The sequence below is a fragment of the Oryctolagus cuniculus genome, chromosome 13 (genome assembly GCF_051225735.1).
Source record: "Oryctolagus cuniculus isolate XC-2025 breed Fujian yellow rabbit chromosome 13, ASM5122573v1, whole genome shotgun sequence".
Classification (NCBI taxonomy): Eukaryota; Metazoa; Chordata; class Mammalia; order Lagomorpha; family Leporidae; genus Oryctolagus; species Oryctolagus cuniculus.
Genome location: NC_142879.1, coordinates 13,191,195 through 13,263,283, shown reverse-complemented (window position 1 = coordinate 13,263,283; position 72,089 = coordinate 13,191,195). Strand labels below are relative to the sequence as shown.

Sequence of the window (72,089 nt, the reverse complement as noted above, 5' to 3'; positions counted from 1 at the left end):
AGCAGAGAGCTGGCCTGGAAGAGGGCAACCGGGACAGAATCTGGCACCCCAACCAGGACTAGAACCCGGTGTCCCGGCACCGCAGGAGGAAGATTAGCCTATTGAGCTCGGCTCTGGCACTCAAGTCAGAGTTTTTGAAGGTTAATATTTGTCTAGAAATAATATGCTCTATTTCCTTCATTTTAAAAAATATATATGGCAAATAAATTATTTAATTTAAAAATAGTAATTTATGGTATAAAAACAAGAGATTAACAAAATTTTCAGACAGCTCTTACCTGTGCAGGCTGGCTCAGGATTCCATCTCCCATTTATGCACACTGTTTGCATGTAGCTGTGGGTCCCAATGCATCTGTAATTTACTGTGGTGTTATGAATAAACTCAGTTAAATATGGTCTAAAGAATATTCTTGTGCCAAGACTTGATCTTGTACAGTTCTTGAGTTGATGTGTGGCTATAAAAATGAATAGATTCATATATAATAAGAATATTTAAGAGAAATGAAGGAATTATTAAAAATATGTGGATTATTAATAGGATAACTAAATGATACTTTTAAGCAACATCACAAAGAACGATTCTTGAACTCATGGCATAAAATAGGCTCTGGTGTTGAAAAAAATGAAAAGAAATATACCGTATCCAATCTTTGAATGACAGAAACTTGAGAAATATATGTCAGAAAGCTTTGCGGGAAACAAGTACAGACAGTTCCCCCTGATCAAGGAGAACCTATTTGTTTATTTATTTTAAAACATATCCCCAGTTTTTAAAAACATTTTATTTATTTATTTGAGAAATAGAGTTACAGACAGTGAGAGGGAGAGACAGAGAGAAAGGTCTTCTTTCTGTTGATTCACTTCCCGGATGGCCGCAACAGCCAGAGCTGTGCCCACCTGAAGCCAGGAGCCAAGTGCTTCTTCCTGGTCTCCTATGTGGGTGCAGGGGCCCAAGCACTTGACCCATCTTCTACTGTTTTCCCAGGCCATAGCAGAGAGCTGGATTGGAAGAGAGGCCGCCGGAACTAGAACCGATGCCTATATGCAATGCCAGCACTGCAGGCGGAGGATTAACCTACTTTGCTACGGAGCCGCATCCCAAGGGGAATTTTAGTTACGCCAAATTTCCAGTGACTCTGAAACTGCTTATGTATACAAGTATGTACCTGTACACAGGTATGATTGTTTTCCATGAAGTCATATAAAAAAAAAAGCCTCAACTAATTTACATAACAAAAAGAGGCCACACAGGAGTATGTCTGTAGGAGGGATGGTGTCAGTAAGGGGAGATAAATCCAGATATCCTTTTACTTTGACATTTCAGAAATTAGCAGAAACTCCGACTCAGAAAGACAGGAAATTCAAGGAAGAACTCACTAACAGTGATGTACCGCTGAGCTTCAGAACGTGCTTGTTCAACACTCTCTGGCTTGCTTGCAGCTGTCATTGCTACATTTCTCCTTTCCCCTAAATGACTTTGTGGAGGCTTTTCTGTATCCCACGAAGGGATAATGAGACATGGGATTGCTCTGCTACTTCTATGTTTGTAAGTATTTTTCTGCAACAACCGCTGCTTGAGACATGGCCTGTATGGTGCTTATGCATAAAAATTAGTGGCCATTAAAATATGTGGTCTACAACTTCCCATACCAGGGTTTAGTGTCCTGGTAGCAGAAGACCTTGCCTCACAGTAGGTGGTCACAGAGCAGTGACCAGGTATCTACCCGGCCCATGGGGCTGTAACTGCTATGGTCTCCTTTTCCAGAAGAGAGTGGGCCAGTTGACAACACAAAATCTAGGCCATGGGGTAAGAGGGTGGTCCTGGATATCTATCTTAGATTCTGGGAGAACAGCAGCAGAGAGTCTGCTGGTCTTTACAGCTGAAAGTGAGAGGTTTTACTATATCGGAGTTCTGAGAAACAGGACAAAAGAAGCCAGGATCTGAGGATGTCAGAAGAAACTGCTTCTGCATTATGGCTGGAAGTCTTAACACTATTAGAATACAATGTAAGAGCAGAGCACACAAGCTGATGGACTGATGGAAAAATCTAGAATAGATGTCTGCTTCTGTGGGGAAAACACAGAAAAGCTTCTGGAGTGCGGTTAAGGGACCGTGAGGACTAGAGGAGCAGGAATGCCCAGTTCCTGGGTCTGGGTCCTTGCTCTTCCCCTAACAGAAGTCTCCAAACTCCCCAGGACTTCAGAGTACTCAGGCTACATGGCTACTGTTTTGGTTGTATTTTCTAGAACATGGAGGTAAAAACTGAGCTACAGTATGACATAAGACATTAAATTGTAATTGTTGAAATATACTATCCAGGGTCCAGCACTGTGGCATAGTGGGTAGAGCTGCAGCCTGCAGTGCTAGCATCCCATATGGGTGCTGGTTTGAGTCCCGGCTGCTGCACTTCCGATCCTGCTCTCTGCTATGGGCTGGGAAAGCAGTGGAAGATGGGCCAAGTCCTTGGGCACTGCATCCACGTGGGAGACCGGGAAGAAGCTACATGCTCCTGGCTTCGGATCGGCACAGCTCCAGCTGTTGTGGCCAATTGAGGAGTGAACCAGCAGATGTAAGACCTCTCTCTCTCTCTGCCTCTCCTCTCTCTGTGTAACTCTGATTTTCAAATAAATAAATAAATCTTAAAAAAAAAAAGAAATATAACATCCAAATTCAACACTAGAGCTAACATAAGAATTCAACAAGGTTAGTCAAAATAAAATCAATACTGACAATTAAATTATATTCTTTTATATAAAAGTATAACTATTGAGACATATGAATTAATGAAGAATTCTATTCACCATACCAGTAAAAACAAGAGAAGAAACTGGGTAAGAACCCTATGGAGAATAAAAACAAATTCATAAAATCATATGGAAGTTTAATGTGAGACCAGAATAAATGGAATAATGTATAATATTCCTGGGAGCAAGAGTGGATATCAATAAAATCAAAATTCTAACCAGATTTATTATTTTCACACAATCCTAATAAAAATGTAAACAGATAGAAAGTTAGATGTGCATTCTCACCAACACATTCAGGAAATTCTGTCCACATTCCACTGATGCAGGAAACTATGTGGTTTCCAATCATCGTGTGTGTATTTCTACAACTCAGCTCTACTGAAGCACCATGTTCATAGGGAAGTACAGAGGGCTGGGCATAGCCATGCTCAAGTTTGGGTAAATGGCCACATGTTTTCACTGAGTCTAGGGAAATACAATAGAAGTTATATTTACCCTGAAAGTATTAAAGTCCATTTACATATGTATTTACATATGGATGTAAAATGAAAGTAACTGTGCTATTTAGACATCAATATCTATTTACCAACACAAATGGGCAAGGTTGTCCATTCTCCATCCACACATTGTATTTTCTCAGGCCCCTTCATTGTAAAATGGGAACTGCAGTCATATTGTACCACTTCACCATGTCTGTAGTCTTCTTTCCTTGTGTCCTTTACTTTACCGTTGGGGAGCTGGGGAGGTGGACCGCATGGTTGTACTTGCCCTATAATAAACAACCTGTAAATGCTTAAATAATCTTATAATTGTAAACCCAGAAAAATGTAGTTACTAATTGAGTTGACTTTGAGCTTAATTACATTTATACTACCTTTGCTTTTTAAGTCTGTCTTTCAGTGTACATAGTATATTGATCATATTCATTTTCTCAAACACAGAGTTTTTGTTATGAATAATTTTTAATAAATTAAAGAATACATAATTATTGATATATCAAACTTTATATTAAAATATTACACTTTGTCCTATTTGCTTTATTTATTTTTTGTAAAATAATGTAAATAGCAGAGAAATTTTATTCCCAAATTCATCAGAATACCTATCTAGCAAATAAACATTTTACTTGCAAATACAAAATATCTAATTGCATTTGGCAAAATTAAGAGTAACTTCTTAGTAGAATCTTACATTCTTTCAATACTTTAATAGCTTATTGCTCCCTCCCCCATATTTTGCAGGATGTTTACCTTAATCAGGGTATTAAATTGTACCACTGAAGATTTTAAAGGTCAATAATCTCGATATAATGCAAAAGTAAAAAACTATAATGTAAAAATATAATGTGAAAATATAATAATACATAATAATATAGTAAAACTATAGTGTAAAATATAGTATAAAAGTAAACAATATTATACCACATATTTTATACATATAAAATATAATAATAATTTTTATTAATGTCTATAAATACCTAAATTGGATGAGACATTTTTGATGAAAATAATGTAATTTGAAGTCAGTAGCAAATCATCATTGCTTTCTATTGAATAATCCATATATGTGATGACTTGCTTATTATCTTACTTAATTTCATAAGATATAATGAGGACCATACAATTTTTTAAAGTATTTTTAAAAAAACTTAGATAACAGGAAATACATAACACTTTTCATCTCAATGACATATTTCTTTTTGTTTTGTTTTATTTTATTGTGAGAGGTGGTGAGATAAAAAGATGGAGAAAGACATAGAGAGAAAGAAGCAGACTTTCAACAGTTCATTTCCCAAATGCTGGCAACAGCTGGAGATGGGTTTTGATGAAGCCAGGAGCTAGGAACTTCATGTGGGTCTCCCATGTGTGTGGCAGGGACCTAAGCAGTTGAGTCAGCACCTGCTACATGAGCAAGAAGCCACAACTGAAAGTGAAACTGGAACTTGATCCCTGGCACTCTGATCTGTGATGTGGGTATTTAAGGGCACAGTCAAAAACCCAATTGGTCAGCTACTATATTTTAATTTATAAAATCGCATAAAATATTTTAAAACATGGAGATAGAATTACTAGTTGATTAGAGGAACTTAAGTTACCTAGGCAACTCAATTACTATAATCAACATCCCTCCTTCCCAAATAAAATACTACTTTTGCCATTTTTTCTACTTTGTCAGATTCTAGATGTAATGAGAGTTATAATAAAATAGGTAAACATTAATATAAAAATTCAAATTCTTATTTCCAAAATAAGTATTGACCTTTGCATGTTGGGAAATTAGGTGACCATCCAAATTGGTAACACTGAACTGAATCTGGTCCAACTCTTGTAAATCTTTGTCTGCAGGAAAATTTCAACACATCCCCAACTTTGTATTTTTCTTGTTTTGGGTGAACATCTAAATTTGCTTCTAAAAATGGAAGAGGACATTCTACTTCTAAAAATAAAGAAAAGGAGCATATATGAAATTTTTTTGCAAAATTAATTTAATATATGCTAGATAAAAAGATGCAATCAGATTTACATGAAGAACAGCATAATATATATTATACTTAAAAAATATAAGCTAATTATTCATACCCAGCAAATACACTCAAAACCCTTTAGGCAAAATAAGTGAGGTAAAACTTTGTATGAGAATCTCTTCAGTGTCATACTAGAAAATTCCTTAGAAATTACTTATAAGAAAAGTATTTGTTTAGTTAACATGTTTTAATTTAATATAATAAGTAATTATAATGTAATAACTTATTTTACAAAATAGAATATGAATAGTTTCCATGTTCAAATCCCAAGAAATTTGTTCTTTCAAGTAACACAAAGCTAAAATGCAATACATTTATGACATTTTTCACAAAACAAGATACTTACATTGAAAAAGTAGACTACTTGCAACACCCAAAGAAGATATATCTGATAAATTTTAAGTTAGAGGAAATATTAAAAATGAAATAATTCTTAATTTTACAAATGCATAACTAAATATCAAAGGCTTTCAAAATACATTGCTAAACTTTCTAAATTTTTGGAATTGTTCCATTGCACTCAACTAAATCATTAATATTTTTATAAAGACTCATATTTCCTGGTTTAATTTAAATGGATATGTATAAGAATATATGTGTATTTTTCTCATTTAATCATCTTCCATGTTTAGTTCATAAACTTACATGTCAAAGTTGAATATATAATTGACACTAGACAAAGTAAATATGCTAAATCAAACATGTATCACAAAAATAAAATGAAATTAATTTATAATTAATGATAGCAAATGTTATTTAAGTGAGCCAATGTTATATATTGTTATTGCTTATTTAATGGTTCAGTAGTAGTTTATTTAAGAGCATCCTACTGGAATGTGATTCAGCTTCTATAAAATTTACACTCCTGGTTCCTGATTCTGGATTCCAATACTTTGCATGACATTTCTTTTTTGTTGTTAGTCTTTTCTTATTTAATGGCAAAAAAAGTCTTAGAAAATAATTCATCTTGACTGATGTAAGGTTTAATTTCCAGCTGCCTTATTCATAGTTACTACACTGTGTTATAACAAAATTATACCCTCCCTGTGTTTCTGTCCTAGTCCCTGAAATTTGCATGCTACCTCACATAAATAAACAAAATTTGCAGGAAAAATTAGAGACCTTGAGATGGAGAGCTTATTCTGAATTATGTGCGTAATAGGGCCAGTGTAACCAATAAGAGGGAGGCAGCATGTAAGAGTGACAGTAGGAAATGTGACAAGAGAAGCAGAGGCTGGAATGATTTGAGGAAAGAGCCATGAGCCAAGAAATACAGATGGATTTTGGAAATTGTAAAAGGCAGGGAGGCTGATTCTCCCTAGAACCTCCAGAAGGAACATAACCCTCTGGGTGAGGTTTACTGAGCTGGTAGAAATTTTAAGGGAGACAATTAGGTCACGGGCACTGCCTTTGGAAGTTATTGATGTGAGTGGGGTAGGAATCACAGGACTGGATTACTGGATTAGTAACAGCAAGAGTGGGTTGTTACAAAGCAAGTTCTTGCATGCTTGCTCAGCATGCTCTCTTGCTTCCTATCTTGCTATATGCCTTCTCTTTCTCACAGGATCTCCTGCCACGTGGTCAACACTGCCATGAGGCCCTCACCAGTAACCAATGCTGGCACCATGCTCTTGAGCCTTAAAACTGTGTGACAAAATAAAATGTCTCCTTTGTCAACAGTCTCAATTATTTTGAAATAGCAACACAAAATGGACTGACATGTTTTTAGTAAAAATCAAATTTGTGGGAATTTACAATTGCAGCACTTGAAAATGAATGCATAAGGACAAAAATATGCAGTAATATTTAAGAGGAAGGATGATTTGGTAGAACTTGAGGGCATTCTGTGCAGATTTCAAGTCTAAGACTCTGACAATAAATGATAGGACTAATAGGTAAAGGGGACAGGAACATGGTCAAGGAGCAAAACTTCTAAAGTTGTTGAATGAAGTATAAGCAACTATGTTTTTGGGAATGTTCACCAAGTTTTGAATGCATTGTCAGTATGAATTTAATATACTTCAAAAAAGCCTGTCATTTAAGCCGTAGATATGATGTGGATAACATATAAGCCACCCAACTGAATGGACTATGTGCTCTCCATACACATGTTATTATATTAAGTTATAACACTAGCATCTTAAAGTTATCTGAAGACATCTTGAATTTGAAATTGTTCCTCAGCAAACACCTCTTGAAAGAACCCAGAAAAGCAGTGTGTCCAGAATTGTTTTTATTTTCCAAAGGAAAACCTCCTCACCGTAGCACATGGGCAAATGGGACCAGCCATCCTCACCACATACTGTGGAACCCGTGGGACCTCCATCTCTGCTTTTATAGCCATCGTTGCACTCATACTCCAGCTGCTCATTGAGCATAAACCATGTTCTGTCATTTCTGATTCTGGCATTCATCAATACTGGCATATCACAAGACTCTACAGAACATTGGAAAACAGGATTTTATATCTAACATTGCCTCAAGCATACAAGAAACACACGAAAGTCTTTAATAATCATTATGTGCTACTAAATATAAATCAAATGCCTTTGTAGAAAATATTATTTATAGCAACTTAATAAAAAATTGATTTAACTTCATTTTTCTTACACATAAGCTCCTGCACAAATTAAGAAAATGCTAAATGTAAAGTACTCTGCATAACTATGTATATGTATATAGTTATTTCTATCATCTATGGTATGTTAGATACATACACTAAGTAATGAAGTAAATATCAAATGTATGAACTGGTTGATGGATTGATTGATTGGTAGCACAATTCTCTAGACAAGAGGCCAAACAGTTTGTAACTCCTGGATAGCCATAGCCCAGCTCCCTGAATCTCAACACCTAGTCTGTCGGGTCCCAGTGCATCAGAGGCGATGAGTGGTTGATGCTCCACTGCTCATGTAGGGACTGTAGCACAGAGAAGAAACCTCCAAGCTAGGAGACTTGGCCTTTTCTAGGGCAGCAGGCACCTTGGTCCATTCTCCTCTCAGGAGAGAGAGGTGATGTTTACACTGGAATGCAGACTTGTGTCCTCTGGGGAAGAGATAAGTAGGTCCCTGGGTTTTTGTTTGTTTGTTTGTTTGTTTCCTACTGCGGGATCCAGGCAAATGACTCCAAAGAGACACTTAATGAATGTTGCTGGAGCAATATACTCTCTGTAACTTTTAAGTCCTGGTTGCCAAATTTGCCATGAAAGCCTGGGCCATGCAGAATGTCTTACACTGATTGAAGCATAAAGTGTACGTAGAGTGTAAAAATTAGAAGTATATTGTTTAATAAATTAATACAAAATAAGCACAACTCTGTAACTACAATCCTGGTTAAAAAAGAATAATTATTGAAACATCCCATGATCCCTCCCCCATCATTACTTCCTCTCCTAACTTCAAGCACTATGGGAAAATTTTGTCTGTTTTAAAATTTTTGGAATTTTTTTTTAATTTCACTTTTGTATCCATGATCATCAATCATATTTTCGTGATTACCTAGAGTTTATTACCTATTTAATTATTTAAGTACATCACATTTTAGTAAATATTTGATATAACAGTACCAGCCAATGATGACTTGTCATTCTTATATAATTACTAAAATATTAAAAACTGCATTTACTTGTACATTACCTTTCTCATAGTCAAATCCTCTAAAAGTTACTGTTATATAAATAAACCAATGCCTGACCATTAACTCAAAGGCTGCCAGCACCAAATTAAAGTGGTTGCACAATTAATTGTTTTAAACATAGTTCAATAAGCACATTAAGTCACTTAGCACATGGCAGTTTTGCAAGCCCTATGAAATACCTGTTGGTCAGAGATAGGAAGCCCTTGTGGCTATAAAAGTCTCCAAGCAGTCATTGACTTTGGTTGTTACCTGGTCCAGCGATTCCCTGTGGGCTGCTGTGTGGCATCACCAATACCTGTACCTGCTCTTCAACTCCCTACCCACTAGGAGTTACTTTGCACCCTCCCCTTTTTAGGAGTGGCCTCTGGGAGGCATCCTCCTACCATTTGTCCAAGTCCCACCTTAATAAGCATGTGCACTACTGCCATCTTGTATACATCTATTTTTCTGTCCCAGCCCTGAAATCCTGTAATGACATAAACTACACTTGTGCTGTATGACATTTTTTACTTCTAAGCAAGCCAATAAATAGAAAGAGAGCAGCAGAAACATATCTTTCCAGGCCTTGAAATAAATTTTATGGGTTTATTAATAAACTGTTTTGTTAATAGCACTATCAGTAATGCAGCAAACATAAGAAAAGGATTATATGCATTAGTTACATAAAGACCTATATTAACATGCAGAATTTTTCTTCTGTGTGGTATATTTTGTGATAGCTTATTCACTGTAAATTTGGTAGAAGTGAGGAAAATACTCTTGGATTTTAGAACTCCAGAGACAGGATCCTATGAGAAAATAGTTTATGTTTCTTTGCTAAAGCCACAGGAAGGCTGGAAACTGAGAGAAAAGGTAATAAATGGGAGTGGTTTTCTTACTTTCTGGAAGCAACACTGAGCTAAGTTTATGACATGAAGTTTGATAAGTCTGCAATAAGAAAGAGAACAAAAATCTCTACGTAACTGCAAAGTCTTTCCAACTTCAGATTTTTTCTGTACTCGTATTAGCCCAGATTTATTGCTTTTTTTTAACCTTAGAACTAAAAATCAAAAATCAATTATTTGTGGTTTTCTTAAACCAGAACCTGCTACTCCACCAGTGTTCCTCAAATATTCCCAAATTTCAGAAATATCTAGTCCTGTTCTTTCTCTGCAATTAGATTAGAGGTGAAAAATAAAACACAAAACTTGAGTAATACAATATTCTCTTGAGCACTGAACGGTCGATGTAGTTCATCCACTATAGACATAACTGCTATTCAAAAGAATAAGAAATTAACTATAGGAGGTAGATAATTTGAAAATGGTGAAAGAGAAGTGCACAAGTGTTTTGGTCACTAATAAAATTGTGCTAAAACCCTGTACAGTTCTGGAGTCTTTCATTTCTTCCTCTCTGCTTCTGCTCTTGTTTCCTCTCTCACCCTCCCACCCTCCCTCCTTCCCTCCCTCCCCCCCCCTCCAATCTTCTCTTCCTCCCTCCCTGCCTCCCTCCCTGCCTCCCTCCTTTCCTCCTTCCCTCTTTTTTTTCTTTCTTTTTTTAAATAATGACATTTATTACAGGAGTAGGGATTATGTCCTTTGAAATGGTGGGGAGATACAACAATAACAACAAAAAGTTAAATCAATTTAGCATATGGGGTATTTATGTATTTTGTTAACATATTTTCTTTGGAAATGGGTTTTATTTATGTGATTATCAGATAAACCCAGAAGAATGAAAAATAATAGTTGCAGGAAATGTTGGTGTTACTATATTCATAAAACCCACCATAAAATACCAAATTACTTACTAATACAAGTAGGTTGCATAGACCACCCATCTTGCAAGCACTTAACTGTCCCAGAGGTCTTTCCATCTGCTGTTATGTATCCTGGTTTACACTTATATTGTGTTTCTTTATTTAAAGGATAAGTGTAGTCTGATTCAGCCAAAAACCCATTGTCAATTACAATGTCTGATGTTAAACAGTTTTCTAAGAAAAAAAAAAGAAAAATGTGTTCATTAAAATATTACACGTTGTCAATAAATAATGACAAAAATAAAATGGAAAAAGTAAGTCTTCTACAAATTGGAATTATTCTTGCAGTCAAGTCCTTAGCACATTAAAAATAAAATCCAGCAAGTGTTTGATCTGGCAGTTGAGCTCTCAAGTGTTTGGGTTTGGTAGCTGGCTTTAGCTCCAGATCCAGCTTTCTGAAAATACAGACCATAGGAGGCAGCAGGGACGGCTCTAGTGATTGGGTTACTGCCACCTACGTAGGAAAACTGGACTGAGTTTCTGGTTCCCATTTTCCACCCATTGTGAATATTTAGGGAGTGAACCAGCAGATGGGCAGGTTTTCTTTCTCTGTTTGTGTCTCTCTGGATTTCAAATATATAAATATTTTTTGAAAACTTAATTAAGTCAAACCTTTTAAAAGAGACTATCCAAGGAAACTACTTAAAAATATAACAAATATCAGATAATAAAGCAAATACTGACATCAAAAACAAGTGCAGGCCGGCGCCGCAGCTCACTAGGCTAATCCTCCGCCTTGCGGCGCTGGCACACGGGGTTCTAGTCCCGGTCAGGGAGCTGGATTCTGTCCCGGTTGCCCCTCTTCCAGGCCAGCTCTCTGCTGTGGCCCGGGAGTGCAGTGGAGGATGGCCCAGGTGCTTGGGCCCTGCACCCCATGGGAGACCAGGATAAGTACCTGGCTCCTGCCTTCAGATCAGCGCGATGCGCCTGCCGCAGCACGCTGGCCGCGGCGGCCATTGGAGGGTGAACCAACGGCAAAGGAAGACCTTTCTCTCTGTCTCTCTCTCTTACTGTCCACTCTGCCTGTCAAAAAACAAAAAACAAAACAAAACAAAAAACAAAAAAACAAGTGCAAAGAAATGTGGCTAAGATGATCTGGCATGCCCACCAGTAAAAAGACTCAGTAATGTAACAGCTCCCTATAAAGGAATATGGGAAGGAAAATTTGCAATAAACTGGACCTTATCACTCAGTTTTCATATTTCAGATTTACTGGGTGAGAGAATGCGTTTAAATTGAAGGTCTCAGGCCAGGTTCTGTATCAAACCAGAAATGGCATTATATTAATAACTGGAGAAACAAATAGTAAAAAAAAATAGGTGGAAACAATTGGCTCTAGAGGATTGACTATGTATGGAAAGAGTACACTGAGGATAGAGAAAAAAATTGATGTGTAGATCATCTGAGGCTAAGAATTATTATTCAGGTAGACGGTCTATTCCTTCAGTTGTTAGGTACAACAATGGATTTCTGGTCATCAATAAGCTTATTCTTTTTACTGTAGTTTTCTGTGGTAGCCTGAATAATGGCCCTTCCAGACACCTATAGTGAAATTTCCAGAATCCATGAAAATTACCATATAAGGCAGAAGAAATTTACAGATGAAATTAAGTTAAATGAAAAGCAAAACTGCCGCTATTACCTTTATTGTTTGTGCAAATATTCACATTAAAAATCAATAAACATTGACCTTCAAAAAAAAAAAAAAGTCTTAACAAACCGAAAAAGCATAACGACAGAGGCTTTGGTAAGTCCTAAATTTAACACCTGATCCTTTTCCCTAAGAATAATCACAAACAAACTGGAAGCAGGGAGACAGTATTTTACTTACTGGTGGAGCCGCATTCGGGAGGAACAGACCAGCCTGTTTCTGCACACTCAATGGTATTCTCCCCATTTTGAAGGCTGTAGCCTCTATCACAAACAATGTGCACGACGTCACCTTCCAGGTGTGTTTTTCCTGAAGATGCAGAATGACCATTTTCCACAAAGGGAAAGAAACACAGTCCTACGAAAAATGGATTGGTAACAAGATAGAATTGGTAAAAGCAAATGGTAAAATTGTGTTCTACAACATTTTAGAAAGAATAGGGAACATCAAATATAAAAACAAAATTTCAGAAGAATTTAGATAATGCTATATGAATGAAATGTTTTCTCATATATGCATATGCATAAGTTTGAAGTAAACTAACATTTCATGCTGTTCTGTGGTTTCTACAATATTTTATGCTTATAAGCTCTCCTAATACATACCAATATATTAATTTATCTATTTTTCTCTTAATCTCCATAAACTCTTCTTTTCAGGATGAGAAAGATCATTTATAACTCTCTTGTTGGCTCATCTATTCTGTCTCTTATTGTTTTCAACAGTAACACCTGTCACCTGGGGTTGCTTTTTATATTCATTGAAAGATAATAAATATACAGTTTTAAGTACCAAGGATGTGAAGACAGAGGGGTGGGAGTGTGGGTGGGAGGATGGATATGATGGGAAGAATAACTACATTTCTAAAGGTGTACATAGGAAATTTGTATTCCTTAAAAAAGAAATTAATTAATTAATTAAAAAAGGAAAAAAAAGTTGACACATTATAATACATAGAGGACTTCTGGATCATATTGGAAAGTTGATTTTTTCTCATTTATTTTGGTAAAAGTCATCTCAAGAAAGAAGGACTGCATTTCCTATCTTCACTGGCTCCTCCAGTCCTTGCCCAGTGATGATCAAGCCTCTGTGATGTGTGCAACCTTCTTTCCCTTTTCCAGGCATGAAAATCCACATAATGGCCAGGACATGTACTCACGGAGGCACCTCGGTGTTGGCGACCATCCTTTCTCGGTGCATGTAATCCGAGTCCAATAGGACTTCAAAGGGGAAACAAAATTATATTCACAGGAGTAATAGAAAATTGTCCGTATAGGAACTGGCAAAAATGCATTGTACTTCTTTTGATCATAGAGAATGCCATGGTTTATTTTTGGAAAATCACAAAATCCCACTGAGAAAAACAAAATAAAATAGAAGTATTAAATACCTATCAACATAAGTAAATCATTAAATTATTTTTTAATCATCTTACTGACACCAGCACAGAGAGTGCAATGCATACATACAGATTATTTAGTACTGGGACAGCCTCTGTATGGTGTTTCACTGATTTCTCCAGGAGATGCAATAAAGTTTGAATATCTTTTCCTGGGTTAAGGGTTGTCAAAATTCTGCATATTCCTCCTTTATTTTCAATTGCCTCACTTTGCAATTTCCCCACTTACAAATGCCTTTTTTTTTTTTTTCAGGCAGAGTGGACAGTGAGAGAGAGAGACAGAGAGAAAGGTCTTCCTTTTCCATTGGTTCACCCTCCAATGGCTGCTGCAGCTGGCGCACCACGCTGATACGAAGCCAGGAGCCAGGTGCTTCTCCTGGTCTCCCATGGGGTGCAGGGCCCAAGCACCTGGGCCATCCTCCACTGCACTCCCGGGCCACAGCAGAGAGCTGGCATGGAAGAGGGGCAACCGGGACAGAATCCGGTGCCCCGACTGGCACTAGAACCCGGTGTGCTGGCGCCACAAGCAGAGGATTAGCCTAGTGAGCCACGGCGCTGGCCGCAAATGCCCTTTTAATGCCACTCTGTGGCCTTTTACTGGTTTACAACAAAAATAAGGCTATGCTCTATTGTTTTACTAAAAAGGTATTTCCTTTTGTTGAATGATAACTAGAATGAAATGCTATATCTCTCATTGTAATGGTATTTACAATCTTGAATCAGCAAACCTTTGAAAACAAAAACCTGCAAACAGTGTGAAAGTGTCCAGATTTTCTGAGGGTGCTACTTTTTCTTCTGATCAGAAACATTGTAGCGGTACACCGAAATACTCTGGGGCTTTGCCTAGTTACCTCCACCTTCCTTACACATAGATTTTCATAATTTAATTCCTCTACAAATTCTAAATTTGGTGGCTATTCACACTTTAGAGTTAAAGAACAGAGAGAAAGTCTGTTTTGTCCCATTTTTCCTGCAAGGTACATTGTGAATATTTTCATAAAATAGATACGCTACCTCATTCTAAGCAGTCTCATCTGTTCATTCACACACACAGAGCCAGTAAATACATTCTAGAAAGGAGCTAAGAAGTGAGAATGATTTCTTCTCACCTTGTCCCCCAGCAGTGGGAAAGCCTGAGATCAGCAGGACGCTGACGAGGAGCAGCATGTTGGAAAGCCCCTGGGTGCTGCGGCTTTGAATCCACTCACAGCCGTGCTGATACGACTTTGGGTTTCAGTGACTACCGGGAAACTGGTTAGGTGAAGTAATTTCGGTAAACATCAGAGTGCACAAGGGACATGTGAAATAACTAAATAGTGTCCAATCAATGTGTTTGCATTAATACTCTGAATGCTGACTTGCTATCTATCTGAGCAAAATGATAGCTGTTCAGTTTCCACGTTGCAGTCCCTGTCTCTGAGGGGCAGAGATGCAACCTCTTTGCCTTCTTCCTCACCAGGACGTCAGCTGCTTCAAAACGTGCAAAGTGCAGGTCACCATTCTCATTGTAATATAACAGCATCAATTTCTAGTAATGAGTTTCTTTTAACACTGGCACCAGGGTTAGGTTCTGCCTTAATAGCTTTCACATTCTGTAGATATTGTAAAATCTGGTTAAGAATGATTTTTTCCAAGTAGCGCTTCCTGGAATTTTTGAACCAACTGGGTTTGAAAATCATTTTATTCACATGGGACTTCAAGATTACTGTGTAAAGAAATTGGTATATTCTCTCCTTCCAAACTACAGCAATACCAACTGGATAAATTCTTTTAAAAATCATGTATAGTCCCTGGAAATTGGCTAAATAGTACACTGTTGAGGAGAATTTATTCAAGAAATCTATAAATATTAGTGCAGAGAGTGGCTGTTTTCATCCACTGCCAGCTCCCAGCTCAATTCTATGGCTCAGAGGTTGTGCCCTGAGCAGACAGGAAGTACATAGGACTGGTAGTTGTGCTGCTGAGAGCAATGGTTTAGCAGCTTTGATAATCCATGCCCCAGGACCCATCGAATACAAAGAGATTACAATGGGAAACACTTAGGGAAGACAGAGGTCCCTAATTACTAGTTAGGCAATCAGCAGAGTGCAGGCCAGTCAGAATTTTAGCAGGGAAATTTGGAGAAGGAGCCAGCAAGCGTCCCTCAGAGACGACACTTATTACTTGTGGTGCAGAGGTCCAAGGACATGCACCAGGCTGTGTCCAACTGGAGGAGAGGGAGAGTCCTGTGAGCTCCCAGTCCCTCACTGATGTGCGACAGGCTTGTAGACTTTCTTGTTCAAGGTGTTTCTCCAATCACTCACAGATACATCGGCCATAGATAGGAAGCTTACTGACTCAAGTTCTGAGCAATTATTGGTTCACCACTAAGCTATCCTGACTGAGCGGTCACTTCTAGGAAATCAGACCTCAAAATATAAACAAGAAATAATAACTCAGCAAAAACCTCAAAATTTATATACTGCGAGGAAACAGACTACAGAATTAGTCTAGGCGAGTCACAAGACAAATGAACAAAACCTGCAGTAACAAGAAGCCCTTGGTTGGGAGGATTCACAATTCACAATGTATTATCTAAGATTCCAGCATTTTTATTCAATAACAAATTGTATTCAACATAAATGTTATGAGACGTGGAAGGAAGTAAGAAAGATACTCCACAGCAAAAAAACAAATAAAAATTAACAACGAGCAATAAAAATAGTCTTTCTGATGACCTAGATTTGGAATAAGAATATGAAAGTGTCAAAGCAGTCTAATGTGTATAGAGTACTGAAAAAATACAACAAGTAAATAATTATAACTTCGTCAGGTAACAAATTTTACCTATCCAGATTTAGCCATTTGACATTGTGTTTGTATCTGTGCAAGTTTTTTTTTTTTTTTAAGATTTATTTATTTATTTGAAAGTCAGAATTACACACGCAGAGAGGAGAGGCAGAGAGAAGTCTTCCATTTGATGGTTCACTCTCCAATTGGTCACAACGGCCAGAGTTGCACCCATCCGAAGCCAGGAGCCAGGAGCTTCTTCCAGGTCTCCCATGCGGGTGCAGGGCCCAATCACTTGGGCCATCTTCTACTGCCTTCCCAGGCCACAGCAGAGAGCTGGATCGGAAAGGAGCAGCGGGGACTAGAACTGGCACGCACATGGGATGCTGACGCTTCAGGCCAGGGTGTTAACCCGCTGCGCCACAGCGCCAGCCCTGTGTACAAGTATTTAAAACATGTTGTATGTGGCAAATACATACAGCTTTACCTGTGTAAGCCTAAGAGACAAAGGACTGCCAAGCAATGGCTAAGGTATATAATTTAGCAAAATAATGATTGAGTAGTCTAAAAATGAAAAATGAGGGAGGAATTTCCAAAGGCTATACACATAAAATAGATTTCCTTTTGGGAAGTGTGACTGAAATTACATTTGAAGGAAAAAGCAGTATGTGGGAAACAAAAGGCATTCAGAGGATACCTGCTAGTTTAGAAGTCCACACTTGAAGAAATTGTCCATATGCACAGGGCATATTCAAGAAGTAGCAAGGTGAGGTTTTCTATGCAACAGTAAATTCAAGTGAGGATGTGTCAAATATAAATCTGAGGAGCAGGAGTTTAACTTAGCAGTTTATGTGCCACAGGCCACAGTGGAGTACCTGTGTTCATTTCTGATCTTTGTCTCCTGCCTCCGGCTTTCTACCAGGTCAGACCCTGGGAGGTAGCACTAGTGACTCAATTATCAGATTCCTGCCAGTCGTGTGGACCCGGACTGAGTCTCTGGATCCTGTCTTTGCCTTTGCCCTGCTACACCCTCATCTCTCGAAAGCATTTGAGGAGTAAACATGTAAATGAGAATTCTTTCTCCACGTTTTTCTACATCTCTCAGTCTCTCTGTCTCTGTCTCTCACTATGAAAAAAGCAGATAAATGATATTAGCAGAGAAACACTTGTTAGATGAATTCAGTTTAGTGTTCTACAAGATGTGTTTTTCAGGTATTTATGCAGCAGTGTTTATGCTGGTTCAGAATACCCTGTGTAGATAATTATTTCAAACTCTCTATGGAAAGTCTTATTAGACTTGCACTGGTAGAGGAAAATGTATCCTTTGGTTACATCCATTTAAGATTATCTTGCATAATTCTGTTGACCTACAGTGCACATTAGCATATTTCTATATTAGTTTTATTCACATAATATTAATTTCCATTAATCATTAGATTAGCTAAAACAATTTTATGTTTATCTCATGTGACAATATATTGCACTTCCTATTAGACATTAATTTGTATGAATCTCTGTTTTTAAATGTCTATATTATTTTTACCTTTACATTTACTATAATTTTAAAAGTTATGCTTATTCGTCAATTTTCTCTGAATGTATCATGAACTTACCAAGGATCATGACGGTTCTGTCCATTTCTATTTGTTAACTATTAGAAGGCCTAGAGTCATAGAAAGATTTGCATTGAAATTTAACTATTAATCCTGGAGGATGTTCTTTTACTAGGAAAGAAGTAATATCTCCACTGATAATAGATGAAAGATTTTGACTTTTTGTAGAATCTGAAAAATCACATTTGAGTTTTGAGAGAACAAATAAACACACCGGTAAAATTTAATTTAATTTAAATGATAAAAATAATGTATATAAATATATAATACTATATCTGCATTACTTAAATGCTATGTGACAGCTCAAATGATTAAATAGCAAATTATATTTATGTATACTGAGAGCTATAAAATCTATAGGCCTTCTTCTCACCCTAAGCTAAAACACATTTGGGAAAATGTTCGCGGAGCCGTGCCTGGAATAGGTATAAATAGGTGCTGAAGTTCCCACGATAATTTTAGACTTGGCCATTTCCCACTCTCTTTTATCAGTGTTTACTTGGAATAGTTTGGAACTTTGTTGCTAGATGGATACTCACAGAATTGTTATGTCTTCTTGCTGATTTAATGATTTCATGATTTGGTAATGCCTTTCTTTATTGATATTCTAAATCTACTTTGTGTGATATTACTATAGTCATTCCAGATTGCCTCTTTATTTTCATAACATTTTTGTTCCTTCAACATCAGTCTAGATAGTCAAATTTAGCCTGAATTTCTTGTTGATAGCAGATAATCACATCATTAAAAATCCATTTAAAGGGCAAGCCTTTGATGTAGCAGTTAAAATGTTGCTTGGGGTGCCTGCGTCGCATACTGCAGAACTTGGGTTCAAATCCAAGCTGTACTCCTGTTCTCAGCTTCTTGTTAATATGCATTGTGAGAGGGAGCAGGAGATGGCTGAGGTAACTGGGCCTCTGCCACCCACATGGAAGAAACATTGAATTTTTGGGTCCTGGCTGTGGCCTGCTCCAGTCCTGGATTGAGGCATTTGAAGAGTGAACCAGGATGGGAGATATCTCTCTGTACATCATTTTCTCTCTTTATCTATATCTCTCTCTGTTTTTGAAAATAAATAAAGGTACAGGGCAATCCATTTTGAAAATCTCCACATTCTAGTTGGTATGTATGGAACATCAACATTTAATGTAATAATTAATATGGTTCTTGTCATACTTGCTAAAATAGTGTAAGATTCAAGAAAATTAGGATACTTTTATTTTACATTAAGAGTCAAATGACTTTGAACTTCTCAGAGTTTTGTTCTATATTTTTCCACGGTTAAAAAAATTCCAATTACTCTCATTCAAAACGATCCCTCCCATGAGAATTTCACTGAAGGATGTGCAGTCAATATTTATTGAGAGTTTAATCTAAGGAGGCCTTAAAATGTTCATAAAAATGTACATTATCTTTTAATTCTACTTTGCAAAAAACTTTTAAACCCTCTTGTTATGTCATTCACTACTTCTATGTATAGGACTCCATTATCTGATCATCTGAATCTTAACAGTCATATTTTTGTGCATATATATTAAAAATCAAATATATTATAATTTATATACATTATATGTACATAAAATATCTATATATTATACATTATAAATATATAGTTTTAAATAAGTAGTAAGTATATGGAACAAACATACACATTACTTATATGTAAGTGCACAATTTCCGTTAATACAAGGAAATCTTCTGAGTGGTGAGTAGCTACATAATATTGTATTTATATGTGTGCACATAGACACACACGCATTCGTTTCAATGTTTTATCCCATAACCAAATGCTGTAGAAGTGGCTGTTCTTTCCTTCCTTTGCCAGCTTCTGTTCTGCAGCTTCAAGTAGAATAAGCTGCTCAACAAATATCGCGCTGCAAAATGCGGAGATGTTGCTATCTACACAAACTTGTCCTGGCGCTTACTGGCTTGCTCTTTCCTTTGCCTCCTAAACACAGGAATAGCCCACACGGGAGGGCATTAATTTGAATTCTCTCAGGAAGGGTTCACTGGAGGAGCTTATTTTTCATCTGGACAATCAGGTGAGAATTTACCCACTTTCCACTTTTATATTTCCGTGATCACGCTTGCACTTACTTGCCGTATTCTTTAAAGGGCTACCACTAACCGACAGAACAACCACTGGACACGCTTTCAGAATCCTGAGAAATGACAATCAAATGACCCACCCAGCTTGCAGGCAGGGTACTGATGAGAAACTCTGATGACGGAGCCCTCCCTCTAGTAAACTGTCTTAACTGAGACATTTAGGACTGTCATGGAAGCTTCGTCATGCTGGTGCTATTTCTGTTAGTGAGCAAAATTGCCCAAACACGCTTCAATAACATAAGAAACCCGGCATGCAGTAACTTGTTAAGATAATTTATATTGTAGTTAAAGATCATAGCACAGTGATTCTCTTCCATTTACAAATGATGTATAATGAAATATCCTACAGTGCTGTAGTCTATTTATAACAACTTGGAAAGGAAAGGATTTCAAAAGGAAATGAGATATTTTCAAAAGTTATCAAATGAAGAATTTATACAGATGGAAAAGGGAGGAGAAATCATAACTGTACAAATAAGGCTTTGAAGATTCTACAGAAATGTTTCCAGAACGCTTAATAATTAATTGCTTTTTTATTTAAAGACAGAGTCTACCAACTATATAGTTAAGTTTTGAGGTATAATTCTTTAATATACAGATTTGAATTTAGAGATTCTTCATGTTGAAAATATATTGCCATAAAACAGAAAACAAATCAAAGACCAGGTCACAGCATTAGCACCAAAACATTATTTATTCATTTAGTCAAAATTTACTTGTAAACTAAGATTTCCTTAAAGATTTATTTATTTTACTTGAAAGTCACAGTTACACAGAGAGAGAAGGAGAGGCAGAGAGAGACAGAGAGAGAGAGAGAGAGAGAGAGGTCTTCCATCCGCTGGTTCACTCCCTAGATGGCCACAATGGCCAGAGCTGTGCGGATCCAAAGCCAGGAGCCAGGAGCTTTTTACAGGTCTCCCACGCAGGTGCAGGGGACCAAGGACATGAGCCATCTTCTACTGCTTTCCCAGACCACAGCAGAGAGCAAGATTGGGAGTGAAGAAGCTGGGTCTGGAAGGGCACCCATATGGGATGCTGGCTTGCAGGCGGCAGCTTTTCCCGCACTGCCACAGCTCAGACCCCAGTCAACTAAGATATTTAAATTAAAGCTGACTGTCATTCCAGTGAATATTAAGTACACTTTCTACTCTTTGTTTAAATAGATATTAGATAATAGAGCTCAAGTAGTTTATTATTAGGGGTTAGGGTTAGGGTTAGGGTTAAGGTTAGGTTTAGGATTAAGGTTAGGGTTAGGGTTAAGGTTTGTCAGTTTAAATATTTGAGTCTGGGGCTAGCAGTACATCTGTCAGTTGAAAAAGAAAAAGCCAAGAGAAAATAAGTTCCTAAGAAACAACAAATATGTGTCTAGGAAAGAAATTTGGTGGAAGAGAATCAATTTGAAAAATTCTAGCTGATGATCTTTCACTGCTGTTACAGACAGGAATCCAGTGAATCAAGAACAGAAAGCTCAGCTAATACGGAGAAGGATGCGTGCGTTCACAGTGTTCATTTGTTGCGGGTGAAGGAAATGAAACTGCTGAATGCTACATTAGAGAACATTGAAAATGCATCATGAACGCAGTAGAGAAGAATGTGTGCGTGTTTCTGTGTGTGTGTGTGTGTTTACATCTATATAAAATTGTGTCATTTGTAGGGAGAATTTTACTTTTCCATTCCAATTCAGATGTTTTAATTTCTTTCTCTTCACCAATGGCTCTAGCTAAGACTTCCAGTACTGTGTTGCACTGACATAGTAAGAGTGCAAATGCTTGTCTTGTTCTTGATCTAAGAGGGGAAGCCTTTTTACCAGTAAGGATGAAGTTGGCTGTAGGCTTATATGGATTTTATTGTCTAGAGGTAATTTCTCTGCCCCTAATTTATTGAGAGTTTTATATGAATTTATTGAGAGTTTTGGAATCTTGTCAAATGCTTTTACTGCATGTGTTGAAGTCATCAACATTTTCCCTTTGGTCTTCTGTGGTGCTGTGTAACAGTTGTTGATTGGTATGTATTGAACCATCATTGCATCACAGAGATAAATCTCACTTGATCATGCTGTATGGTTCTTTCAATGTGCCATTATGTTCAGTTTGCTATTACTTTGTTGTGGTTTCTACTTTATAATTTTTGCATTTATATTCATCAGGTATTTTGGACTATATTTTTCTTTTCCTTTGGTTTCCTTTTGTTCCTTTGGTGTTGACAGTACTAGCCTCCAAGGCGTCTTTTCTGTACATGTTTTGGAAGAATTTGAGAAAGGTTGGTGTTAAATATTGAAATGATTGCTGGGACTCAGCAGTGAAACCTTCAGGTCCTACGCTATTCTTTGATGAAGACTTTTTTTCTTTTATTAATTTCATCTTCTAGTTCATTGATCTGTTCACATTTTCTGTTTATTTGTGATGTAATCTTTGTAGATTGGATGTATCTAAGCAGTTGTTCTATTGTTTTGGTATATGATTAGTTTCTTGGTGATTAATAGTTCATAGTAATCTCTTGCAATATTTTAATCTCAGTGCTGTTAGCTACAGTATCTCCTCTTTCAATTCCTGATTTTTTTTTTTTTTACTTTCTGTGTTTTTAAATCTAGTTAGCTTTTTTTTCAATTTTGCTGAATCTTTTGAGAAACCAATCTTTCTGCTCTCCTTTGTTTAGTTTGCTATCCATATTCTTTTTCTTTTAGGTGTATATTTAGGTTGTCCATTTGAGATCTTTTTTTCAACATGCAGTCATTTATGGCTATAAACTTCCATTTTAGAACTGTTTCTGGGACATGCCATAGTTTTTGTAAGTTGTGTTTTCACTTTGTTTTGTCTTGAGAGCTTATTAAATTTCTGCATTTCCCAATTGATCGTTCAGTATCATGTTGTTCTATTTCCATGTATTTTTTTAATTTTCAGAAATTTCTCTTCTAATTGATTTCTATTTTCCTGCCATTGTATCTGGAAAAGATACTTGACATGATTTCAGTATTTTCAAATATCTTAGGATTTGCTTTGTGGACTAACATATGACCTGTCCTGGAGAATACTCCTTGGGCACCTGAGAAGATTGTCTATTCTGTGATCTTGGATGGATTGTTTGGAGTATTTTTGGTAGTTACCTTGCTCTCACATGCGGTTTAAGACCAATTTTTCTCACCCATTGCCAGCATGATTTATTTAGCGATAAAAGTGGAATATTTAAGTCTAGTAATCTATTTTCACCTTGAGATCTACTAATATTTCTTTTGGTGTTTAGTGGTTTCCAAATTGGGTGTATCTCTAATGCACAACTTTCAAATTTTTTTGCACCAAATAAACTTACCTTTTATTTTCCATGAATTTTTAGTAGTTGTAGGCTCTTACTTACAGTTGTTATATCCTCTTGGTAAATTGATCCTTTTAGAGCTATATAATGACATTGTTATCTGATTTGTAGGTTTGGGCTTATATTTTATTATTTTGTGGTGCAAGTATAGCAATTTTTTTCTCTTTCTGCTTCCATTTGCATTGAATGTTTTCCTGAATCACTGCTCGATGCTAAGATCTGAAAATTTCTCCCTCAAAATTCATATGATGAACCACAGCCACCACTGGTGAATATATTGGAAGACAGGCTTTTCAAGGTGATGAGGTCATGAGGGTCCTTTCAACCAGGTGAGAATATAGCAAGAAGCTGCCATCCATCAAACAGAGTGTGAGCCCTCACCAGACACCAAGGCAGTGGGTGCTTTGTGTTGGTTCTGTGAACCACCCACTTCCTATTCATTTTTTATAGTGGTCCAAGTGACAAGGTATTTCGAATGTTAACATAAAACACAAGGATAACTTACTAATTATAACAATTTCCTTCAAATTTGAGAAAGCTGGCAGTCCTTCATTCATTCCAGATAAGCATCACAAACATGAGAACAACCATAGAATAGACCAAGAAATTTTATGCAATAATAAGTAATGATGTGGGGGCGGTTCTGTGGCATAGTAGGTTAAGCCTCCTTTTCAGGCACTGGTATCCTATATGGGTGCCAGTTTGTGTCCCTGCTGCTCCACTTTCAATCCAGCTCTCTGTTTCTGGCCTGGGAAAGCAGTGGGAGATGGTCAAGTGCTTGGGCCACCGCACCTACGAGCAAGACCAGGAAGAAGCTCCTGGTTCCTGGCTTCAGATAGGCCAAGCTCTGGCCATTGCAGTCACTTGGGTAGTGAATCAGTGGATAGAAAACCCATTCTTTCTGTCTTTCCTATTCTGTCTGTACCTCTGCCTCTCAAATAAATACATCTTTATAAATAAAATTAAAACAAAAGTAATGAAGTATCATTTAAAAATATTTATCTCATTATTTACATCTTTATTTACAGCCTAAAGATTTCTTCTTTTTTAGGATTTAAAAATTTTCTAGTGAAAATTTGAATGGATAAATATTTGAGGTACTTCAACAAAAATTATATTAAAGAATGCTTTTTATAAAGTTCTTATTTAATGAATGCATTTTTTTCATAGATACAACTTTAGGAATATAGTGCTTCCTTCTCCCTTTCCCACCCTCCCACCTCAACTTCCTGACCCTCTCCCATCTCCTTCTTCATTATGGTTCATTTTTAGTTTGATTTTATATACAGAGGACCAACTCCATGATAAGCATAGATTTCAACAGTTTGCACCCATGCACATCACAACATATAGAGCAGTTTGAGAACAAGACTTGCAACTCATTAAGGACGAGGGTCTACATGGGAAGTAAGTGCACAGAGATTTCTATTGTTCCTTTAACAATTAAAACTCTTATTTATGACAAATATCACTAAAATGTTACTCGGCCTTAAGTTCATTACCAGTGCTGCCCCTATATACTAATCATATATTGCTTTTTCTTCTTAAACATCTGAATTTTAAAATAATATATTCTTGTGGTTCAACTATTGTATGTTTAAAGTAGAACAATTGAAAAATACACATAAGGATAAGAAAATTAAGTAGCTGCTAACATTACTATTTCTAAACACAAGTAATTTTAACATATTTTACCCCATATCCTGACAGTTTTTTAAGAAAGAAACATTAAATCAGGAAACAAAGTCTTATGTGTGTATATGTGCATTTGTGTGTCATGTAACTTTGATTTTTGTGTCAGGGTTATGATAGTCATATACTCAATTGTAGTTTTCTTTAATGATTTGTTTATATCACTGCTAGATTGATGTATTATAGAAATTTATGTATTTAATAATTGTGGTATAATTCATCTACCGATGGCTAGGTATTCAGGAGTAATTATATCTTATTGTTATAAATAAGATATGAGTATTTGATTTTATATTTTTGTGTGGTATAATTTTCTAGATGAAAATAATATACATTGCATTTCCTGTGAAATGCCTCCAAACCACTAGCTACAAAGCTGTGAGAGTGTTAAGAGAGTGATGCATAGAGGCCAGACTGAAGTAAGTATAGCTAATTTCTCACCATAGACGTTATAGGAACAGGAAACACAGAATTTTGCTTCATCGAGTTTTATTTATTTATTAATTTTTATTTATTCATGTGAGAGGAAGACAGACAGACATAGAGTTCCCATCCACTGCCTCACAACCCAAATGCTCAACAAACTTTGGAGCTGGGCTGAGGAGGAAACTCAGTCCAGGTCTCCCAGATAGTTGACAGAGACTCAACCATTTGAACCATCAACCTGCTGCCTCCCAGTGAGGCAGGAAGCTGGAATCAGGAGTGGAACCAGGACATGAACCCAGGCATTCTCACATGTGATGTAGGTATCCCACCAGGCTAAGTCCTTGCTCCTCGTTCATCAGGTTTAGTGTAGTGCTTCTGAGAAGTGTGACACTCACAGCCTGGGATGCTCACGTCCCATATCATAGAGCCAGCAGATCTGTGCTTCCAATTCAGTTTACAACTAATATACATTGGAGGCAGCAGATGGTAATTGGAGTACTTGGGTTCCTGAAACCCATGTGGGGCACCTGGAGGGAGTTCCTGGCTCCTACCCTGAACCTGGCCCTGCCAAGGCAGTTGCAGGTCTTTGGGGAATGGAAGATCTCTTTCTCTCTCACTCTCTCTATGCCTCTCCCTCTTAGTCACTCTGCCTTTCAAATACATTAGCTAATAATCTTTAAAAGAAGTGTGGCACTAGTCTCTCAGATTATAAATTCATCATCACAGATCAATACATATCCTTAATTAACAGCAAAGATGAGTTAAACAATACTTGAAAAACAAAATTGAGAACTACATTAATAAAAACTCTGAATAAAGTTGAAAATTTTAATAATGGTAATATCTTCCTGCTTTTTTCACACAACGAGGATACTCCAACTTGCCATCCTGACATGTTTTTCGAAATGACTGTGAAGTTGTTGGATGATATCCATATTTACATATAAATTCAACTGTGTCCCCTGTTTGGGAATAAAGCTTTTGTCTTTCTTTCCACTTCAATGTTATGTTGTATTTTTCCATGATTTCTTCTGATATTACACATGCATCTGAAAGCAGAAAAATGAACAGAAAACATTAAATAGTACACAAATATTCTCCAAAAACGTTCATGTTTAGAAGTAGAATGTTATATAATAGACCAGGAAGTCTTTCTTAAACCTTTCTATAGAAGGTCTTTAGAGATTCATATTGATGAAATTCAGTGAAAATAATAAGTGATTGGGGTTGGCATTGTGGTGTAGCAGATACGGTTGCCACCTGCATTATCCCATATGGGCACTGGCTCAAGTCTTGGCTGTTCCATTTCTGATCCAGCTACCTGCTCATGGTCTGAGACAACATCATAAGATGACCCATGTGTTTGGGATCCTGCCTCCTGTGTAGGAGACCCAGGTAAATCTCCTGGCTCCTGTACGTGGCCTGGCCCAGCCCTCACTAATAGAGATATTTGAGGATTGAATCAGCAGAAGGAAGAAATCTATCTGTAACTCTGCCTTTCCAAAAAATAAAATAAAACTTTTAAACAATAGTAAGTGAGAGAAAAAGGAGAGAGCAATCCAACATGGGAAGCAGGATACACAGCTGACTCATTGAATGGCAGATGTCCTAAACAGCACTCTGGCCTCAGAATCAGCCTTTAAGGCATTTGGATGTGGCTAAAAAGCCCATGAGAGTATTTTAGGCATGGAAAGCCAAGATACTCTGGCAAAAAAAAAAAAAAAAAAAAAACTAAAACTAAATGAAAGATCTCTGTGAGTGAGATCCCAGTGGAAAGAATGGACCATCAAAGGAGGTACCTTTCTCTGAAGGGAGGAGAGAACTTCCACTTTGACCATGACCTTGTCTAAATAAATTGGAGTTGGCGAACTCAAGAGGCTTCCATAGCCTTGGCAGCTCATGACAAGAGCCTCAGGTGATTACCAACGTCTTAAATAAGAGCGTCAATTGTTAAATCAACAACAGGAGTCACTGTGTACTTACTCCCCATGTAGGATCTCTGTCCTTAATGTGTTGTACTATGTGAATTAATGGTAAAACTAGTCCTCAAACAGTACTTTAAACTTTGTGTTTCTGTGTGGGTGCAAACTGTTGAAATCTTTACTTAGTTTATACTAAATTGATCTTCTGTATATAAAGATAATTAAAAATGAATCTTGATGAAGAATGGATTGGGAAGGGGAGTGGGAGATGGGATGGTTGTGGGTGGGAGGATCATTTGGGGGAAAAAAGCCGCTATAAGCCAAAAGTTGTACTTTGGAAATTTATATTTTTTAAATAAAAGTTGAAAAAATAGTCAGTGATATAAAAATGTGATTTTTAACATGTGAAAATGATATTAATTCCAAAGAGTCATAACAATTATCATGTCAAGAACTCCACATTTTAGAACCTTTCACTACTGGTTTTGTTTGATTAAGATTTAGGTAAAAGAGTGCAAATTGTAAGGTGTAAGATGAATAAGATCTTGGGGCTCAACATACAAGCATGTTGACTTTACTTAATAATAGTGTATTGGTTACTCATTGTGGTAAGCATTTCATTAGAAATAGATCAAATCATCAATCTGTACACTTGAAATTCATGCAATTTTATCAATTAAATATTTTAAAATAAAATATAAAAATGAAAAGTTTTCTAAACTTTATTACCTCACATATAAATACTTGGAGGTCAAGCATTCATCACAACAGTTATTAGTCATCTGTGAAAACTCTACTATAAACAGCAAGACTCCATTCTTACATCACTGACTTTCCAGAGTCCATGAGAATGTTAAAGTACTTACGTAAGCATTTTGGTGGTTTTCCCCACTTTCCATTTCTGCACATTATTTTCTTGTCACCTTCAAGTCGATACAAGGACTGGCACTGATACTCCACGGATGAACCTGAAGTATATACTGGTAATGACAATGAGGTGATGTCTCCATTTTCAATTGGGGGAGGAGGTCCACATTTTCCTGTAGAATCTGAAAAATATATGAGTTACTGAGATATAAAATCAAACCACTGATTAAGAAAACTAATAAAATTGCAGCACAATGCATAGTATCATGAATCTTGGATCTTGAGATTTAAAAAGTATTTTCTAGAAGAAATTTTATCACATAAACTGAGTTATATTTTAAGCTGTTTTTATGATTTATTGTATTACTTGAAAGGCAAAATGACAGAAAGGGAGAGAAAGGGTGAGAGACAGAGAGAGAGAGAGATATCTTTAACATTCCATCTGCTGGTTCACTCCTCAAATGGCCACAACAGCCAGATTAGGCTAGGCTAGGGCTAGGATACAGGAACTCCAGTTTGCTCTCACACATGGGTGGCAGGGGCCCAAGCCTTAGTCTACCTTCTGCTGCCTTCCCAGATTCATTAGCAGGGAGCTGATGGAGCAGTTGGGACTTGAACCATTGCTCTGATATGGAATGGCATGTTGTGATCAACAGTTTAACCTGCTGCTCCACAATGCTGGCCCCACATTTCTGGTTCTTAAGTGCATCATACAGCAGTGCTTGTTGCGGCTCTAATTTTTTTCCCTTGATTTTCTTTATTTAAAAGACACACCAACTTTTTGAGAAAAGCCACAGAATCTAAATTTGAAAAGGCAAAGGGAATTTTTGCATTAGGTAGAAGAACATTTCCACCTAGTATAATTTAACTCCTAAACATACTGTTTTATTTTATTTTTTATTATATTTTCAAAGGGAGTTGCCTTCTTTTTTTAACTTTTATTTAATAAATATAAATGTACATCTCCTCCCTCTCTTATTCCTACTCTTATATTTAACAGGGATCACTTTTCAGTTAAATTTAGACACCTAAGAATAATTGTGTGTTAATAAAGAGTTCATCCCCCGTTGCTCCTCTTCCAGTCCAATTCTCTGCTGTGGCCTGGGAGTGCAGTGGAGGATGGCCCAGGTCCTTGGGCTCTGCACCCACTTGGGAGACCAGGAGGAAGCACCCGGTTCCTGGCTTTGGATCAGCGCAGTGCGCCGGCTGCAACGCATTGGCCATAGTGGCCACTTGCGGGGTGAACCAACGGAAAAAGGAAGATCTTTCTGTCTCTCTCTCTCTCACTGTCTAACTCTGCCTGTCAAAAAAATAAAAATAAAAAAATAGTTCAACCAATGATCTTAAGTAGAACAAAAAAATACTAAAAGGTATAAAGAAGTAAGTTCTTCCCAGACAGTCAGGATAAGGGCTAATCAAGTCACTGTTTATCTTGGTGTCCATTGCACATCAACAGGTTTCCTTTTAGATGCACAGTTAGTTGTCACAGATCAGGGAGAACATATGATATTTGTCCCTTTGGGACTGGCTTATTTCACTCAGCATGATGTTTTCCAGATGATTCTTCCATTTTGTTGCAAATGACTGGATCTCATTGTTGTTGTTATTGTTGTTTTTACTGCTGTATAGTATTCTGTAGAATACATATCCCATAATATCTTTATCCAGTCTTCTGTGATGGGCATTAGGTTGATTCCATGTCCTAGCTATTGTGAATTGAGCTGCAATAAACATTAAGGTGCAGATAGCTTTTATATTTGCCAATTTAATTTCCTTTGGGTAAATTCCAAGGAGTGGGATGGCTGGGTTGTATGGTAGGGCTATATTCAGGTTTCTGAGGAATCTCCAGACTGACTTCCATAGTGGTTTTACCAGTTTGCATTCCTACCAACAGTGGATTAATGTCCTTTTTTCCCCAAATCCTCACCAGCATCTGTTGTTGGTAGATTTCTGTATGTAAGCCATTCTAACAGGGTGAGGTGAAACCTCATTGTGGTTTTGATTTGCATTTCCCTGATTGATAGTGATCCTGAGCATTTTTCATGTCTGTTGGCCATTTGGATTTCCTCTTTTGAAAAATGTCTATTTAGGTTTTTTTTTTAAAGATTTATTTATTTATTTGAATTTCACAGTTACACAGAGAGAAGGAGAAGCAGAGAGAGAGAGAGGTCTTCCATCTGTTGGTTCACTCTCCAATTGGCTGCAACGGCTGGAGCTGTGCTGATCCAAAGCCAGGAGCCAGGAGCTTGTCTGGGCCTCCCACACGGGTGCAGGGACCCAAGAACTTGGGCCATCTTCTACTGCTTTCCCTGGCCAAAGGAGAGAGCTGGATTTGAAGAGGAGCAGCTGGGACTCGAACTGGCGCCCATATGTGATGTCAGCACTGCAGGTGGCAGCTTTACCTGCTACCCCACAGCACGGACCCCTAGACATGCTATATTCAAAACAACATAGAAAGACCCTGGGATATAAATGCCTTAAGTATGTTCGGTACATATGTTGATATCACATGATCTAATTTTGCTTCAAACACCAAACATAATTGCGCTAGTTCATGAGGAATAATGTCTATTCAATGTTTACTCTTCTGTTTGTCCACTGTATTGTTCTTTGTTCCCTCCTGAAGTCGTGGGATCTTTCACTTTTATTCCCATTTCTCTTTGAAAAATTTCTTTAGTTCTTTAAGGGTAGGTCTGCTGGAGACAAAGTCTCTTGGTTTTCGTTTGCCTGAAAATGTCTTTATGTCTTTATCTGAGAGGATGGTGTCCTTGGATTTAGAATTTGAGGTTGTTGGTTCAGTTCTTTCAACACTGGAAAAATGTGCCAATTCTTTGTGGCCTCCATGGTGACTGGTAAGAAACCCACTTTCATTTGATGTTTGCTTTAATAGGAAATACATAGTTTCTATGTAGCAGGTTCCAAGATTTGTTTTTTTTTTTTAAAGATTTATTTATTTATTTGAGAGGTAGAGTTACAGATAGAGAGGGAGAAACAAATAGAAAGATCATCCATCGACGAGTTCACACCCCAAATGGCCACAGCAACCGGAGCTGGGCCTCTCTGAAGCCAGGAGCAAGGAACTTCTTCTGGATCTCCCACAAGGGTGCAGGGACCCAAGGACTTGGGCCATCTTCTGCTTTCCCAGGCCATGGCAAAGAGCTGGATCAGAAGAGGAGCAGTAGGGATATGAACCAGCACCCATATGGGATGCACGTGCAGGCCAGGGCTTAGCCTACTATGTCACAACACTGGCTCCCCCAAGATTTGTTTTCTTTTTATTTATTTCTAAGCAGTTCCAATATGACATATGATGGCATGAATGTCACTGGGATTGTCTGAGTTCATTCAGTTTTTGGAATACGGTTTGATGCTTTATCCTCAATGTGGCAAATTTTCACTTTTTTTTTTAACTTTTAATTTCAGAATAATTTTAGATTTATAGAAAAGTCAAGAACACAAACTTCATTTAGCTTTCTATAATGCTAACATCTTGCATAACTGTGAAACATTGTTCAAAACCAAAGAATTAAGCACCAGTTTAGTTGGTATCCAATTAAGGAAGCCAGGAAGCCACACTACCATTATTTTTTCGCATTTGTTTTCAGTCAAATACACTTTCTCTTGTCTTTCTACATTTCTAATTTTTTGTATTCTTCTAAAACTGATGAAGTTCAGTTCTTTGTTTTATTTGGTTTTGAAACTGAGTAATTTGTGTTGTTTTATCTACAAATTCACAGATTTGTCCATTGGTCATCTTCAATCTATTATGAAGCCCATTCTGTGAATTTTTAAAATTTTCCTATAATTCTTTCAGATTTATGCATCATATTGGGTTTTTAAAAATGTTACAAGTTTCAATATCTCTATCATCTCACTGTTGTACATTAATATTTAAAGTTTCCAGGTCCTTAATATGAGAGATATAATTTTTTGTTTTTAATTTGAGACAGGCAGAAAAAGTCAAGGGAAGCTTCAATCTGCTGGTTCACTCCTCAAAAGCTCCAGACAGGGCTGAGCCAGGCTGAAGCCAGGAGCCTGCAATTCAGTTCATTCCAGGGTTCCCATGAGGTTGGCAGGGACCCAAATATTTCAGAAATCAGCTGCCTCTTCTAGGCTGATGTTTACAGGAAGTTGGAATGAGGACTGGAGTCAGAACATGAACATAGGCACTCTGATATATCATCCACTGTACACAAGTTCCCAAACAGAGCAAACAGCACATTTTGTGTTGTTCTTGAGTCCTAAAGAACCTGGGCAAATGGAATCCTTTACCTCTTTCAGGACATGTTTCTAAAAGAGAAAAAGAATGAAGAAAAGACATCCATGTTTAATTATACTTACATTGACTTTAATAATATTAAGATGCCCATGTAAGAACAATGAGTCATGTATAAATAAAAACCTGGATTAAGTATAATTGTTCAACTTCTTGTGTCTAAGAAAAAAAGCTATGAGTTTCCAAAGGTAGTTGTTCAAGACACTTCATGAAATTTAATGGTTTTCTTACAGAAATCAACAAGCAAATGCTGGTGAGGATGTAGGCGAAAAGGTACCCTAATCCACTGCTGGTGGGAATGTAAACTGTGCAGACACTGTAGAAGACAGTATGGAGATAACTCAGATATCTGAAGATGGACCTGCCAAATGACCCAGCTGTTCCACTCCTGGGAATTTATCCAATTTATCCTTGTTTGCTGATACCTGTTGATCGTTATTTTCATCTTTTTACTCCAGTTTCCTCATTGTGGCTGGAACTCGGTTTTTATTGATTATTCTTGCCTGATGTGTACCAATTTTATTACATTTCTTTACAAGCTTTACCTGTGTTAATTTCCTCCAATATTTTATCTTCTCATTATCTGAAGGAAATGAAATCAGCATATGAAAGTGCTCTCTGTAGCCCATGTGTATGGCAGCTCAATTCACATTAGCTAAAATACGGAATAAACTCAGATGACCATCAACTGAAGACTGGATAAAGAAATCATTGTTTATGTGCAACATGGAATACTATACAGCAGTGAAAAATGAAATCCTGAGGCTTACAACAAAATGGAAGCAACTGGAAACCATTGTACTTAGTGAAATTAGCCAGTCACAAAAAGACAAATACCATATGTTCTATCTGATCTGTGGTAACTAAGAGTACCTCAAAGGTGATCCACACAAATGAAATAGAAATAGAAATGAAATTGACACTTTGAGATGCAATGTTTTTCAGCTGCCCCTGTCTTAACTGCTGAGGATTAGTGGTTTTTTTTTTGTTAATACCATTTTTTGAATTTTTTATTTAGTGTAGGGTTGATCTTATGAGTATAAAGTTAACTGAAAATATATCTTTGTACAAAAAAAGAATTTGAATAGGAGAGGGAGGAGGAATAAGTGTCGGAGGGTGGGCCAGAGGAACTGTAGGATGGGAAGAATTACTATCTGCCTAAATTTGTATATATGAAATGCATGAATATTGTACACCCCGAATAGATGGTTTGTAAATTTAAAAAAAGCAAGGTTTAAACATTAATATTCCTAAGAAATTATTTGAAATCTAATGGGTCAGGAATCTGCCAACATTTTTTGACACAAATTTCGTCTCTGAAAATTTGAAATGTTATCATAATTGAGTGCTTATAACCGTATGGATATATGGAATCAAACAGGATAAGGAAGAGTAACACACATTTATTTTTCTCCTTACCCTAACATCACAATTCCTCAAAGTATTTATATTAATTCATTTGTTGGACCACCCAGAACTATCTTTACTTATATACATATAAAGAGTAACGAGGAAAATATTAAACAGCTTTAATGAAATCATAATTAATTAAATCATATATAGTAATTTAATGAGATGACAATAGAGACAGAGCTTCATCACCTAAGAGTTATAAAAGAAAATACTGAAAATAACCTACTGCTTCTACTTCAGGATTAGAATAAAGCAAACATAACATAAGTACAAATTTTGAAAAAATCCATATCCATATGAGAAGATAAAATAATAGAGGAAATGAACGCAGGTAAAGCTTGTAAAGAAATGTAATAAATTGGTAAACATCAGGCAAGAATAATCAAGAAAAACCGAGTCCCAGACACAATCAGGAAACTGGAATAAAAAGATGAAAATAACAGTCATCAGGTATCAGCAAACAAGGAGTACTTGACCGTAATTACAGAGAAAATAAGCAAATGATGTGCACTCTGTTTCAAGTGGTTTTAGACTTGCAGGGATTTTCCAGAAAACAGCACAGAAAGAAAGAATCTAAGCAAAGACATCAGTCTTGCTGGAAAAAAGTAACAAACTCAGTGTTTTCCGAGGGATTGAGGTTACTGGAATATGCAGAAGAGAGAGCCAGAGCAGAAGTGAGCTTGGAGTGGACGAGCTCTGAACACCTATAGCATGACCCCTTGGATCTTCGGCTGAATATTGACATGCTCCAGGTAGGACAGGACTGCAGGAACAGGGAGAAAGAATGACTTCCAGGGATCAATAAGGTCAACTGAGCACCAGCAAAACAGGCTGACATTCCAATGTGGTCAGTCTGAGTGGAAGACTCTTTCAGCAGTGCTCAAGCTACGCCTAACTGAAGCCAATGGATAAACCACAATCCAAATCTGCGGAATGACAGAGAAGCAGTGTGGAATAAACAGGCTGCACTATCACTGGTATCAGGAAGAACAAGGCTCCACATCAATTACCGTAGCTACAATGCTAAAATAGCAGAAAAAGCAGAAGAAATAAACCAGTAAGAACAGAATTAAAATAATAAAGAAGAAAAATAAATAAGTAAATAAACAATGCAAGAAAAAGCATTTCTCTTTAGGAGATCCCAGAAACTGATTCTTTTAAACAGGGTTATCAGAAAAAAAAAAAGAGAGAGAGAGAGAGAGAGAGAGAGAGAGAGAGAGTACAGGTGGCACAAATCACCAGCATTGGCTAGGGCAAGAATAGCATCACTGTAGTTTGTATATATCTGAGAAGAACAATAAAGGAATATTGTGGACAAAAGTATCCTATCAATTCAACAACCTAGATGAACTAATAAAACTTTCAAATGCCAAAAACTTCCATTGTTCACTCAAGAAAATATAGATAACATTGGTGTGCTAATATCTAGACATGAAAAAACATGAACTAATTAAAAATGTAGCAAAATGCATACAGGATCTTTATGCTGAAACTATATCACTTTACCATAAGAAATCAAGCAATATCTAAAAACCACAGAAATATAAAATGTTTGTGGATTGAATACCCAAAGATATTATGATAATTCTCCCAATTTGGTCTATAAATACATACTAATCAAAATCAACACATACATCTTTTTGTACATATGAACAAGACAATTCTCTTTTTTAATAATTCTTTTCATTTTACTCCCTGTTGAACAGGTAATTATAAGAGTCATACAGAAAGGCAAGGAGAAAAAAGCAAACTAATTCTTCAAAAGTAAATAGAGAGGGCTCTCATCACAAGATTTTTGTTCTTCATAATGTGATAATAATTAAATAATCTTTGATACTGTTTGAAGTATTAACATAAGAAAAATGAAAGAGTTGAGGGAGTCCAGAAATAGAGTCCAACTTGTGGGCAATTGCTGTCTAACAAATGGCCAAAAATAAATTAATGGAAAATGGATAATCTTTTCAACATGTAATACTCGATGGGCCACGTTGTGGTGTAGCAGGTTAAGCTGCAGCCTGTGACTCCAACAACCTATATAGGCTCCAATTACTAACTTGGCCATGAATTTCATCTGGGTCTCCTATGTGGGTGGGCAGGGCCCAACTACTTGGGCCATCTTCCTCTCCATTTCCTAAGTGCATTAGCAGAAAGCTGGATGGGAGGTGCAGCAATGGGGATACAAACTGGAGCCCATAAGGGATTCCAGTGTTGCAGGCAGCGGCTTACTCACTACACCACAAAGCATGACCAGATACATTTCTTACAATAAATAAATCTGTGCTCACTATGGACTCAGTAAGCCACTTCTAGATATTTACTCATGAGATTGGAATTTATATTTATATCAAAAATCTATATGTAAATATCTTTAGCAGCAGGATTCACAAATGCCCAAAAAGAAGACGTTACCCGGATGTCCTTCAATAGTTGAATGGACTAACCGAGTGTGGTGCTCAGTACAAGGGAGCCATAGTCGGCAGTAAAGGAAATGAACCATGGATCCACCCAACAACATGGATTGTGCTCACTGAAAGCCACACTCAGCAGATTCTCTTCTATAGGTTTTATAACCCATTGGAAAAAGCAACACTTCAGGTATCAAGAACAGATCAGTGATTTTCAGGGTTCAGGGTAAAACCCTTGTGACTCTAAAGGTGTAGCAGAGGGCAGTATTGTAGTGAGAGAGCTGCTGGTAATTATAAGACTATTTGATTTTCAGATGTCATAGAGCTGTACAACAAAAACAAAATCATAGATTTTCTAGAGGTAAAGTTTTTTAAAAACTGGTAACTGGAGGCATATTAAAAATTTTCAACTTTCATTAAAGATTTTAGACATTGGTATATGAATGCCAACAACTTCCTTTTTAACTAGTTAAAATGGGCAAAAAAGACTAGGCTAATGGAAGAATCTTCAATACTGAAAAGGTCAGACCATCCATAACTTTAGTCAAAATGATACTAGTAAATCAAATGTCACAAGCTAAGTGATCCATTTGCTAATGTACTCTCTCTAGTGACCGTTTTAAAGGAAATTACAGTCTATTTGCAATCTTCTGTAAATACTGTAATATGTTTACTGTACCCACTGAAGAATATTTGAATTCCTCTCCTTATTGTCATACAATGGTTATGAGAAATTTAGATCTGATCAATTGAAGAGTACTATGATTCACTGATGACAGTATATACTCATGATACAATGTTGATACCTTTATCTGAAGATCAAGCTAAAAATGATTAATTATAGGATGACCAAAAAGTATCCAAATAACCTAAAGCACAGGGCCTCTGAGTGTCTCTACATTATCCGAAGACCACCCCCTTAAGTTAGACCTCCCAGGTGTATATGAGTATAATTTACATATGGTTTGAGTGTGTCTACCAAGGTTTTTTGTGATGAAGGTTTGGTTCCCAATGTATTGATGTGAAGGGGGTGGAACACTTAAGAAGGGCACCCTAGATGAAGGTAATTAGGTCATTGAGGGCTCTGCCCTCAAAGATTGTACTGCTGATCTTACAGAGAGAGTTAGTTCTTCCAAGAGTGAACTGCTATTAGAAGAGCAAAAGCTGTCCCTCTCCAGCCTTTACCTGACTGTCATGTGATCTCTTCCTCTGGAAAGTTGCCCCGTCATGAGACCTTTGTCATGTTGTGTCACAGCCAAGAGTCTCACCAGAGACTGAGATAAGGCTGCCTAACTTTAGATATTCAGCCTCCAAACCTGTGAGCTAAATAAATCTATTTTCTTTATATAGTACTCAACTTCATATTTTGTGGTAGCCACAGCAAATGGACTAATACACATATCATCTTAAATCCAATTTATTGTAGGTGTAGTGCAACAAAGGCCTAAAAAATATTGGGTTCAGTAAACTAACCATACATGACCAAAAATGTAATGGACTAATCAAAAACTAGAATGGGCAACTTAAATGTTTATTAAGTAATCTGTGTAGGAAGATGGCAATAAAATCATAATAGAATGGCTTGTGTAGTTTACTTTGTGTTAAAACGCAACGTGGAAGTAAAGTATGATCACATTGCATCAATCTTTGAAATAACTGGGAAGAAGATAGAGAAGAGACAAGCAGCATAACACTAAAATTTAAATAAATGTCATTACTGAATTTTTTGAAGTCTGTATGATGCTGTAGAGCTTGGACCAGGATTTCCTTTAACAGGTTCCAACAAAGAATCAGTTGCTAAACATGACAGGAAGGAAGTACCTCTAAACACTATGGATCATTTTGCTTAGGATATTTCAGGATGAATTTCTCCATCTCCTCTTATGAAAAGGAGGGAGGCCTGGCACTGCAGCTCACTAGGCTAATCCTCTGCCTGCGGTGCCGGTACTATGGGTTCTAGTCCTGGTTCGGGCGCCCGGTTGTTCCTCTTCCAGTCCAGCTCTCTGCTGTGGCCGGGAGTGCAGCGGAGGATGGCCCAAGTGTTTGGGCACTGCACCCCCATGGGAGACCAGGAGGAAGCACCTGGCTCCTGCCTTCGGATCGGCGCAGCGCACAGGCTGTAGTGGCCTTTTGGGGGTGAACCAACGGAAGGAAGACCTTTCTATCTGTCTCTCTCTCTCAACTGTCTAACTCTGCCTGTCGAAAAAAAAGAAAAGAAAAAAAATGAAGGAGAATATTTTTGACCAAAGGAAAGCCACTAGGTGCATAATGTCAAAAGGATCTCATAAGAGCTGTATTCAGGGTCTTCATAGAGAAGAGGAATCTGAAAATCTAAAACTCAAACACAAAAACGAGATCATGCTAAATACCAGCCACTTTCTTCCACACTTCTAAGCAGCCAAAAAACACCCTGGCCAACACTCTCTAAAACCCCTGGGGCTGGCTTCAAGTGTGGCAAGGAAGGACACCCAGCAAGAGCCTACCCCATCCCCAAGCTCTGTTGAGGCCATGCCCAGCGTGTGGGGACAGGGTACATTGGAAGTCCCAGTGCCCCTTTCTCTGGAGTCAGAGTCACTCCTTCCAACCCCAGACTCGAACTGACGATCTTTCCCCAGAGTGCTGTGGATTCAGCAGGCCTGGGTTCAAAGGCACCCACCACTGCCATCACCAGTGAGAATTTATCTTTTAATTTCATTTCATTTTCCATGACCTTTTGAAGTATCTTTATATTTCTTCACAATATGAATGAATTAATGATGCAAGAAACAAACTTGGAAGAATGGAACATTTTGTGAAGTAAAGTCAGATATAATAAAATATATGCAAATATAAATATGTTGATATGAAGTTCTGGAGAACTGATTAAAATATACAGATATCATAGCTACGCATCCCCCAAAGTAGAGATAGAAAAAAGCAAATGATTATTGTGTAAGCCCATAATAAGTTATTAATACTTATTCTATTTTTTTTAACTTTTACTTAATGGATATAGATTTCCAAAGTACAGCTTAAGGACTACATTGGCTTCCCCACCCCACCCTGATGACTTCCCTCCCACCCGAAACCCTCCCCTTTCTTGCTCTCTCTCCCCTTCCATTCATATCAAGATTCATTTTCAATTTTCTATATATACAGAAGATCAGTTTAGTATATATTAAGTAAAGATTTCAACAGTTTGCATCCACATAGAAACACAAACTGAAAAATACTGTTTGAGTACTCGTTATAGCATTAAATCTCAATGTACAGCACATTAAGGACAGAGATCCTACATGAGGAGTGAGTGCACAGTGACTCCTGTTGTTGACTTAACAATTTGACACTCCTGTTTATGGCATCAGTAATCTCCCTATGCTCCAGTCATGAGTTTCCAAGGCTATGGAAGCCTTTTGAGTTCTCCGACTCTTATCTTATTTAGACAAGCCCATAGTCAAAGTGGAAGTTCTCTCCTCCCTTCAGAGAAAGATACCTCCTTCTTTGAAGACCTGTTCTTTCCACTGGGATCTCACTCACATAGATCTTTCATTTAGGTGTTTGGTGGTTTTTTTTTGTTTTTTTGTTTGTTTGTTTGTTTGTTTTTTTTTTTTTTTTCCAGAGTGTCTTGGCTTTCCATGCCTGAAATACAATCATGGGCTTTTCAGCCAGATCCGAATGCCTTTAGGGCTGATTCTGAGGCCAGAGTGCTGTTTAGGACATCTGCCATTGTATGAGTCTGCTGTGTTTCTCGCTTCCCATGTTGGATCGCTCTCTCCTTTATTTACTCTATCGGTTAGTATAACAGGCACTAGACTTGTTTATGTGATCCCTTTGACTCTTAGTCCTTTCATTATGATCAATTGTGAACTGAGATTGATCACTGGGACTAGTGAGATGGCATTGGTACATGCCACCTTGATGGGATTAAATTGGAATCCCCTGGTATGTTTCTAACTCTACCATTTGGGGCAAGTCAGCTTGAGCATGTCCCAAATTGTACATCTCTTCCCTCTCTTATTCCCACTCTTATATTTAACAGGGATCACATTTCATTTAAATTTCAACACTTAAGAATAACCGTGTATTAATTACAGAATTAAACCAGTAGTATTAAGTAGAACAGACAAAAAAAAAAAACTACTAAGAGGGATAATGTATTAAGTTGTTCATTAACAGTCAGGGCTATGTTGATCAAGTCACCGTTTCTCATAGTGTCAATTTCACTTCAACAGGTTTCCTTTTTGATGCTTGGTTAGTTGTCACCGATCAGGGAGAACATATGATATTTGTCCCTTTGGGACTGGCTTATTTCACTCAGCATGATGTGTTCCAGATTCCTCCATTTTGTTGCAAATGACTGGAATTCATTGTTTTTTTTTTTTCTGCGGTATAGTATTCTAAAGAGTACATATCCCATAATTTCTTTATCCAGTCTACCATTGATGGGCATTTAGGTTGGTTCCAGGTCTTGGCTATTGTGAATTGTGCTGCAATAAACATTAGGGTGCAGACCGCTTTTTTGTTTGCCAATTTAAACTCCTTTGGGTAAATTCTAAGGAGTGGGATGGCTGGGTCGAACGGTAGGGTTATCTTCAGGTTTCTGAAGAATCTCCAGACTGACTTCCATAGTGGCTTGACCAGTTTGCATTCCCACCAACAGTGGGTTAGTGTCCCTTTTCCCCCACATCCTCGCCAGCATCTGTTGTTGGTAGATTTCTGAATGTGAGCCATTCTAACTGGGGTGAGGTGAACCTCATTGTGGTTTTGATTTGCATTTCCCTGATTGCTAGTGATCTTGAACATTTTTTCATGTGTCTGTTGGCCATTTGATTTCCTCTTTTGAAAAATGTCTATTGAGGTCCTTGGCCCATTTCTTAAGTGGGTTGTTTGTTTTGTTTTTGTGGAGTTTCTTGATCTCTTTGTAGATTCTGCTTATCAACCCTTTATCTGTTGCATAGTTTGCAAATATTTTTTCCCATTCTGTCGGTTGTCTCTTCACTCTCCTGACTGTTTCTTTTGCAGTACAGAAACTTCTCAATTTGATGCACTCCCAATAGTTGATTTTGGCTTTGACTGCCTGTGCCTCCCCGGTCTTTTCCAGAAACTCTTTGCCTGTGCCAATATCTTGAAGGGTTTCTCCAATGTTCTCTAATAATTGATCGTGTCAGGTCATAGATTTAGGTCTTTAATCCATGTTGAGTGGATTTTTGTGTAAGGTGTAAGGTAGGGGTCTTGCTTCATGCTTCTGCACATGGAAATCTAGTTTTCCCAGCACCATTTATTGAACAGACTGTCCTTGCTCCAGGAATTGGTTTTAGATCCTTGATCAAATATGAGTTGGCTGGAGATGTTTGGGTTGATTTCTGGTGCTTCAATTCAGTTCCATTGGTCTATCCATCTGTTTCTGTAGCAGTACCATGCTGTTTTGATTACAACTGCCCTGTAGGGAAACTTGTTTGTACCAGTACACCCCCCCACACACACCAATTTTTTTTTTTCCTTCTCTCCTGTAGTCAGTCTGGTGAACTTTCCCGCCTCAAAGCCCGCTTCCCTCTAGATTCTGTCCACCATTTCCCTGCCAATGTCTCCGGTTACTGAGCTCACCTCCCCTTACAGCGCCGATGTGTGGACTTGGAGCCCTGGGCACCCTTGCTCTCCCCGCTGGTGTCTCTGTGACATCCACTCCCCTTCCCGCACTGGCGCACAGATCCTGTGGCTCCCGTCTGCGCGGTGGGCGACCTTGCTCTGCCAGTAGGTCCTCCAAGTCACAGCCACTAGATCCGGAAGAGTTTCCTCTGCAATTTTTTCCTGATCCTTTTTCTGAGGCTACCATAACTCCACTTTTATTAAACTAAATTTTCCCGGACTATCAGTGCGCACCCTCACTATTCTGCCATCTTGGCTCCGCCCCCCATACTTATTCTAAATCTATAGTAATTAAGATAAAACACTTGGGAAAATTATTTACAAATAGTATAAGATAGAATATCCAGAAGAATAGCTAATATGTAATCATTTAACATATGAGAAAGGTACAATAACAGAGTACTGGGAAAATGTCATTTCCCATAATTTTAAAAAAGGAATTATGGTTATTAGTTTGCATGAAAATAAATTCAAAATGGATTAAATATATGAAAAAGGATACCATTACTTCTTAAAATAAAATTCAATATAATGTCACTAGGTTTTAAAGAAGAGAAATAATACTTTAGAAAGAAACAGATTAATCATAAAAATACTTATAATTTTATAATAGAACAATTTCTCTTTAGAATATAATGAAAAGAAAAACACAAGCCACAGAAAACAAGGACATATTTACAATACATATAATTGAAAGAGGATTAACATGTAGAATGACTAAGATTCTTCAGCATAAAAACCCTTAAAAAGGTAAATTTAAATAACCATCACACTAGATTTCACAGATTAGAATAATTTACTGCCATTGACCTATGAATATACATGTCTAACTCAAGTAATAGGAAATGCCCATTAACACTACCATGCTATAGCATTTTATAGCCACTCTTTCTGTAAATATTAAAGTGGGTTATCACTTGATCATTAGCCAGACCAACAAGGAAATGTACATATGAGTGTACACTGGTACACCCATTTTAGGAAAACCTTGTAAGGCAGAATGTAAACCATGTCTGAGAAAAACCCATTTCTAGTTATATATGCTAGGGAAACTCGGTCACAGTACAGTGGAAAGTACTTAAATGCACGAAGGTCATTTTTTTTTTTGTGAAAATGGTATTATTTTCTATTTTAAATTAAATTTTTTTTGACAGGCAGAGTTAGACAGTGAGAGAGAGAGAGAGACAGAGAGAAAGGTATTGCTTCCCTTGGTTCACACACTAAGTGACCGGGATGGCTGGCGTGTTGCGGCCAGTGCACTGTGCCAATCCAAAGCCAGGAGCCAGGTGCTTCCTCCTGGTCTCCCATGGGGTGCAGGGCCCAAGCACTTGGGCCATCCTCCACTGCCTCCCGGGCTACAGCAGAGAGCTGGACTGGAAGAAGAGCAACTGGGACAGAATCCGGCGCCCCAACCGGGACTAGAACTCAGGGTGCCAGCACCACAGCAGAGGATTAGCCTAGTGAGCTGCGGTGCTGGCCTAAATTAAAATTTTATGACAATTTTGAGTCAACTGAGTTAGAGACTTTTAATGTGTATCTGTTTTTCAAGATTTATTTTAATTATTTGAAAGGTACAGTTATTGAGAAAGAGGGAGAGATGGAGAGATGTATCTTCTTTCTTCCCACTGGAGAAGAGTATTAGGAAATGATGAACATACTGAGGTCTCAGAGCACTTTACTTACTGACACGTATGCACTTGGGGAGAGGGGACCAGCCATTCTCTGTACATGTGATTTCGGTCTGCTCATTTGGAAGACTATAGCCCGGATAGCAGTCAACTTTCACAGATTCATTCTGTAAATATGCTCTTTCTGAAGACGGACGATATCCATTTTCCACATAACTGAAAGTACATTTTCCTAGGGATCATAAAAATGTTGTAAAAGGTAAGAGTAGTAATTTGGTCAAAATCATAAGTTATAAATTACCTTTATAATATTTAAATGATAAAGTACATGTATCCAAAAATAATCTATAATTAAGAAAACTAAAACTACTATTAAATGCTTATTAAAAAAGAAAGATCAATATTCCATGCTATGTATCTTTAGTTTTATAATCACTATATACATAAAAGGTATCGAGATTCTTGTAAAAAATCTCAATATTTGTCACATGATATTTATGAAGAGCTCTTTATAAAAGAAAAATCTATTGAGGTCATTTGTTGTAGAATTCTTCTTTCATTTTATTTTTCATATTTATTTGTCTATTTCTCAGTTTATTTATTTATTTGAGAAGCTGAGAGAGAAGGAGAGTGAGAGAGATAGCGACAGGAGGGGAAGCTTCTATCCATTGGCTCACTCTTCCACTGTCTGCAATAGCTGGGAATGGGCCAGCTGAAGCCAGGAGCCAGAAACCCAATCCAAGTCTGCCACGTGGGTGACATGCATCCGGCTACTTGAGCCATCCACTGCTGCATCCAGGAATGCACATTCACAGGAAGCTGGAATTGGGGCAAAATCGGGACTAAAACTCGGGCACTCTGAAACAGGAAGCGAGTGATCCAGAGGTGTCTGACCACTAGGCGAAGGCTCACCTTCCTGGGTTCTGTTCTTGTCATGCAAGCCTTAGTTGTTAGCACTAATGTGCTCTTCTTTGCACTCTTGGGAATATTTATGTAAATCTAACTGCTAAGACAGGTACTTACTGAGACAGGGCACTTCGGGTGACCATCCTTCTTTGGTGCAATGAATGTAATCCCAGTATGAATTTGAAGGAGTCACAAAATCGGGGTTGCAGTGATAGCTATAATAGTTTCCTACAGCTACTGGAAAGTATGGTCTATATCTGTCTTCATAATACAGACGTCCATGATTTATTTGTGGAAAATCACAGGGTTTCACTTTCAATAAGAAACAAAAAAAGTACAAATAATCTTTTACTTTATAGAACAATCACATCAGAGTTGAATCATTTGGTCAATGAATTATATTCTCTTAATACCATAATTATACCCATTGAAATAAGGTTTTTAGAATAAGGCAAGTTATAGAATTCAGATGACTGGCGGGGGGACTCTTTGTTAATGAAAATGAAAATGTGTCTTGTCATTCATAAGGATCTACAAATTAGTATAAAGAGTTCAGAAAAAAAGGGCACAGACTTATACTACAAATTCTCCTCGAGTACATATGACATATCCTCACTCCAGCTAATTAAATGAACATTCTTGTTAAGAGGTGAAGGTATGGGAGAGAGGCAAGATGGTGGAATAGGAAGGGAGCACATTGATAGTCCGGGGAGAGACAGTTTAATAAAAATGGAGATACTGCAGGTTCAAGGAAGAGTAGGGAAGGAAACAGAAGAAGAAACTCTTCCGGAACGCGTGATTCACAGCGGACCTGCGTGGAGAGCGTGGGAGCCCACAGTTCGGGACACCAGCAGCAGACTCAACACACCAGCGCTGGAACGCGAGGTGAGCCGAACCTCAATAGCCTGAGACACCGGCAGGCAAGCGGAAAGAGGAGACTAGAGGGAACGACCCCTGGGGGGGAAAAGTTCACCAGGCTAACTGGAAGAGAGAGAGAGAGAAAAAAAAAAGGTGACTGGTACGGACACGGGTTTCTCTCTCTCCGCTCACCTCTCAAGGGCGAGCAAGACAAAGAGCAGGCGCCATCTTGGACATACGTCATAAGCAGAGCGACCTCAGGTCTGCACCGGCCCTGAGCCTAGCAGAAAAACCTGACTCTGGGTGGGGCGAATTAACAGGAGATTAGGACCTAGTAAATTTGTGGTGCTACTGAACTGAGACTGTGAAAAAAGAGACGGTGGGGGAGAGAACTCACAGAACTCACATTCACGTGAGTACTCTCCAGAGACGCTACAATTACATAACTTTGGCAACCCAGTGGGAGACTGAAGGAGAATCTGAGCCCACTCTGAGGGCAGAACAGATTCCCTGTGTGGTCCTTGGGAAAGAGCTTCTGATCTCTGGCTCCTGTGGTTATATCATTTGCCTGCTAACTACCTCCAACTTCGTTCAGCTGTGCGGAATTACTTCCCTTTTGAATCAAAGAAAGAAAGAAAGAGAGAGAGAGAGATCTACTACGCCTAACGTGGGAGTGTCACCTTTGGCACACCAAACAGAGCTCTCAGGCCACACCCATCTCAAGCCTCTAAGGCTCCATCAAAAACAGACAGTCCACTTAATCTAGAGTCATAGTATAACAAGAAAAAACACCACAGTGAAGAAACCAAATATCTCCAATATGCCAAATAACAAACGCAAAAACCGAGGTAATAAAAACAAGGAAGTCACCATGACACCCCCAAATGAAAAAGACACTCCAATTCAAGATTATGAAGATGATGAGTTAGAAGAAATGCAAGAAGCAGATCTCAAAAAATTGATAAGAACATTAAGAAGTTCTCAAAAACAAATTCTTGAACTAAAGAAATCCTTAATGGACAAGGTAGAAAATCTCTCTCGTGAAAATGAAATATTAAGGAGGAATCAAAATGAAACAAAACAACTAGTACAACAGGAAACTGGGATAGTGACGAGAAATCATAATGAAGTGAAGAATTCAATAGATCAAATGAAAAACACAGTAGAGAGCCTTACAAACAGAATGGGTGAAGCAGAAGAGAGAATATCGGACTTAGAAGACAGAGAACAGGAAAGGATACAGTCAGACCAAAGAAAAGAAGAGGAAATTAGAAATCTAAAACATATTGTCAGGAATCTGCAGGATACTATTAAAAAAACCAACATTCGGGTTCTAGGAGTTCCTGAAGGCATGGAAAGAGAGAAAGGATTAGAAGGCCTTTTTAGTGAGATATTAGCAGAAAATGTCCCAGGTTTGGAGAAAGACAGAGAAATGCTAGTACAGGAAGCTCATAGAACCCCTAATAAACACGACCAAAAGAGATCCTCACCATGACACATTGTAATTAAACTCTCCACAGTGAAACATAAAGAAAAGATCCTAAAATGTGCAAGAGAGAAACGTCAGATTACTCTCAGAGGATCTCCAATCAGACTCACAGCTGACTTCTCATCAGAAACCCTACAAGCTAGGAGGGAATGGCAAGATATAGCCCAGGTACTAAGAGAGAAAAACTGCCAGCCCAGAATATTATATCCTGCAAAGCTATCATTTGTGAATGAAGGTGAAATAAAGACTTTTCATAGCAAACAGAAATTGAAAGAATTTGTCGCCACTCGTCCAGCCCTGCAAAAGATGCTTAAAGATGTGTTGTACACAGAAACACAGAAACACGGTCATCAATATGAAAGAAGGTGAAGGAAGGAAACCTCACAGCAAAAGATCACAGGGAATTCAAAGCATATATTAGAACTTACCTTTGGCAAATGGCAGGGCAAAGTTACCACTTATCATTAGTCACATTGAACGTTAATGGCCTGAACTGTCCAGTTAAAAGACACAGATTGGCTGATTGGGTTAATGAACAAAACCCATCTATTTGCTGCTTACAAGAAACACATCTTTCCAACAAAGATCTATACAGACTGAAAGTGAAAGGCTGGAAAAAGATATACCATGCCAACAGAAATGAAAAAAGAGCAGGCATAGCCATCTTAATATCGGACAACATAAACTTTACCACAAAAACTGTTAAGAGAGACAAAGAGGGACACTATATAATGATTAAGGGATCAATACAACAAGAATATATAACAATTATCAATGTATATGCACCTAACTACAGGGCACCGGTTTATCTAAAAGATTTGTTAAGGGACATAAAGGGAGACTTAGACCCCAATACAATAGTACTGGGGGACTTCAATACTCCACTCTCAGAAACAGACAGATCAACAGGACAGAAGATCAACAAGGATACAGTAGATTTAAATGACACTATAGCCCAAATGGATCTAACAGATATCTACAGAACTTTCAATCCTACAGCTAAAGATTTTACATTCTTCTCAGCAGTACATGGAACCTTCTCTAGGATTGACCACATACTAGGCCATAAAGCAAGTCTCAGCAAATTCAAAAGAATTAGAATCATACCATGCAGCTTCTCAGACCATAAAGGAATGAAGTTGGAAATTAGCAACTCAGGAATCCCTAGAGCATATGCAAACACATGGAGATTGAACAACATGCTCCTGAATGAATAATGGGTCATAGAAGAAATTAAAAGAGAAATAAAAAATTTTCTGGAAGTAAATGAGGATAACAGCACAACATACCAAAACTTATGGGATACAGCAAAAGCAGTGTTAAGAGGAAAGTTTATATCAATAGGTGCCTACATCAAGAAATTGGAAAGGCACCAAATAGATGAGCTTTCAATTCACCTCAAAGATCTAGAAAACCTACAGACATTCTTCTCAGATCTAGAAAAAATGATGCTGAAATTTATATGGAGACACAGGAGACCTCAAATAGCTAAAGCAATCTTGTTCAACAAAAACGAAGCCGGAGGCATCACAATACCAGATTTCAGGACATACTACAGGGCAGTTGTAATCAAAAGAGCATGGTACTGGTACAGAAACAGATGGATAGACCAATGGAACAGAATTGAAGCACCAGAAATCAATCCAAACATCTACAGCCAACTCATATTTGATCAAGGGTCCAAAACCAATCCCTGGAGTAAGGACAGTCTATTCAATAAATGGTGCTGGGAAAATTGGATTTCCACGTGCAGAATCATGATGCAAGACCCCTACCTTACACCTTACACAAAAATCCCCTCAACATGGATTAAAAACTTAAATCTACGACCTGACACCATCAATTTATTAGAGAGCATTGGAAAAACCCTTCAAGATATAGGTACCGGCAATGACTTCTTGGAAAACACCCCAGAAGCACAGGCAGTCAAAGCCAAAATTAACATTTGGGATTGCATCAAATTGAGAAGTTTCTGTACTGCAAAAGAAACAGTCAGGAAAGTGAAGAGACAACCGACAGAATGGGAAAATATATTTGCAAATTATGCAACTGATAAAGGGTTGATAACCAGAATCTACAAAGAAATCAAGAAACTCCACAAGATCAAAACAAACAACCCATTTAAGAGATGGGCCAAGGACCTCAATAGACATTTTTCAAAAGAGGAAATCCAAATGGCCAACAGACACATGAAAAAATGTTCAAGATCACTAGCAATCAGGGAAATGCAAATCAAAACCACAATGAGGTTCACCTCACCCCAGTTAGAATGGCTCACATTCAGAAATCTACCAACCATAGATGCTGGAGAGGATGTGGGGAAAAAGGGACACTAACCCACTGTTGGTGGGAATGCAAGCTGGTTAAGCCACTATGGAAGTCAGTCTGGAGATTCCTCAGAAACCTGAAGATAACCCTACCATTCAACCCAGCCATCCCACTCCTTGGAATTTACCCAAAGGAAATGAAATTGGCAAACAAAAAAGCTGTCTGCACATTAATGTTTATTGCAGCTCAATTCACAATAGCTAAGACCTGGAACCAACCCAAATGCCCATCAACAGTAGACTGGATAAAGAAATTATGGGACATGTACTCTATAGAATACTATACAGCAGTCAAAAACAATGAAACCCAATCATTTGCAACAAGATGGAGGAATTTGGAAAACATCATGCTGAGTGAATTAAGCCAGTCCCAAAGGGACAAATATCATATGTTCTCCCTGATTGGCGACAACTAACTGAGCACCAAAGGGGAAACTTGTTGAAGTGAAATGGACACTATGAGAAACAGTGACTTGATCAGCTCTTGTCCTGATGGTTGATGTACAATGTAATACTTTATCCATTTTAGTATTTTTTTTGTTCTAGTACCATTGGTTGAACTCTGCAATTAACACACAATTATTCGTAGGTGTTTAAATTTTAACTGAAAAGTTATCCCTGTTAGGAATTTGGAAAACATTCTGTTGAGTGAAATAAGCCAATCCCAAAGGGACAAATACCATATGTTCTCCTTGATAGGTGACAACTAACTGAGCACCAAAAAGGAAACCTGTTAAAGTGAAATGAACACTATGAGAAACGGTGATTTGAAGCCCTCTTCCTGACTGTTGATGAACAGCTTAATATGTTATCCATCTTAGTATTTTTTTGTTTGTTTGTTCTACTTTTGGTTGATAAAAATATGCAGAAAGTATTTCAGTGGTAAAGTATGTGAATGACACCATATGTGTAGGAATAAATTCTATAACTTGACTTTGACAATAGATATGCTTATTGAATTGAACTATAAAAACAATTTGAATTTTCACGTGGTCCATCCTCACCTACACAGAGAGGTGGAGAACTCCATTTTCCCATGTGGCACGTTATTCCATCTCTTCCCGATATGCCGAAACCATCTTCACAAACATAGCTTAATTTAGTGCCATGTGGGTAAACTCTGCCTTCCCCTTCTTTTGGAAATATAGATGATCTAATTCTTCCATGGTCTACGTCAGGCGGTTTAGAACATGGGCTTTTTTCTATATGAAGAAGAGAAATCAAGGATAAAACCCAAATAAGATGTTTAAAATGAAAAACAAAATCAACTAATATTTGGGAGTTTAAAATAAGTGTAATTTGAACAAATAGTCAAAAATTTAAATATTGAAACTTTCAAGGATATATGTGTCATTTTTCTAGTATCAACCTTTTGGTCAATATCCCCTTTCATCTGTGTCCTTTTTGTTGTGAGGAGTAAAATATGCATAAATAGATACTTTACATAGTATTTACAGAATATCCCAAGGTTTGTAATCTCAGTTTTGCTCACAGGAGTGAAAACAGTGACAATTATACTTCATGTTCTTTCTATCATGATGTAAGGTTTCAAGATAAAATATATATAAAATATTTTCAATATAAAATATTCTTTTCATTACACAAAGCACTGGGGAGACTTAACAGCATTGGAAGGAATTAACAAAAGAAGTTATAGAGTACTGACCAGCACAGCGTGGTATTGATTGCCATCTTCCATCTTTGCACACAATTTCCTCTGCTCCTTGAATTAGATAATTTTCTTGACAAAGAATAGACATTTTTTCTCCATCCTGATAATTCACTGTGGTTGTCACATTTTGAGAATAGGGAATCTGAGGTGGTGGTGGGCATGGTTGTATTTTTACTTCTAAAAAATATTAAAATTATTTCTAACTCCACCATTTGGGGCAAGTCCGATTGAACATGTCCCAAATTGTACATCTCCTCCCTCTCTTATTCCCACTCATATATTTAACAGGGATCACTTTTCAGTTAAATTTAAACACCAAAGAATAAGTGTGTGTTGATTACAGAGTTCAACCAATATTATTAACTAAAACAAAAAAAATACTAAAAGGGATAAAGTATTAAATTGTATATCAACAGTCAGAACAAGGGCTGATCAAGTCACTGTTTCTCATAGTGTCCATTTCACTTCAACAATGTCATCTCACTAGTCTAAGTGATCAATTTCAGTTCACAATTGATCACATTAATAGGTCTAAGAGTCAAAGGGATCACACAAACAAGACCAGTGTCTGCTAATACTAACTGATAGAATAAAAAAGGGAGAGAACGATCCATCATGGGAAGTGGGATACACAGCAGACTCTTAGAATGGCAGATGTCCTAAACAGCACTCTGGCCTCAGAATCAGCCCTGAAGGCATTCAGATCTGGCTGAAGAGCCCATGAGAGTATTTTAGGCATGGAAAGCCAAGACACTGTGGCAAAAAAAAAAAAAAAAAAAAAAAAAAAAAACACAAACCTAAATGGAAGATCTCTGTGAGTGAGATCCCAGGATCCCAGTAGAAAGAATGGGCCATCAAAGAAGGAGGTACCTTTCTCTGAAGGGAGGAGAGAACTTCCACTTTGACTATGGCCTTGTCTAAATAAAATCAATGTTCGTGAACTCAAAAGGCTTCCATAGCCTTGGCAACTCATGACAAGAGCCTAACGAGATTACTGATGCCATAAACAAGAGTGTCAATTTGTTAAGTCAACAACAGGAGTCACTGTGTACTTACTCCTCATGTAGGATCTCTGTCCTTAATGTGTTGTTCAATGTGAATTAATGCTATAACTAGTACTCAAACAGTATTTTACACTTTATGTTCTGTGTGGGTGCAAACTGGTGAAATCTTTACTTAATATATACTGAATTGATCTTCTGTATATAAAGATAATTGAAAATGAATCTTGATGTGAATGCAATGGGAGAGGGAGCAGGAGATGGGAGGGGTGCGGGTGGGAGGGACGTTATGGGGGGGGGAAGCCATTGTAATCCTTAAACTGTACTTTGGAAATTTATATTTACTAAATAAAAGTTTAAAAAATATATTAAAATTAGATTTCTTGAGTAAAATAATGACTTAAAAGTATTAAATGATAATTGTCAATAAATAAAAACATCAATAACAATGATAATATACTATCATAAATTCTCAATATTCTATATATGTATGCTATACTTTTCAGCTTTATGGCAGCTTATCAGCTTAAAAATGACTTTTAATAATAAATAACTAAATTTTTTTAAGATACTATTCTCACAAATGAGAAAGCAATAAAATTAATGTTGTAAAAAACGGCTTACCTGTACAAGTTAGTTTGGGATCCCATCTCCCATTTATGCAGATTGAGTGTTTATTTCCTGATTTTCCCCAACATCTGTAACTTATTTTGGTGTTATGATTAAATTCATTCTTATTTGGTAGGTTTGTCTCACTTGCAATTGAATCTGGTACTACACACTTCTCAAGTTGATCTGTCGCTATAAAGTGAAATATTTCCATGCAAAGACTAATTAAGAATCAAATAATGACATAAAATAGCCATTTAGTCAGTGTATAACAACATTATGATTTATTTCCTGAGATTCCATCAACTGAATTAGTCCTGGTCGGATTGCATAATGCAAGCTGTTATGTGTGAACCTAAGTTCCATTCTTAGGACTGGAGTCTTGAGCAAGACAAACGAGTTGTTTGAGAGGTGGAGAGAAACCTAAGGCCAGAGGAGAGGTGGTGGTGGTGCTGGTTATGGTCTGTGCATGACTGGTTTCTGCAAGATTTTCTTTGTTTGTTGGGAAAAATTAAAAACCTAAACTAGGAGCTAGCATTGTGGCACAGCAGGCTGATCCATTATCTTGCTGATTGGAGTCCCAGCTGCTCCACTTCCATCAAGCTTCCTGCTAATGCACCTGGGAGAGCAGTGGAAGATGGCCAAGTCCTTGGGCCTCTGCCAGCTGTGTGGGAGGCCTTGAAAGAGTTCCTGGCTCCTGGATTTGACCTGGCCCAGCCCTGGCTGTTGTTACCGTTTGTGAAGCAAACCACTGGATGGAGATACCTCTTTTTCCCTCTCTTGCTCATTTGCCATTTCTCTCTCTTTCTCTCTCTCTCTCTGGCTTAAAAGAAAAAAAAACTAAGCTAGTATAAGGTACAAAATAGACACTGGGAAGGAAAAATTCGAGTAAGGTCTATAACAGACAAGAAGAACTTCTAATGAGCCTAATATGGGTAGGAGTCTAGCATTAAGAAGGAAATCTCTGACATTGGAAGAAATAATGACTCAAAGAAAGTTTTGATGTAAGTTAGAATGAAGAATTGAGTTTCATATCTGATAGCAGCTTGAGTGTTCACTCCACGTGTAGTAAAGTGAAATCATTTGGGAGAGAGAAGAGGACAAGATAAGGTTAGGACTTGAAGGATTGGCAGTATTTTTGACAGGACTGTAACGATTAATCCAACAACTTTTATTGACTCATTCGACGAACTCCTGTTGAGCATCTCCTATACATCAAACAGTCTTGTAGATGTTGGAGATACATCTGTGAGCGAAACATGTGTAAATCCAGCCTTGCCTTGAGGCTCCGTCTTTCCCTGGGATAAATTAACAGCTGGAGATGTGATGGATGAAATCAATTAGGTTGGCTAGCCCTGACTCTCTGAACGCTGGATTCGAGAATGTTCTAGGAAGAGCTCAGCCTACAAGAAAAGTGAATGAGGGCTCCCAAGAGCCTCCCAGTCACACATTGAAGACTAGATCATCAAAAGGGTGGGTACATTTCTCTCTAAAACAGACAGACTCCCCGTCCCACCACACACACACACACACACACACACACACAGAAAAACAAGACCAAAAACCTAGAACATGGCATTCGGTATCTTTTCCCCATAAAGACATGATAAATGTTGAGGAGATAGATACATTTGCCAGATTGGTCAATATACAATGTTTACATGTTTGAAAATCATACCATACCTCATAAAATTTGTAACCTTTTTATATGCCTGTTAAAAAGTTCTCTTTTAATCAAAATTTTTAAAACTGATTCAGTCAAAGAGTAAAGTCCATCAGTGAGCTAGGTCTCCTGGCCTAGTCCCCTGCTGCCCTGTGCCACCAAGTTATGCTCATGACTTAGAGTGCCTATGGCCCATCGTGCAGTACATTCACTTCTATTCACTGTGTTTGGAACAGACTGCGAAATCATTGCTGTTAGAAGCTTTGAGAGAGGAGGGAATCCTATGTGAAGGTTACAAATGGATATTTTGTCAACTTTATTTCTTGGCTTACCAGGACTTCAAAGAGTATCTCATAAGGTCTTCCTTCCGTTGGTTCACCCCCAAAATGGCTGCTAATGGCTGGCGCGCTGCGCCAATCTGAAGCCAGGAGCCAGGTGCTTCCTCCTGGTCTCCTATGTGGGTGCAGGGCCCAAGCACTTGGGCCATCCTCCACTGCCTTCCCGGGCCTCAGCAGAGAGCTGGACTGGAAGAGGAGCAACCAGGACAGAATCTGGCGCCCTGACGGACTAGAACATGGTGTGCCGGCGCCGCAGGCGGAGGATTAGCCTAGTGAGCAATGGTGCTTGCCACAGAGTATCATATAGTAACTCAATGATATCCATGTAAAATGACTAGTTTATTGGTAATTAATACTAACTAGTGCATACAACACTAATATTTTATATTTTATTAATACATGTAATTGTAATTATAATTTATAAGTAAAATTTGGCTTCACATTTATAAGATAAACAATATTTACCCCAGGGAGAAAAAAATTCACAAAACTCTATTGCTAGTTCTATATTTCCTCTTTAGGCACGTATTCACTTATCATGAACAAAATCTGTAATCATTGCTCTTAAGACTGGGTATTTTCAGCAATATCCTTAACTTTCAAAATGATGCTGCAAATATTATTTTTCTAATAAAATAGAAACATCATTAAATATACTTATATAATTATTATTATGGTTTAGTATTCTTAAATATTCTCACCAACACACTGAGGAAGTTGAGTCCATGTTCCTTTAATGCATGTAATTGATCTGTGTCCAATCATTGTAAATGTTTCTCTGCAGCTGAACGCCACTGAATCTCCATGGTGATAGGGAGGGGCAGAAGGCTCAACGTAGCCATGCTCCAGTTCAGGTATATCTCCACATGTGCTTTCCTCCTCTGTGGAAATTTCATGAAAATGTAGTTATAGATAAACAGAGTTTGTGTTAGGAAAACAAAAACTGTTTCAATATTAATAACTGTATATTTTACCAATACACGTTGGTAAGGTCGTCCACTTCCCATCAACACACTCAATTTTATGAGGCCCCTTCAACAGAAATTTAGAATTGCAAACATATTCCACTACCTCACTGTGTTCATATTCTTCTTTCTTTGTTCCTTTAACTTGTCCATTGAGGAGCTGAGGAGGTGAACTACATGATTGTACTTGCCCTAGAGTAGAAATATTGTAAATATTGGTTAAATTGTCTATTTTATAATTTAAAAAACAATGAAATGGATATAGTTCAAAAACTATTGGAAATTATTTTCTGAAGCAAGGAAACCTGAGGAGTCTGTCCCCCAGCACATGTCTTTTACAGAACCCTCTCGGAGTTAATGCATCAGCGTTCACATAAGGACATGCTGGAAGCTCACAGAAATTAGGAGAGGGAGAGCAGTTAGGATATTCAAAATCTGACTTCTTGGTTCAGCAATTGTAAGATAAATAATCACCTTTACATGTTGGAACATTAGGGGACCATCCAAAGTGGTAACACTGTATTGAATCTGGTCCCACTCTTCTAAGTCCCGCTCTGCAGGTGAATTTCAGCACGTCTCCAACTCTGTATTTTTCGTTCTTGGGATCAATAACAAATACCTCTTTTCCTACTTGAGGAACCCTGCATTCTCTTTCTAAAAACATAAAGTAGTTTAATGAGAATATATAATTAATCTTCGCCAAAGTCAGCTTTAAATGTATCATATAAATATGAACAGATACTCAGTGATGGATATACTGGGGGAATCAGATAAATTCTCTTCCTGGGAAAACTGTTATACATGGTTATCCACCCTGCAAATTCCTATGGGACTCTGAGAAACAGTGTTTACTCCTTTGGCTAGAAACATTCTACATGAGCTCATCTTCCCCCCTTTCCCCTTCTAATCCTGGAAAACAGAGAGCTGATTGTCAAATATAAAAGAGATTCCTGTAATTATCCATATAACTTGTCATAGAAAGAAAAAGAAGTATCCTTATGATCTGCAGAAACTAGTAATCAAAGTAGAAGGTGAAAAGTAGAATCTTAGGGGGCCGGTACAGTGGCATAGCAGGTAAAGCGGCCGCCTGCCTGCCAGCATCCCATATGGGCACTGGTCGAGTCCTGGATGCTCACTTCCCATCCAGCTCTCTGCTATGGCCTGGGAAAGCAGTACAAGATGGCCCAAGTCCCAGGGCCCCTGCACCCATGTGGGAGACCCAGAAGAAGCTCCTGGCTCCTGGCTTCGGATGCGGACACTTGGGGAGTGAATCAGCGGATGGAAGACCTCTCTATTTCTCTGTCTCTCTTCCACTTATCTTCTCTTTGTAACTCTGACTTTCAAATAAATAAATAAATCTTAATAAAAAGTAGAAATTCAGGAGTAAATAGAAGAGGAAGTTGTAACAAACCATGTTGATCATTGATGCCCAGTTTTAAGTCATTTGAAAGCTTACATTTAATGTAATGAAGCCAATTCTTTTCTAATCAGAAAACTGTGATGGATATAGTCCATAGGAAACATTAATTTTGGGTGGTATTTTAAAAATAGATTATTGTCTTTTGGCTTCAGAAGACCTACTTCTCCCAGTTTACAACAAATCAGAACGAAATACGTTGACTTCATCCTTGTTGCATGTTAAAATGCTACTAGAATATTAAAAAATTGGGACACAAAAAGTTACTCAAAAAAAATTCATGAACACTCAATACTCACCATAACAAGTAGGTAAATCTGTCCAACCATGGTAACCACATTCTATGGTGCCTTTGCTGTGTCCATCCATGTTTTCATATCCATCATGGCACTCATAGTCCAATTTGTCACCAAGCTTATACCATTTGCTATTGGTTTTGGGTCTGGAATTCTCAAAATCTGGCATGTCACAAGATTCTAATACATAATAAAATATAATATTTCACTTCACATGTAATTCAGTGGGCAATCTAAGGAACATTTAAACTAAGAAAAAAAGGCTTTATCAATTAGTATTGCTAATTTAATAAATACTGCATAAAGATTATCTAAGAAAACTAATGTGATAGTACTGCTGGTAATAAAAGAGGCCATTATAAATATAAAGACTTTTTAAAGGAAACCAGAATAGCATTTTGTGAATTAAGCTGTCAAACTTAATTGTTCTGACATACATAAAACAGAAAAAAAATGAGTACAAAGATTGAGGTATCTTATTTTTTTTTGTTTGTTTGTTTTTATTTTTGACAGGCAGAATGGACAGTGAGAGAGAGAGAGACAGAGAGAAAGGTCTTCCTTTGCCGTTGGTTCACCCTCCAATGGTCGTCGCGGCCGGCGCGCCGAAGGCAGGAGCCAGGTGCTTCTCCTGGTCTCCCATGGGGTGCAGGGCCCAAGCACTTGGGCCATCCTCCACTGCACTCCCGGGCCATAGCAGAGAGCTGGCCTGGAAGGGGGGCAACTGGGACAGAACCGGCGCCCTAACCGGGACTAGAACCCGGTGTGCCAGCGCCGCTAGGTGGAGGATTAGCCTATTGAGCCACGGCACTGGCCAGATTGAGGTATCTTATAACAGATGTTTCCTGTTTTTTAAAAAGAACGTTTCAGGTAGATTATTTGTCATAATGTAGTACAGAATGAGTTTTATATGAGGATATTTTATCAATTTTTATTTAGCTAGAACTCATAATAAGCATAGAAATTAGAAATATTAAAACAGCAGGAATGGGTAGTCTAACTCTCCATTTCATTAATAGCTTGTTAAATATCACTTCAAAAATATCTTGGAATACATTGGGGATAAATAAGATAAACTGAACTAACTCCTCTTGGAAAATCTGTACTAACATTTGGGTAATGTGATGAAAAATCTTTCAACACAGCAAAAGTTGGTACCACCTTGAAATATTTCTTTCTTTCTACTATCTAGATATTGATGAAGATTTTCTAAGAGGAAGGGTATTCAGAAATGTACCTACCAAACAGTAAAAAAACATAAAGATCAGATTTTTCTGAGGTTGTATACTATGGCAACATACCACCAAAAACATTACTTTTATGTGTATGGAGCAAAAACTTTGATATTAAAAGGCTGATCACCTAAAAACAGGCATATTTAACATTCACAAAAGTCTCAGCTAAAAACAAGTGCATGTACACCAGAAACAGCTAAGCTCCCTAACCTGTTTCCAAATCACAGGATGATTTAAATGAAAAAAAAAAAAAACAAACCTGAACTAGCATTGATATTCTACCATATTAGTATCTAATCTTAAAAGGAAGAATACATATATGATTTTTTTCTCAAAGTTTTTTTTGAATAAAATCACTTATGCCCTCAACCCCCTAAAAAACAAAATAAAACTGAAGTAACTTTATCCTGTCATAAATAATATGAATAAATAATGGGATATGAACGTGTACATTACTCACTAATGCATGTGGGTTGATGGGACCATCCACTCTGCAGACATGTGACTGATCCTGATGTTTCACCATCTGTGGTTACATATCCTGGCTTACACCTGTATTCTGTTTTTCTGTTTAGGGCATATGTAAAATCAAATTCAGACATAAACCCATTCTCCACTTCGATATCTGATTTTGAACATGTTTCTAAAAGAGAAAAAAAGCAAGAAAAGATAGCAATATGTTTAATTATACTTACATTGACTTACATTGACTTTAATACTATTAAGATGCCCATGTAAGAACAATGAGTCATGTATAAATAAAAACCTGGATTAAGTATAATTGTTAAGTTCTTATGTCTAAGAAAAAAAGCTATGAGTTTCCAAACATAGTTGTTCAAGACACTTCATGAAATTTAATGGTTTTCTTACAGAAATCAACAAGCAAATGCTGGTGAGGATGTAGGGGAAAAGGTACCCTAATCCACTGCTGGTGGGAATGTAAACTGTGCAGCCACTGTAGAAGACAGTATGGAGATACCTCAGATATCTGAAGATGGACCTGCCAAATGACCCAGCTGTTCCACTCCTGGGAATTTATCCAATTTATCCTTGTTTGCTGATACCTGTCGATTGTTATTTTCATCTTTTTACTCCAGTTTCCTCATTGTGGCTGGAACTCGGTTTTTATTGATTATTTTTGCCTGATGTGTACCAATTTTATTACACTTCTTTACAAGCTTTACCTGTGTTAATTGCCTCCAATATTTTATCTTCTCATTATCTGAAGGAAATGAAATCAGCATATGAAAGTGCTCTCTGTAGCCCATGTTTATGGCAGCTCAATTCACATTAGCTAAAATACGGAATAAACTCAGATGACCATCAACTGAAGACTGGATAAAGAAATCATTGTTTATGTGCACCATGGAATACTATACAGCAGTGAAAAAATGAAATCCTGAGGCTTACAACAAAATGGAAGCAACTGGAAACCATTGTACTTAGTGATTAGCCAGTCACAAAAAGACAAATACCATATGTTCTATCTGATCTGTGGCAACTAAGAGTACCTCAAAGGTGATCCACACAAATGAAATAGAAATAGAAATGAAATTGACACTTTGAGATGCAATGCTTTTCAGCTGCCCCGGCTTGACTGCTGAGGATCAGTGTTTTTTTTCTTTTTCTTAATACCATTTGTTAAATTTTAATTATATTTTGACCAAAAAGTATCCAAATAACCTAAAGTACAGAGCCTGCACATGTCCTTGTTATCTGAGACCACCCCCTTAAGTTAGACCTCCCAGGTGTATATGAGTATAACTAACATATGATTTGAATGTGTCTACCACTAGAATTCAAATAAAGTGTCATTACTGAATTTTTTGAACACTGCATGATGCTGTAGTGCTTGGACCTGGATTTCCTTTAATTTGTTTGACAAAGAATCAGATGCTAAACTTAACAGCATGTTAGTACCTCTAAATACTACGGATCAAATTGCCAAGAATATTCCAGGATAAATTTCTCCATCTCCTCACTTATGAAAAGGAGGGAGAATATTGTTGACCAAAGGGAAGCCACTAGGTGCATACTATAAAAAGGATCTCATAAGAGCAGTCTTCAGGGTCTTCATAGAGAAGAGGAATCTAAAACTCAAAAACAAAAACAAGGTCAGGCTAAATACCAGCTACTTGCTTCCACACTTCCAAGGAGCCAAAAAACACCCTGGCCAACACTCTCTAAAACCCCTGGGGCTGGCTTCAAGTGTGGCAAGGAAGGACACCCAGCAAGCCTACCCGTCCCCAAGCTCTCTTGAGGCCATGCCCAGCATGTGGGGACAGGGTACACTGGAAGTCCCAGTGCCCCTTTCTCTGGAGTCAGAGTCACTCCTTCCAACCCCAGACTCGAACTGACGATCTTTCCCCAGAGTGCTGTGGATTCCCCAGGCCTGGGTTCAAAGGCCCCCATTATTTTAATCCATTCTTTTTTTTTTTTTTTTTTCACAGGCAGAGTGGACAGTGAGAGAGAGAGACAGAGAGAGAAAGGTCTTCCTTTGCCGTTGGTTCACCCTCCAATGGCCGCCGCTGCAGCCGGCGCACCGCGCTGATCCGATGGCAGGAGCCAGGATCCAGGTGCTTTTCCTGGTCTCCCATGGGGTGCAGGGCCCAAGAACCTGGGCCATCCTCCACTGCACTCCCTGGCCATAGCAGAGAGCTGGCCTGGAAGAGGGGCAACCGGGACAGAATCCGGCGCCCCGACCGGGACTAGAACCCGGTGTGCCGGCGCCGCAAGGTGGAGGATTAGCCTATTGAGCCACGGCGCCGGCCTCAAAGGCCCCCATTATTGCCATCACCAGTGAGAACCCAGCGTTTGTCTCATAGTTACAGTTGAGTTGATATCCTTCGTCCTGGACATGGCTGGGCAACTTTTTTGTTCTTACAAGAATCATGTGACCTTTAGCCACTTCCTCTCTCTCTCTATTGAAGTAGGGTTGAAAATGGCCAAATTCGCAGCCACTCATGACTCAACCTCATACTTGCTCAAAAGGATCCACCATGTTCACTCACAGCATCTATGTCTTACATACCTGTCCCACTCTGCTCCTTGGGTGGGGCATATGGACCAAGCAAATTTCCACCATTATCCTGCACACTTGCACTCTCCCTTACCCTCTGTCCTACTGCTAGCCCCCTCTCCGAATACCCCAAATCTCTCAGGAATGCCATATATCCTTTCCAGCCAGGTAGACCCTCCTACTAGGACACTCAGCATCCTTCAGTTGCCTTTTAGCACAGCCCACGAAGATTCCCTCAAAAACACTTCCCAACCTCAATAGCCCTTCAACCCAGAAGCCATACAAGGGCTTCAACTTATAATCACTAGACTTCCAACTAAATCCCCTTATAATACTCCTATTCTCCTTGTCAAATTGAAGAGGAAGACACAGCCACTCACTGAACCGTAAGACTTCTTCAAACTCAAAGTGTGATCTGAGAGAGTTCTATGATACTCTGCTGATCCTTCTCAAAACCTGCCACCACTACCTCCCTCCAATCAAAACTAAAACTGCTTAAATCCTGTGGGGCTGTTTTCTCCAGAGTGATTTGGTTGATTATATGCTTTTTAAAAAGATTTATTTATTTGAAAGATAGTTACAGAGAGAAGAGCTGGGCCCAGCTGAAGCGAGGTGCCTGGAGTCTTCTTGCGGTTCTCCCACATGGGTGCAGGAGCCCAAGCACCTTACCTTCTTCTGCTGCTTTCCCAGGCCGTAGCAGAGCACTGGACCAGAACTGGAGCAGCTGATACTCAAACCAGCGCCCATATGCGATTCTGGCACTGCAGGAAGAGGCTTTACCTGCTAAGCCACAGCGCCAGTCCCAATTATACTTTTTAAATTTTATTTATTCATTGGAAATCAGAGTTACACAGAGAGAAGAAGAGACAGAGACAGAGAGAGAGAGACCTCTCATCTGCTGATTCACTGCCAAAATACCCACAAATTCTGAGGCTAGGCCAGGCTGAAGACAGCAGTCAAGAGCTTCTTCAGATCTCCCACATGGGTTCAGGGGCCCAACCACTTGGGCCCTTTTCCACTGCTTTCTCAGGTGCACTCATAGGGAGCTGGGTCAGAAGTGGAACAGGCAGGTCTCTAACTGCACCCAAACAGCATCACAGCCAGCAGCTTTACTCTCTGCTCCACCACGAAACCCACTTGATTGCACTTCTGCCTGCCTTTCTCTCTGCTTGGGTGGTCCTTTCAGTCTGAGCCCAGATACTCAAAGATGATTCCCAAGCTGGTTTCCTGTCCAATACCCTGTCTCTCTCCAGCTCGGCCCCATGGCAGAAGTTTCTCACCACATAGCCCTTAGAGGGCACACTGCCTCTCATTTCTCCCTTGTAAATACCACAAACACTAATCTTACAGAGGACAGCTGATTATGCCTCTTCTTATCCTCATCCTCTTGTATCACCCTCTTCACCCTACAATCCACTTGGGTTGAATCAAGGACACAATTACCCTAGGAAATAAGCTTCCTGAGCAATACAATGCAAATGCAAGATGATCAGCCCCTCTGATCACCCGTCTCACCAGGAAAATTTCAACACCTCTCCCCAGGCTAATGGCAAATACATCACACCAGTCCTGTTTCCTGGCTCCTTCTGTCTGATTCTGACTTTTCTAATTCTAACTCCCTGTTCTGTGCATACCATCCCATAGGTAGTATAGCTTATTTCCCTGGCACCCTACCTTAAATATTCACATGACACAGGCCTCCTTCCAAATAAAATGTGTTCACATAAAAGGGACCCTCTTCCTTTGTGGAACCAACACTTACATCTGCCTCCCTACTAACTATTCTGGAATTTGCACTATTGTCTTTGTCTTTTAATGGCATCATGGCCCCCAATAACCAATCTCTACCTGTTTCCCTTTCTACAAGCCTTCATTGTAAAATAGCTATCTTCCCAAAACCCGTCCTAGCAAGATTCAGAATTGCCACCAGCTGGGCATGGGGTAGCAGGACTTAGTACATCCCTCTCCAATGAGCAAGCTCTTTATAAAAATGCAAAAGAAAAAGAGTCTCTGTTTATACCTACAGAAAAAAAATTTATTTTTGGACAGGTAGAGTGGACAGTGAGAGAGAGAGACAGAGAGAAAGGTCTTCCTTTGCCGTTGGTTTACCCTCCAATGGCCGCCGCGGCTGGCGCGCTGCAGCCAGCACACCGCGCTGATCCGAAGGCAGGAGCCAGGTACTTATCCTGGTCTCCCATGGGGTACAGGGCCCAAGCACTTGGGCCATCCTCCACTGCATTCCCTGGCCACAGCAGAGAGCTGGCCTGGAAGAGGGGCAACCGGGACAGAATCCAGCGCCCCGATCGGGACTAGGCGGATGATTAGCCTAGTGAGCCACGGCCCCAGCAGAATGTTGTTTTTATGTGAAACAATCTGGTCTCACACATCATGCCACTCACAACAGGTAGGACATCCAAATTCAACAATGTTGTCTGATCCTTTATGTATGTAATCCTTGGTATTAATATATAATCCTTAATATAAGCATATATAAAAATGTAATATTATGTAATCCTTCTATTAATCTATGAATCCTTAACATATGTAAAATATACAGCTGGTTTCAAAAATCCTTCTTGCTGGAGAAGAGTATTAGGAAATGATGAACATACTGAGGTCTCAGAGCAATTTACTTACTGACGCGTATGCACTTGGGGAGAGGGGACCAGCCATTCTCTGTACATGTGATTTCGGTCTGCTCATTTGGAAGACTATATCCCGGATAGCAGTCGACTTTTACAGATTGATTCTGTATATAAGCTCTTTCTGAAGACGGACGATATCCATTTTCCACATAACTGAAAGTACATTTTCCTAAGGATCATAAAAATGTTTTAAAAGGTAAGAGTAGTAATTTGGTCAAAATCGTAAGTTATAAATTACCTTTATAATATTTAAATGATAAAGTACATGTATCCAAAAATAATCTATAGTTAAGAAACACTGAAATACTATGAATGCTTATTAAAAAAGAAAGATCAATATTCCATGCTATGTATCTTTAGTTTTCATAATTGCTATATACATAAAAGGTATAGAGATTCTTGTAAAAAATCTCTATATTTGTCACATGATTTTTATGAAGAGCTCTTTATAAAAGAAAAATCTGTTGAGGTCTTTTGTTGTAGAATTTTTCCTTCATTTTATTTTTCATATTTATTTGTCTATTTCTCAGTTTATTTATTTATTTGAGAAGCTGAGAGAGAAGGAGAGTGAGAGAGATAGCGACAGGAGGGGGAGCTTCCATCCATTGGCTCACTCTTCCACTGTCTGCAATAGCTGGGAATGGGCCAGCTGAAGCCAGGAGCCAGAAACCCAATCCAAGTCTGCCACATGGGTGACATGCATCCGGCTACTTGAGCCATCCACTGCTGCATCCAGGAATGCACATTCACAGGAAGCTGGAATTGGGGGCACAACCAGGATGCAAACTCAGAAACAGGAAGCGAGTGATCCAGAGGTGTCTGACCACTAGGCGAAGGCTCACCTTCCTGGGTTCTGTTCTTGTCATGCAAGCCTTAGTTGTTAGCACTAATGTGCTCCTCTTTGCACTCTTGGGAATATTTATGTAAATCTAACTGCTAAGACAGGTACTTACTGAGACAGGGCACTTCGGGTGACCATCCTTCTTTGGTGCAATGAATGTAATCCCAGTATGAATTTGAAGGAGTCACAAAATCGGGGTTGCAGTGATAGCTATAATAGTTTCCTACAGCTACTGGAAAGTATGGTCTATATCTGTCTTCATAATACAGACGTCCATGATTTATTTGTGGAAAATCACAGGGTTTCACTTTCAATAAGAAACAAAAAAAGTACAAATAATCTTTTACTTTATAGAACAATCACATCAGAGTTGAATCATTTGGTCAATGAATTATATTCTCTTGATACCATAATTACACCCATTGAAATAAGGTTTTTAGAATAAGGCAAGTTATAGAATTCAGATGACTGGGGGGGACTCTTTGTTAATGAAAATGAAAATGTGTCTTGTCATTCACAAGGACCTACAAACTAGTATAAAGCCTTCAGAAAAAAAAGGTACAGACTTATACTACAAATTCTCCTCGAGTACATATGACATATCCTCACTCCGGCTAATTAAATGAACATTCTTGTTAAGAGGTGAAGGCATGGATCTTACCTTCCAGTTCATACCTTTCTTTTTTAAATTTTCAATTCTCATCAGAAATCAGAACCCTCCTTTTATCATAAAAATGCAATATAGGGAGATAGCATTTTGGTTTTGTTTTGTTTTAAATTTTTTATTTTTCTTTTTACTTCAGACAATGTAAGAAATATAGAGAAACAAAAAAAATTTCTTTTGATTGTACCAAAAATATATCAAACACAGTATAAAGAAGAAAGTTAATAGCAATTATTGCCCACATCAACACTTGGAAAGGTATCAAATAAAGAATCTAGGCCAGCGCTGTGGCTCACAAGGCTAATCCTCCACCTGCATTGTCGGCACCCTGGGTTCTAGTCCATGTCAGGGTGCTGGTTCTGTCCCAGTTGCTCCTCTTCCAGTCCAGCTCTCTGCTGTGGCCTGGGAAGGCAGTGGAGGATTGCCCAGGTCCTTGGGCCCTGCACCTGTATGGGAGACCAGGAGGAAGAACCTGGCTCCTGGCTTCGGATCTGTGCAGCTCTGGCCGGCCATAGCGGCCACCTGGGGGGTGAACCAATGGAGGGAAGATTTTTCTCTGTTTATCTCTCTCACTGTCTAATTCTGCCTGTCAAAAAAAAAAAAAAAAATCTAACAAGGCATTTCATAAACCTGAAGAACAAGGACAAACAAAATTCATAATTTGAGAAGGAAATAAATAATAAAATTAGAGAATAATTAAAAAGAAATAAAAATTATAAAAATCAGTGAAATTAAGAGCTGTTTTTTGAAAACAAATAAACAAAATTGATAAAAGATTGGCTCATATAACCAAAGCAAAAACAAAAAAGGAAGAAGGCCCAAATTACTAAAATCGGATATAAAAACGGTGGGCCGGCGCTGTGGCGAAGTGAGTTAAAGCCTTGGCCTGAAGTGCCGGCATCTCATATGGGTGCTGGTTCTAGTTCTGGCTGCATCTCTTCCTATCCAGCTCTCTGCTGTGGCCTGGGAAAGCAGTGGAGGATGGCCCAAGTGCTTGGGCCCCTGCACCCACGTGGGAGACCCAGAAGAAGCTCCTGGCTCCTGGTTTCAGAGCAGCACAGCTCCGGCCATTGCAGCCATCTGGGGAGTGAACCAATGGATAGAAGACCTCTCTCTCTGTCTCTACCTCTCTCTATAACTCTATTTTTCAAATAAATAAAATAAACTTTAAAGAAAAAGAAATGAAAAGGGAAACAGCAAGTGATGCCACAGGAATGGAAAAAATTAGGAATTGTTTCAATTAGCTATATGTCAATAAATTGGAAAATATAATAGAAATGAATGTATTTCTGGAGAGATACAGTTTACCAAAACTGTGGCATGAGAACATGGAAAGTGTGAATACATCAATAACCAAGACTGATACTGAGTCAGCAACAAAAACTTGTTCAATAAAGAAAAGCCCAAGACCTGATGGTTTCACTGCTGAATTTTACTGAACTTTTAAGGAAGAACTAATCCTAATTCATCTATTTTATTTATTTATTTATTTACTTACTTACTTACTTATTTATTCATTTGAAAGGTACAGCTAAAGAGAGGGAGGGAGGAATAGAAAGAGGGAGGGAAGGAGAGAGAGAGAGAGAGAGAGAGAGAGAGAGAGAGACTGATCTTCCAACTGCTGGATCACTCCCCAAATCGCTACAGCAGCCAGGCCTGGGTCAGGCTGAAGCCAGGATCTAGACTCCACCAGGGTCTCACATGTGGGTGGCAGTGACCCAAGTTTTCCCAGGCCGTGAGCAGGCAGCTGGATTGGAAGTGGAGCAGCTGGGACACAAACCCGCACCCATATGTGAATCTGGTGCAGCAGATGGCAGCTTAACCCGCTGAGACACAGCACCAGGCCCCCACACCAATTCATCTTAAATTATTCAAAGTAATTAAAAGGAAGGAACTCTTCCAGATTTATTCTATGAGGGCAGCATTACCTTAACTCCAAAACCAGAGAAAGATACAACAGCAAAGAGAACTATAGAGCAATATCACTGATGAATACAGATGTAAAATTCCTCAACAAAAGATAGTAAACTGAAGTCAACAAAACATTAGAAAGATCATCCGCACAGAACAAGTGGGATTTATCCTAGGGATGCAGGGATGGCTCAACAAACAAGAGTCAATAAACAGGATACATCATATCAACAAAATGAAGGAAAATAAACATGATTCTCTCAACAGCTGCAGAGAACGCATTTGATAAAATACAATATCCTTCCATAAAATTAAAATTAAAAATGAGTATAAAAGGAACAAACGTCAACACATTCAAGGCAATATATGATAAACTCACAGCCAGGATCATATTGAATGGAGAAAAGCTGGAAGCATTGCCACCAAGTTCCGGAACCAGACAAGGATGCGCACTTTCACCATTATTATTCAATATATTTCTGTAACTTTTAGCCACATCCATTAGAGAAGAAAAAAAATCAATGGGATATAAAGTGGAAAGCAGGAAGTCAAAATGTACCTGTTTGATTATATGCTTTTTTTTAAAGATTTATTTATTTGAAAGATAATTACAGAGAGAAGAGCTGGGCCCAGCTGAAGCGAGGTGCCTGGAGTCTTCTTGCGGTTCTCCCACATGGGTGCAGGAGCCCAAGCACCTTACCTTCTTCTGCTGCTTTCCCAGGCCGTAGCAGAGCACTGGACCAGAACTGGAGCAGCTGATACTCAAACCAGCGCCCATATGCGATTCTGGCACTGCAGGAAGAGGCTTTACCTGCTAAGCCACAGCGCCAGTCCCAATTATACTTTTTAAGTTTTATTTATTCATTGGAAATCAGAGTTACACAGAGAGAAGAAGAGACAGAGAGAGAGAGAGAGAGCGACGTCTCATCTGCTGATTCACTCCCAAAATACCCACAAATTCTGAGGCTAGGCCAGGCTGAAGACAGCAGTCAAGAGCTTCTTCAGATCTCCCACATGGGTTCAGGGGCCCAACCACTTGGGCCCTTTTCCACTGCTTTCTCAGGTGCACTCGTAGGGAGCTGGGTCAGAAGTGGAACAGGCAGGTCTCTAACTGCGCTCAAATAGGAGGCCAGCATCACAGCCAGCAGCTTTACCCTCTGCTCCACCACGAAAGCCACTTGATTGCACTTTTGCCTGCCTTTCTCTCTGCTTGGGTGGTCCTTTCAGTCTGAGCCCAGATACTCAAAGATGATTCCCAAGCTGGTTTCCTGTCCAATACCCTGTCTCTCTCCAGCTCGGCCCCATGGCAGAAGTTTCTCACCACACAGCACTTAGAGGGCACACTGCCTCTCATTTCTCCCTTGTAAATACCACAAACACTAATCTTACAGAGGACAGCTGATTATGCCTCTTCTTATCCTCATCCTCTTGTATCACCCTCTTCACCCTACAATCCACCTGGATTGAATCAAGGACACAATTACCCTAGGAAATAAGCTTCCTGAGCAATACAATGCAAATGCAAGATCATCAGCCCCTCTGACCACCAGTCTCACCAGGAAAATTTCAACACCTCTCCCCAGGCTAATGGCAAATACATCACACCAGTCCTGTTTCCTGGCTCCTTCTGTCTGATTCTGACTCTTCTAATCCTAACTCCCTGTTCTGTGCAGACCATCCCATAGGTAGTGTAGCTTATTTCCCTGGCACCCTACCTTAAATATTCACATGACACAGGCCTCCTTCCAAATAAAATGTGTTCACATAAAAGGGACCCTCTTCCTTTGTGGAACCAACACTTACATCTGCCTCCCTACTAACTATTCTGGAATTTGCACTATTGTCTTTGTCTTTTAATGGCATCATGGCCCCCAATAACCAATCTCTACCTGTTTCCCTTTCTACAAGCCTTCATTGTAAAATAGCTATCTTCCCAAAACCCGTCCTAGCAAGATTCAGAATTGTCACCCGCTGGGCATGGGGTAGCAGGACTTATTACATCCCTCTCCAATGAGCAAGCTCTTTATAAAAATACACAAGAAAAAGGGTCTCTGTTTATACCTACAGAAAAATGTTGTTTTTATGTCAAACAATCTGGTCTCACCCATCATGCCACTCTCAACAGGTAGGACATCCAAATTCAGCAATGCTGTCTGATCCTTAATGTATGTAATCCTTGGCATTAATATGTTAATCCTTAATATAATGTTTTATTAATTAATGTATATGTAAAATGTAATAATATGTAATCCTTCTATTAATCTATGAATCCTTAACATATGTAATATATACAGCTGGTCTCAAAAATCCTCCTGGGTACCTTGCCATGTGATTCTTCCCACTCCCATGGTGACAATTTTTCTTCTCATATTTCCATTTCTCCTTCTGTTGCTAAAAGAGTACGTTCACTCTGTGATTCAGAACCTCACTCAAACCCGCGCCAAGAACATCCTCCTCCTGAGATGTCCAGTACCTGCCCCTGCCTCACTGTGCTCAGTCCAGTGGGTGGAGGTGAGGGATCACCTCCATAACCACGCTCCTTCTCCCCAGGAAGCAGTCAGTGAGGCTCCTTTGGCCTTTCTTCCCCAACCTCCATAACCCTGTTTCCATAAAATACGCAAGATTTATTGCCTCCCGCCTTTCCTTTCTTCCTTTCTTCCTTCATTCCTTCCTTCCTCTTTCTTTCAATCTTTCTTTCTTCTTTTGACATAATTATAAAATATGCATATTTGTATATATACTAAATTGTTAGAGTATTAGGACATGCAAAACCACAGAACACAAATAGTTAACCACAAACTTGGTGAGATGCACTGCATCAGCAACACTGTTACATGCACCCTGAGGAGACTGTTTGAGAGCCCAGAACCATACACTGTGAATGAGCAGCTTTGCCCATTCTGCTCTTGCTTATCCAGGTTGGTAGCTATGGAAGAAACTTCCTGTCTTCCTGTACCCCTTGCTGCCCCTTATCATGATCAATAGTTACAGATGAGGTTTTTCTGCTTGCCAGCCAAAACACACACCCTTCTGGTCGGTAGCTGAAAAGGCCAAACCTCTAGGCTGGGTGGACTAATGTCCTCTCACATGCCCTGCCCACTGTCCTTTCTAGAAACAAATATCTTTTTGCCCTAACCGACCATCTTGGTACCTTGTTGGAACATAAATGCTACAACTCAACATCTACTAAAAATTTGGAGAACCCACCTTTATAATAATCAAAGCAGGGCATAGAGATAAAAGGCTAAATATATACCTCAATGGAAAAAAAGTCAGAATCAAATATATATACACACACAAACACACACACACACACACACACAACCAGTAAATATGTTTTAGAAAGGAGCTAAGAAGTCAGAACAGCTTTCAACTCACCTTGTCCCCCAACAGTGGAAAAGCCAGAGATTAATATGACGTTGACCAAGAGCAGCATGTCGAAAATTCCAATCCTGCGTAACAATGCTTCAGCCGGGGTGCTGCGGCTTTGAATCCACTCACAGCCGTGCTGATATGACTTTGGGTTTCAGTGACTACCGGGAAACTGGTTAGGTGAAGTAATTTCGGTAAACATCAGAGTGCACAAGGGACATGTGAAATAACTAAATAGTGTCCAATCAATGTGTTTGCATTAATACTCTGAATGCTGACTTGCTATCTATCTGAGCAAAACGATAGCTGTTCAGTTTCCACGTTGCAGTCCCTGTCTCTGAGGGGCAGAGATGCAACCTCTTTGCCTTCTTCCTCACCAGGACGTCAGCTGCTTCAAAACGTGCACTAGTGCGGTCACCGTTCTCATTGTAATATAACAGCATCAATTTCTAGTAATGAGTTTCTTTTAACACTGGCACCAGGGTTAGGTTCTGCCTTAATAGCTTTCACATTCTGTAGATATTGTAAAATCTGGTTAAGAATGGTTTTTTCCAAGTAGCGCTTCCTGGAATTTTTGAACCAACTGGGTTTGAAAATCATTTTATTCACATGGGACTTCAAGATTACTGTGTAAAGAAATTGGTATATTCTCTCCTTCCAAAATACAGCAATACCAACTGGATAAATTCTTTTAAAAATCATGTATAGTCCCTGGAAATTGGTTAAATAGTACACTGTTGAGGAGAATGTATTCAAGAAATCTATAAATATTAGTGCAGAAGAGTGGCTGTTTTCATCCACTGCCAGCTCCCAGCTCAATTCTATGGCTCAGATTGTGCCCTGAGCAGACAGGAAGTACATAGGACTGGTAGTTGTGCTGATGAGAGCAATGGTTTAGTAGCTTTGATAATCCATGCCCCAGGACACCATCGAATACAAAGAGATTACAGTGGGAAACACTTAGGGAAGACTAAGGTCCCTAATTACTAGTTAGGCAATCAGCAGAGTGGCAGGCCAGTCAGAATTTTAGCAGGGAAACTTGGAGAAGGAGCCA

The 72,089-nt window shown here is 38.5% G+C and overlaps 2 protein-coding genes across 6 annotated transcripts in view; both read right to left on the bottom strand.

Annotated features, from left to right (window-relative positions):
- LOC149122478 (complement factor H-related protein 5-like) overlaps positions 1 to 15,031 on the bottom strand; it is a 29,418-nt gene extending 14,387 nt beyond the window's left edge. Inside the window, exons 1-9 of the mRNA XM_008268719.5 lie at positions 14,866 to 15,031; positions 13,517 to 13,711; positions 12,538 to 12,714; positions 10,698 to 10,880; positions 7,533 to 7,709; positions 5,008 to 5,184; positions 3,335 to 3,517; positions 3,034 to 3,213; positions 279 to 455 (exon numbers count right to left, since the gene is read on the bottom strand). Coding sequence (XP_008266941.1) covers positions 279 to 455; positions 3,034 to 3,213; positions 3,335 to 3,517; positions 5,008 to 5,184; positions 7,533 to 7,709; positions 10,698 to 10,880; positions 12,538 to 12,714; positions 13,517 to 13,711; positions 14,866 to 14,923 — 1,507 coding nt within the window. The 5' untranslated portion in view covers positions 14,924 to 15,031. The remainder of the gene's footprint in view (positions 1 to 278; positions 456 to 3,033; positions 3,214 to 3,334; positions 3,518 to 5,007; positions 5,185 to 7,532; positions 7,710 to 10,697; positions 10,881 to 12,537; positions 12,715 to 13,516; positions 13,712 to 14,865) is intronic.
- A 10,704-nt stretch (positions 15,032 to 25,735) lies between these two features.
- LOC138843009 (complement factor H) lies at positions 25,736 to 71,178 on the bottom strand. 5 transcript variants are annotated; one of them, XM_051820426.3, is made up of 15 exons: positions 71,042 to 71,178; positions 65,201 to 65,395; positions 64,240 to 64,416; positions 59,044 to 59,226; positions 57,355 to 57,531; positions 56,113 to 56,292; positions 55,648 to 55,830; positions 55,375 to 55,554; positions 52,688 to 52,864; positions 51,057 to 51,239; positions 50,395 to 50,592; positions 44,834 to 45,028; positions 43,866 to 44,042; positions 28,463 to 28,645; positions 25,736 to 26,723 (listed from the first exon to the last, which is right to left on the bottom strand). In XM_051820426.3, exons 1-15 carry the CDS (start codon positions 71,097 to 71,099, stop codon positions 26,503 to 26,505), a joined length of 2,667 nt encoding a protein of 888 aa, XP_051676386.1. In that variant the 5' UTR covers positions 71,100 to 71,178; the 3' UTR covers positions 25,736 to 26,502. The 5 variants fall into 5 exon arrangements, with proteins under 5 accessions (XP_051676386.1, XP_051676387.1, XP_069911017.1 ...); XM_051820427.3 differs by lacking the exon at positions 65,201 to 65,395; XM_089312025.1 differs by lacking the exons at positions 25,736 to 26,723; positions 28,463 to 28,645 and adding an exon at positions 32,450 to 32,753.
- Between the last annotated feature and the right edge of the window lie 911 nt (positions 71,179 to 72,089).

Excerpts from the sequence above, each read along its gene's own strand:
- LOC138843009 (XM_051820426.3), bottom strand. The coding sequence starts at position 71,099 with ATGCTGCTCTTGGTCAACGTCATATTAATCTCTGGCTTTTCCACTGTT. Across the intron at positions 45,029-50,394 it reads TTCTCCACCTCTCTGTGTAG|TGAAACCCTGTGATTTTCCA; the intron begins GTGAGGATGGAC and ends TCTTATTGAAAG. Across the intron at positions 44,043-44,833 it reads ACCCGAAGTGCCCTGTCTCA|GAAAATGTACTTTCAGTTAT; the intron begins GTAAGTACCTGT and ends TATGATCCCTAG.